Here is a 72,089-nt window from a genome sequence, read left to right on the forward strand (position 1 = left end):
GTTACCCCTGGGTGACTGGATATTGGATAAGGCTTTTGCCACCTCCAGAGAGCCTTATGTAGGCAAGGCTGCAAAGACTAACCCACCACCCTAGAAAACATAAGTGGTAAGAAACATAAGGGTAATGCTGACCAATGCCAGACATGTAAACTGCAATATGCATGCTCCTGAGGCCCTCCCCAGTATGGAGAACATCGATGTCTGTGCAGTGACAGAAACCTGCTGTAAGCCTACTGACAGCACACCAGCACTACCAGGTTATACCTAATATCATGCGTTATGGCCCCAAAACCTGGACCAAAACATAAAAGGAGGGGGAGTATCCATATTCAGCACAGACACCCATACGTCCAGGTAACTGACAATGCACGAAGCATCGGAGACCACTCATGTGCACCTAACTGTAGACAAAACTGCTGTACAGTCTGTAGCATGCTACAGACCACACTCTCACACACAGGAACCCCACCCAGACGTCCTGAAGACACTGGACAGTATGAATGTCCCACCAAATACCAAACAAGGTACTCACAAATTACCACATAGGTGGTAAACCATTATGTATGGAAGGAGTAATCAGGGACCTAGGGACACAAGTGGACGGTAACCTGTTATGTGACACTCACATTGCCAATGTGGCTAGGAAGACTGTCTATATTGGACACTGTATCATGAAAGGATTCACATCTATGTCAACAAAGGTCATTGTGCCCCTGTACTGTTCTCTTATCAGACCCATAATCTAGTGCAATGCCTCATTTGGGGTGTACCTTACCTGACACCTGCAGCAGTTACAAAGACCTCAAAGGTACCTCACCAAGAGGATAAAGGGTCTCAAATATATGTCATATGCTGCCTGGCTGTAGACACCCCAGCTGAATGCAGTTACATACTGCCTACACAGAGGCATTGTATGTCTGTTGTACAAGGCCATGTCCAACACAGGAGTAATGGACATGCTCCACCCTAGAAAACTCAAAGCCATTGGAGCTGTGAGAGTGAGAGATGTCAACCTCAACACAAAATGAAATAGGTTGTGCTGGAGGGACAGATACATAACCCAGAGGCTCCCCACACCCTGGAACAGAATCCCACTCCATGTTAGGCAGAGCCCCTCACTGACACTCTTCAACAGGAATATTGCCAAGTGGATGGATGATCGTAGATGTACACTGGGGGGTCTTCACTGTGTCATGTCCAGACAGGGGCAGAGTAAAGTAAATCATAAATGGCCATAATATTCACATAGCAAGGGGCGGAAAAAGACACACACACTTTGGCTAGGCTTACAAAAACGAAAAGAAACGAAAATGCACTGTGTTTTGTAATTGGCGTTTATGTGTGATACGTGTTTTGTAGTGCTGTGAGTCACATTAAAGTGTTTGAAGCACAACTAAGGAGTTGAGCCTCTCGTTCTTCTCGAGTGCCTTCTGGTTGAAAAGACCTAGGGTGGATAGCCTAGTATGAACCTATGAAGATACAAATTGTACAGGACACTAAGGATAATCCCAAGGCTTACTCAACTGATGGTAGGAACCGTGTTGGTAATTCACAGATATGCTCTGAATCACACAAATATTACAAACAACATACCAAACACACACACATATTGCCAACATACAACCTGACAGGTGCAGTGCAACCCCCCCCCCCTCAGAATGCAAAATATCTATCCCAGCAGACTGTTGGCCCCCTGACATTGCAGATGCTGAGGTAACAGCCAGCATCTACAAAGCAAAACACACAGCAGCAATGGTATGAGATGGTGTCCTGGGCTGAGTCCAACATAGACTCCAAGAAGAATGGAATGCCAAATCACACTACTGCTCAATGTCAGCCTTACCACAGGATATGTACCCAAAGAGCAGTGTACAACAACAGTGGTCCTTCTCAACAAAGGTGTTGCCTGAATGGATACTGCAAACTACCACCCCAGAATCTTGACAAGCTTGGTCTGCACAGCTATGGAAAGGATCAGCATGTACCGCAGACATAAAGATATTGGGGACCTACTGACACTGGACCCTACCCAGTGTGGATTTCTGAAGTGCAGATCCTGCCCCTAAACATGTTTGACTCATTTGAAACAGTCATCAAGGTCATTGATGAGGGCAATGTGGTCCACACAGCATAGCTGGACCTTGCAAATGCTTCCATAAAATACCCTACGTGTTCATTATAGATATGCTCACCAGCTTAAATATAAACCCCTATGTCAGTAGAGGGGTTGAAATCCAGACCAAGGACAGAACTGACATGGTCAGACATGCTGCAGCCATGTCAAACTACAAACCAGATATAAGTGGCATCCCACAAGGCTTGGTCCTGGGACCTCCCTCGTTTGGTATATATGCCCCATAGGTACAGGCCAACATGGAAGGACTGTGTCTGAACATGTTTGCAGAGGACTACAAACTGCCCACCATATCTGACCCTCCAGCTGACACAAGCATCCCACAAAAGGGCCACATAGAAACAGACAACTGGTGCCATAGCCATGTCAGCAAGCTAATTGCAGAAAAGTGTATAGTCAACCCCGTGGATATACAGTAAGTGCCCACCAATTACCACATAGGTGTTAACCCATTACGTACCTAACATGTAATGAGAGACCTGGAGACACAAGGTGATAGATATCCTGCATTGGACAAACATGTGGCTGTAGTGTTCACAGAAACATACCATATACCCACCTAATCATGAAGGTTGTCAGATCTAGATAAGGGGAGGTCATTGTGGCTCTGCAGTCATCCTTCATCAGCGTTACAATTGACTACAATAGCTCCTGTGGGATGTACCTCAGCAGACACCTCCATCAACTGTAAAGTCCCCAACAGTACCTCAACAGGAGTATCAAAGAGCTTGTACAGATGCCATGTGTTGCCTGATTAAACAAACTGCAGCTCCACACACTGCCATACTGCCCACCCAGAGGCAAGCTGTGCCTGATGTATAAAGTCTTGTCCAAGCTGGACTCAATGAACATGCTGCACCTTGTACAATCTGAATGGCAGTGAGCTATGCACATGAGAGACCTGAACCCCAGCACTGACATAGATAGGACAAGCTGTACTGCATGATCCATAACACAAAAGCCACCCCCACTCATGAGTAAACTCCCAGTACAGGTTATCCATAGAGTCACTCATCGATTCTCCTCAAGAGGAATCGTGATGAGTGGATGGAAGATGGTAGGTTTACCCTGGGTATCACTGTTATGTCACAGGTAGATGGAGGCACAGTATACTAACCATGACATATGTTATGGCAAACTCCACTTACAATGTGTGTTGAAGGACAAACACACTCTCCGACTAGCATTAGAAATGGCCTAGGGCACATCGCTACTGTTTGCCAATGTACACCTATGTTGTGGAATACACTACCAATGTTGGACAAGCCTGGTATAAGTAGTTCATATCTGAACATAATGCAACATGGTCAGTTGTGCACAACTGGCCACTAACCAGGCTGTTGTGCTCACTATGGAAATGTAAAGCAGTGATAGGACTAAAGCCCAGGATACTGTCCACCACAGTGAAAGTACTGAACCAGTACACTATACGGAACTACAGTGTTAGGTCAGTATGAAAGGATGTTGACAACTGTATGCAAAGTATCCCATGCAAACCCTGCAGGCACAGTATAATCCCTGTTGTGTTCACACACAAAGCAGTTGGACAGTAACTACACAACATGACACACAACACACAACCATAAACGGGAGATATTGTTGAAGTTCACACTCATCCACAAATGTGGTGGGCTGCAGAGTTCAACATATGGAAAGCACATACTGGGCATGCTTACACACTTTGATAAATGAGACATATGTCAGACAACATGCCATGGGAAGGCTGAACTGGGCATGCTCACACACTTAGGCCAAATCTCAGTTTAGCAGTTGGCCACACATATCTTGTATGTGTACGTGTTATTCCAGGAACCAACCACATTACAGCAATCTGCCCAGTGCACACAGTTAAATGACTACAGTGACATACGTGATATAGTGGATCCCTCCCATATGCAAACAACTTCCACAGATACACACGTTGTTCATACAAACAGTGAATGCTATGGCAATAAAGACCTGCAAACAGTCTATCAGCAACAAATAATGTGCATCTGACAATTAAACATATGGGTGTAGAGGTCAACACTAGGCTGCTTGCCCTAGGGAATGACAGCTTAGCCAGAGTGTGCTTGGCGTCTGCCTCCCCAGTTCAGTAGGCTACTGTGCCACTGTAAAGTAGGTCACATAAGGCACCATGTGAGGTTAGTGTGCTGTGCCTCTGTCAAGCAGGGACACAGTGGAGATCCCAGGGTTTGAATGTGCTAAGCCACATCCATGTTGTTGGTGTGTGCTGGAAGAGGGTTGCTGAGGACCTCTAACAGTAAGTGGGCATCAATAACAGACTGAGGGGAGCCTTATCTGCATTGTCTGGACAATTTCACTGTCAACACTGTGTCGTGATGATTATGTGGGATTGAAGTGTCATGCCGGTACTGTTCAGAGATGTCCTCCCTCTGTGGGCTACTGCTCTGCAATGTATTAGCTCACTCTGTCTGTTGGACAGGTCATATATGGCTGGTGTACACCTGACAGGTGTCCTGTTGTGGAGCAGTTATGGGTATATTTGGGATAGCATGATCAATTCAAACCTTTCACATGCTCATAGAATGTAATTGTCAAGGATTATGCAGAGTGGCCAGTATACTCCCCCAGCATGGGTCCTTTGAAGTCTTCCACCCCAGTCTTCACAAGTGTAAAGTCTGCTTGTGATAAATACAGTTTGTTTGCAGTGACAACCTTGCCTGGGGGTGAGGATGGGATATGGATGTCCAGGGAAAGGTGGGTATGGTCAGATATCAACAATGGTGGTCTACCTCTGGTGTGGAACAGTGAGTACCCATGTTGCAGATAGTCAGGTGCAATATGTATTCCCCCTTGTGGCTGTGGTGAGTGGTTCTGCCATAGCACATGGACTCACAAATTGTAGTGGCTGTAGGGTAATGTTGTAGAGGCCTGAGTAGTTCCCACACACAATATGCCTGTACCTGACGTTAACAACTGGAATGGTGTATGTGAACACCTGCATATCCTGGCACTGTTCCCAGGGAAGCAAAGTGTGTGTCCTGGATGTGGGAGGGGTGGTCTGGACTGGTTGTGTTGTGTGTTACAGGTCCTGTGGTCACGAAGCATGGTATAGAACATAACCTGCCAGTGCGATGTGCATATCTGACCCTGAAGTAGGTGGCTGCAAATGCATATATATGCTATCCCCCACCTGACAGGTAGTACTAGATGTACATACCTCTGTAGAAATAATGATGTCAGCACCCTATAAATACTGCAGGTGCAGAACAGATGCCCAGTAATTCAGATAGCGCGCTCTGCTAATGTGTTTCCCTCAAGTGTCACAATATAGTTAGGTAGGGGTTTGAACCTTGCAAATTCTCAGTGTGTGTGGATGACCGGGGTTGTTGTGTGTGCATGTGTGTGTGAGGGAAATGTCCCTTTTGGCAACTGGGAAAACACACTACAGGATGCACATTCCCCTTTCTAAACACTGATGATGTCAGCACCCTATAAGTACAGCAGGAGAAGGGAAACCTCCCAGTAATGCGAATAGCTCGCTCTACTAATGCGACTGTGTTCTGCTAATGTGTCTGTCTCGAGTGTCATAACATAGTTAGGTAGGGGTTTGAATCCTGCAAATGCCCAGTGTGTGTGGAGGGGGTTTAGTGTGTGTGCAAGTCTGTATGAAAGAAATGTACCTTTTGGCAACTAGGAGAACACACTACAGGATGCACATTCCCCTTTCTAAACACTGATGATGTCAGCACCCTATAAGTACAACAGGAGAAGAGAAACCTCACAGTAATGCAAATAGCACGCTCCGCTAATGCGTTTATCTTGAGTGTCATAATATAGTTAGGTAGGGGTTTGAATCCTGCAAATGCCCAGTGTGTGTGAAGGGGGGTTAGTGTGTGTGCAAGTCTGTATGAAAGAAATGTCCCTTTTGGCAACTAGGAGAACACACTACAGGATGCACATTACCCTTTCCAAACACTGATGATGTCAGCACCCTATAAGTACAGCCGGAGAAGAGAAGCCTCCCAGTAATTCGAATAGTGCACTCCGCTAATGCATCTCTCTCAAGTGTCATGACAGAGTTAGCAGGGGTATGAATCCTGCAAATGGCAAGTGTGTGTGTGTGTGTGTGTGTGGTGGGGGGGGGGGCTAGTAGGGTGTGTGTAATTGCAAGTGTGAGAGAACAGTTCCTTTTGGCAACTACTACAATACACCAGATTCTGCATATTCCCCCAGTAAACACAGGTGATGTCACCACACTGTCAGTACAGCCAAACAGGGCTAATCGCCCAGTAATGCAAATAGTGTGCTCCGCTACTGGGTCTATTACTACTGTCAGAGCACAGATAGGTATGTTTTGGAAACCCACAACTGCCACGTGTGTTTGTGTCACACAAAATGCCCATGTGTGGGTTGTTGTTCATAACAATGCATGACATTGCTTAAACCAGCAATGGCAATGCACACATGATGTATGTGTGTGACACATACACATATATACCTGTGATCTTCAATAGTTCCCATGTCTGACACGTGCCTCAAGTGAATAAATGGTATTTGCACTGCATAACATTATGACTGTGTCTTACTGTGCAGGGGCTGCATGCAGTATGTGTATATACAGTGTGAGTTGTATATGGTATCATCCTAACAGCGGGGGATACACATCTGGTCTGGGCCATATAGTCTACATGTAGTCAATGAACAAGTGCTGCATGTTCCCACCTGTTGTGGGAGTGGTAACATGTTGTTCCACTGCAATTCAGTGACCACATGCTGGGAACCTTTCAGCCAGTGTGTTGTAGCTACAGTAATGCTCACACACAATGTTCGGCTGGATGCAGTCCAGACATATAAAGACATATCTAGAGACCGTCATATTTCCAGTGTTGTTAGGGAGGACAGGTGGGTTTCCTGTGTATGGGAGGGTTGTGTTTGCCAGGCTATGAACCAGAAGGCAGTCCAACACACTGTTAGCTGCTGTGCCAACAACCTGGAGGTGTGTGTATCTGTGGTGCCTTGAGATACCTCCCCCCTGTTCATGTGTGGTACATGTGTAGGGGACGACAGGCATGGTATGAGGTATAACCTGGCAGTGATGGGTTGCACCTGTGAGCCATGATTCAGGAATCTGTTACTGCACAGATATTGCAGTTTACCATGCTGAGGACAGTGTCCAGTGCATGCATCTTGTGGTGTACACTGCTGGTGTTGTGCAGCATTACTGTTAGTATCCTATCCCGTGTGATACCAGTGGAGGTGGCTATGTAATCTGTGCCCTGCAGCAAAAGGCACTATGTGTGTATCAAGAGGCTCCGCCAATATACAATGGCCCATGGGTGACACGTGCAAGCTGCCCCTCACAAATCATTGTGGCTTCCCTAGCATGTAAGCACACGCTGACAGCCATTGGATACCCTATGAATGACATTGGAGATTGAGCAGAATGTAGACATAGAACACCCTTCCTACATATTGTGGTAGCATACCTGGTGAGGGTATGATGGCAACCAAGCTCAGGCTCATACCAGCCCCTGCAACATGCTGAGAGAGCCCTTCTATGTTCCCTATCATGTAGTCCAGGGAGGTATGTCTCAGGTCATCCATAGTGGCATGGACAACGACTGAGTCATATGTGTCCATGCCTCTGACTGACCTGTATGCATGTGTTATGTGGTGGACCATAGTGCCCCATGGGCATATCACTGTGACCTTCACCATGTACAGCCTGTTGAGTGGGACCCCACTGCACTGGCCAAGAGAGGTACCTGACACATCTGTAGCAGGTGTGTTGTGTAGCCCTACAGGCTGTGAGTATTTGGCACACGGGACGTGTGTGCCATGAGTGGCATGTGCTCTGTTCCGACTTAACGTATGCCTGTGTGTCAGCTGCGGAGGTGTGTGATGCTCAGGCAGGATGCTATTCTGAGGCTCTAAGTCTGCCCCAGTGTGTTCATGTGTTTGGATTGCTGTCAGTGCAGGTCTATGTCAGACTGGTATTGTAGTCACTGTAGTATGTCATGCCACCTGACAGGGTATGCCAGTACTGGGTTCAGAGTTCTCAGTCCCCAGATTGGCTATGTGGTTGCATCTCACACATGTGTTGTACGTTCCTGGCCAGGGGAGATGGTTGACTGCATACATGTGGCAGCTGTGACATTGCCACATGACTCACATATACCACAACTGGACCATAGAGGTGATTCACAGGTTACCTTTGCCCATGCTACCATAGTAGTGTGATTGCCATGGTGATTACCAACACATAGGGACAATGGGGAACAACATACTGAAGGTGAGTATGTGTGGGTGTACTGCTTCTGATTTCATAGCGCTGGCATTTATGACTGCACACATGGGCAAATGCCAGGTAAGTCATATGCAATGTGTCACAGGCAATGTACATGTGAGCAGGACAGACAGTGATGTTCTGTCAAGTGAGACATTGACATACGTATAGTACGCTATGCAGATGTCACTAGGAATCCACAGAAGCTCTGTAAATCTGCATTGCAGGTGGAATCAGTGTTCCAGGGAACCTCAAGCAAAACATGCATGCAAACAAAGCTACAGTAAGCAGGGCTGGAAGTAGTCCATTGTACAACAAAGAAGGGGTACCACTTCCAGTAGATAACAGTGCAAATATGCAGGAACTATAAACATGTACCCAGGAATGCACAGCTCAGATGTCCAAAAAAAAAAAAAATTTTCATCTGCTTTTACTGTACTTGTGTTTCTACCTACTTCATTTTACTTTTGCATCATCTTAAAAATATTCAGTTGTATTTATTACTGCTTGGTGTAACTCATTCTAAGCCTTTTGGTTTAAACACTTGGGCTTCGGACCAGTTGTTTTGCACTGAGAGGGTTTGTGGTCTGCACTGTTGTGGCAGAACAGGTAGCTTACATCCTTCTAGGTTGGGAACTGCTGATTGAGGGCTCAGTGTCTGTTATTCTAAAAGTGTATTAATTCTGGTTTAAGAACTTGGGCTTTCAGGCCAGTTATTTTACATTAAGAGGGTTCGTGGTCTGCACTCTTGTGGGAGGAGAGGCTGGACTCTGCCCTTCTGAGCTGGGAATTTCTGGTTAAAGGCTTATAGTGCATGCATATCTGAACTGCTTCTTACTGAAGTTGGTGCTCCTTGTTTGCTGTGGCATAGACTGGATTCGGGCCTGCTGGATCTAGCTTTGTTTGTGTAACTTGAGCACTAATCCAGACATTCTCTAAAGTATTCAATTGTATTTATTACTGCTTGGTTGTAACTTGATTAAAGTGTAGCTATCATTCTAAGTCTTTTGGATTAAGCAATTGGGCTTCAGACCAGTTGTTTTACATTAGGAAGGTTTGTGGCAAGCACTGTGGTGGCAGGACAGGTAGCTTTCATCCTTCTAAGTTGGGAACTGCTGATTGAGAGCCCAGTGTCCAAGTGTATTAGTTCTGGTTTAAGCACTTGGGCTTCAGGCCAGTTATTTTACATTAAGAAGGTTCGCGGTCTGCACTCTTGTGGGAGAAGAGGCTGGACTCTGCCCTTCTGAGCTGGGAATTTCTGGTTAAAGGTTTATAGTGCCTGAATAGTTGAACTGTATCTTACTGAAATTGGTACACCTTGTTTGCTGTAGCATAGACTAGATCCAGGCCTGCTGAATCTAGCTTTGTTTATATGCTTGTTGTTTGTTTGCTTGTTATTTCCCTGGAATGCTAATTCCACCTAATACGCGGCTTCTCAGCGCTTCTGTGGATCACTAGTGATATCTGCATTGCTTACTGTACTTATTTCCTTGTTTCACTTGAAAGAAAGTTACTGTTTGTCGTTTTTGCATTTAGTTACTTGTAACACATTGCACTCAAGTTACCTGGCACTTGCTCACTAAAGCAATTATATAAGTCATCACTAAAAATTAAAAGCACTACACCCTCACTCCCCACTGGCCCTTGTTTTCAATTAAGGAATTCCCAATATTATTCTAGCATGTCCAAAGGTCAGTTGTCAATCTCCTCTCCGGTCCAGCTGGTGAATCTGGGAATCTTGAGGCAATGTTATAATTGCCTCATGTACACAGACAACCCTCTCCTCCTCCCACATAACACAAATACTTGCAAGAGATGCAGCTATTTAGCCAAACTGGAGGCTGAGCTCTCTCAACTCAGGACTGGCAAGACCAGACAGGAGGAGAAGGCAACTACACACACCACAAAACCAGCCTCACATAATGCTACCACACTACTGAATCAAACACATAAACACACAAAGACATACTGAGGCTCTGAGTAAAATTTACCTAAACAGCAGAGGCCTCCAAAGCAGACACCCAAACAACTGCTACCTCAAGACACCCCACAAGCAACACATAAACCACAAAATCAGTGTGCAAAGCAGTCACAGCCCTTAAGGCCAAATACAACACCAAACATACTTGTCATAGGTGACTCCATAGTCAGACACACTGACGTCCCACTCACCAGGCTGAACAAGGAGAGGGTCACAGTAAGCTGCCTATCGCTCGCTAGAATCTGCCACATAACACAAGCACTCGGGTCACTCCACGGCAAGTACAAATATGACACAGTCATTGTCCATGCTGGTGTGAACGACCTGAGACGTACCTCCCTGGACTACATGAAAAGAGACATAGAGGAGCTCTCTGATTATGTAGCCCAGGCAGGTATGACCCTGACCCTGAGCAGTATCCTTCCTTCACAAAGAATGATGCCACAATATAGAGACAAGATGATCAGCTTTAACAATTGGCTTAATGTCTGGTGTCATTCAAAGGGGATCCAGTGTCTGTCTGCTTGGGATGACATGCTTGACAAGCCACGCTGCTTTGCAAGGGATGGCTTGCACCTGTCACCCCTGGGATTCCGGATATTGGCTAAGGCTCTTGCCACCCCCATAGTGCCTTTTTAGGCAAGGCTCAAATTCTAAACCTACCACCCTAGAAAACAAAAATGGGAAGAAACTAAGGGTAATGCTGCTCAATGCCAGAAGTCTAAATCTCAAAATGCACGCACTCGAGGCCCTTCTCAGTATGGAGAACATCAATGTCTGTGCTGTAACTGAAACCTGGTTCAAGGCTCCTGAGAGCACCCCGGCTCTATTAGGTTTTACCTCATATCATGCATTCTGGCCCCAAAACCCAGACCACACCACAAAAGGAGGGGGTGTATCCATATTCATAAAGGATACCCACACCTCCAGGTTGGTGGGAACGCACAAAGCTTCGGAAACCATGCAGGTGCAACTAACCATAGGCAAAACTGCTCTACAAATTGTAGCATGCTACAGGCCACCCTCTCAAACTCAGGATCCCCACACAGCCTTCTTGAAGACACTGGAGGGTATAAATGTATCTCCAAACACCATCATATTGGGTGACTTCAACTACCCGAATATAGACTGGGAACATTACTCAAGCCCTAACTTTCTAGCCCAATGGTTCCTGGAGCTCATAAATTCAAATGCCATGGAACAGCTAGTCACTGTTCCCACAAGAGGAGAAAATATACTAGATCTCATTATCACAAACATGGGGACAAAATGCTCCACACCGGAAGTATATCTCTCATTGGTGAGATCTGATCATAAACTAATCTCACTGGAAATCCACATCCCGCCCCCACCCCAAACAAAAAAGACCACAGTGAAGAACTTCTCTAAAGCAAACTTCACACTACTCAAGACTGGTGTGGTATCCTTCAAGGCCCCTGAGCCAGTGGAAACCACAAGCCAAGCTGCGGAAGCCCTTACAAATGCCTTCTATGAACACCTCCAGGTCTGCATGGATCAGGCAATCCCAAATAAAACCAAGACTCTTTCCACAAAGGGCAAACGTCCAGTCTGGTGGACCCCAGCCATTAACAAACTTTACAATAAGAGGAGAAAGCTATTACATGATAGAACAAAATCCATAAAAGGGAAGTCACCCTGATCATTATTAGTAAAAAATACGAGCACTCATAAAATCAACTAAGGCCAATTTTGAGAGAAAAATTGCCATGGATTCAAAGGACAATCATAAGGCCTTTTTCAGCTATGTTAGGAACCTGGGTGGAAACTCCCAGATATGCTCAGAATTAGTCCAAAATGATACAAAAATCACTGAACCCACAGACATTGCCAACATACTGGCAGACAGGTTCAGTGCAAACTTCACCCAAAGGAGAGATAACTATCCCAGCGGAGTGTAGCCTCCCAGACATCTCAAATGCGCAGGTGAAAGCTGCTCTCTCTAAAGCTAAAAACACAGCATCAATGGGACCGGATGGTGTCCTCGGCTGTGTGCTACATGAGCTAAATGAGGAATTAAACCCGCACATAAGGCAGCTTTTTAATCTCAGCCTTACCACAGGATACGTGCCCAAGGAGTGGCGTACGGCAACTGTGGTCCCACTCCAAGGCGGTGCCTCTGGACCCTGGTAATTACCGCTCCATAAGCTTAACAAGTCTAGTCTGCAAAGCTATGGAGAGGATCATAATGGAGCTCATAAACAAAGATATAGGGGACTTGCAGACATTGGACCCGACCCAGTTTGGCTTCATCAAGGGCAGATCATGCCTTTTGAACTTGGTCGACTTCTTCGAAACAGTCACCAAGGCCATTGATGAGGGAAAGGCAGTTCATACAGCCTACCTTGACCTTGCAAAGGCTTTCGACACAATACCCCACTTGGGTATTGTAGAAAAACTTACCAGCTTAAATGTAAACCCATATGTCACAAGATGGGTTGCAAACTGGCTTAAGGACTGAACCCACAGGGTTAGAGTTGCTGGCGCTATGTCAGACTCCAAGCTGGTCACAAGTGGTGTCCCACAGGGCTCGGTCCTTGGCCCCGTATTGTTCGGCATCTACTTCTCAGAAGTACAGGCCAACATGGGAGGACTTTGGCTGACAAAGTTTGCAGACGACTGCAAACTGGGCGCCATAGTGGAAAGTGCATCGGACACGGATATCCTTCAGAAGGGACTCACGGAAACAGATAGCTGGTGCCAGAGCCATGGCCTGAAGTTAAACGCCAAAAAATGTATAGTCATACCCTTTGGGAAAAACAAGGTAACCCCAAGCTACCATATAGGTGGCAATCCACTAAGCACAGAAGAGGTTATCAGGGACCTGGGGACCCAGGTTGACAGTGGCCTTTCTTTTGACACTCACATTGCTAAAGTGATTAGAAAGACCTTCTACATTGCCCACCTGATCATGAAGGGATTCAAATCCAGATCTAGTGAGGTCATTGTTCCCCTGTACTTTTCACTTATCAGACCAATGATCGAGTACAATGCCCCATTCAGGATGTATCTCACCTGACATCTGCAGCAATTGGAGAGACCCCAAAAGTTCCTCACCAAAAGGATAAAGGGACTCCAAAATCTGTCATATGCTGCCAGATTGAAGAAACTCCAGCTCTATTCAGTCGCATACCGTCTGCTCAGAGGTGACATGTGCCTGACATACAAGGCCATGTCCAACCCGGAATTAATGGACATGCTCCACCTCAAACAATCCAAATCCACCAAAACCACTAGAGCAAGCGACTTAAACCTTAGCACGGATATAAATAGGACATGCTGGAGGGATAGATTAATCACTCAGAGACTCCCTATGCTGTGGAATGAAATCCCGGTCCATGTGAGGCAGAGCACCTCGCTGGCTCTGTTCAAGAGAAATCTTGACCTGTGGATGGGAGATCGTAGGTTTACCCCGGGAATCATCTCTGTGTCACTGCTGGACAGAGGCACAACAAACTAATGGGTACAGTATTTTTTCATATAAGGGGTGGCGTAAGCCACAAAACTTTGGGCTAGGATTATAAATGCCTTAGGGCAGATAGCCTAGTATAAACCTATGAACCTATGAACCATGGTAAAACTGATATTATTTAATATTTAATTTAATTTAAATTAAATTGGTACTGCACACATATCAACATGTGCAAACATCCACATTGCATAGTCGTTGTGGGCAACATGCCACCATTAATGTACACGTCCATCATTGCGTATCACTACTTGCATTACCTTCTCCCCTGTGCTACCTATGTATGTGGCTATCTGTTGACATCCTTACCACCGGTATGCAATAATGTGCAGCTGTTACACTATGGTACTTACTATGGGTGTAGATAACAATTCAGGACAGTCGTACAGTTACTGCATCAGGCATGCTGGGATATACACACAATCATATCAGCACACTGTACTGTTACCAACATGATACTAGTAATACACTTCTATGTAGTCACCCTGTGCATCAGCAACATGTTAACCTGTTCCTGCACTGATGTTGGAGATTGCAGGAGGTGGCACAGTTTCATCATGTGCACAGGGTGTGAACTAGGTATGCCTGAGTCTGCCACTGATACCACCATTTGACATGTATGTGTATGTGTGTTGGTGAGGGACAGCAGTACAGGGTGGGGCACTGTTGGTGCAGTGTGTGCATGTATGTGGTAGCCCTAGGTGTTAACATTTCGCATGTGTGTATGCATGCACACAGTTCCACCTCATGGCTGCCATATACTGGAGTTTGTGGATAGCCACAGACTGCACCTGACAGGTCATACAGATCAGTGTCTGTAGCCACAGACACGGTACCTGTGCCTGGCAGGGGTGCTACGGACCGTGTCCGGTACTAAGCCAGACTGGGTACTGCTATCAGAAGTGGGTGTTCGTTGACTGGACACAGGTCCCTGTTGGGACTGTCCAGAGCCACGTGCAGTGGTCTCATGGGGCGGTCTGATGGCAGCACAGACCCAGAATTGCTGGGGCTGCTGCTGGCACTATGGGGGCATCTGTGGGCCTGTTGTCGTCCGCGCCGACTGCCAGCTGCTGCTGTTGCTGGCATACGGCCACGTCGACACCGCAACCACCAACCATTGCCCTGACTCATGGACATGTAGTTGTGGAACTGCTGTAATATGTTCCCACAACATCTGTCTATGACATCGGTGAAATTACGGATAGCATCCGCGATGTCACGCATACTGTCAGTCATGGATGTGCGACATGCTCTCAGCTCCCTCAGACCCTGTCTGGTGTACCTTTCCATACGTGACTGTGCCTGCATGACAGCCCAAAACATAGCTGAGGTTGACAGACCTCTTTGGGCACGTCTGCCAGAGGCAGTAGGCCCATGGATGCTCCCACGAGAACCCATGGGCAACTGTCTGTGTGGTACCATCTCAGGACCCTGCTCATGGCTGCTGTGTGGGGAAGCATGTGCCACAGATACCACATTACCCTGGCCAATGCCCACTCTATCCTGTCCATCACCTAGGGACATTGGTGACATAGGATGTACTGGCAGGATAACTGTGCGCAATGATGGGGTTGACAGCTGTGTACTGTCAATTGGCTGACCAATGACGGACCCTGACACACCTTCCTGTGCCATTACACAGATATCATCATTATCAGTACCTGTGTCACCAGATTCAGGTTCCCTGCTGCAGGACACCAGAGCAGCACCAGAACCTGTGGGAGGAAGACAGGAAACACAGTTTACAATGTCTACACAATGTTACCATTGATGCACACATGCACACATGCACACGTGGACACATGCACACAGGCACACGTGGACACAGGCACACATGGACACAGGCACACATGCACATATGCACACATGCACATGTGGACACATGCACACATGAACACGTGGACACAGGCACACATGCACACATGCACATGTGGATGCACGCACACATGCACACCCCGCAGTGTACACACAGAGCACTACTGAGTTACACTATTATTACTAGCACTATCTGGACTATTATAGGTATTGTTAGAACACACTCACCAGCATGGATGGGCTGCCTTGCTGTAACACCGGAGGGACCTGCAGAAATGAGGGGATTAATGTCAGTGGGCACAACTGTGCCATTGATACTGCGTATGATACAGTTCAGTAGTACAACAGTTGCCTTTCACATGTCAGCTGCTGATACTGGCAATATCACACCTGCACAATTACATACTATGTTGACAGCTACATACCAAGGACACACCTTACACATGCATAAACTAACAGTGTACAGAACAGTCAAGTGTACATATGGCATATTACCTGCACACTCCATGTCGAGTTGCTGTGTGGCTCCAGCCTCCATCATAATGCAGGTGTGTTGCTGTTGATGTCCCTGGGCTGGAGCCACAACACTTAGGAGTAGCCCCTCCAGTCTGGTGAGGGGGGAATGTGTGGCCACCCCACCTCCTGTGGTGACCTGTTGCCTGTGGATATCCGACACACGCTGACGGACATTTCTGATTAAATCACTGCAGTGATGTCGTACCTGCTCATATGTCCTATTATGCGTGCCAATGTCATTTACCCTACGGACAAGGTCTTGCCACAGTGCAGCCCTCTCCTGCTGATTCTGGCTGGTGCGGGAAAACAGTATGTCATAATCCCGCACCAGGCTCTGGTGTATCTCTTCATCTTCTGCAGCAGAGTAGGCAGGATTTCGCTGACGCGCCATGTCCTTGAAACAGAACACAAACAGGATATCAGCAAACTATGTCAGCAAAATATGGCACACATACTATACATGATACTCAACTGTAGTGATATACTACTACTCCCATATGTAGCACGTGTGTGTCTCTTGGTGGATACACATGTACATGGCCAGATATCAGTGCTCAGCCAACACCTGTGCAACAATACCTGCCACATTCCATACAACATAGTACCAAGCCCCATAAGTCAGCACACTGAGACAGGTCCAATGCACCACCTCACTCTGGGGGTTCATAACAAGGTACTGTATGTGGAACGTCATCCACTAGTGTGATCTGGACACAAAATAACCGGCCTGGATATACATATCCCACCACCACCACCACCAGCACAGTAGACTACTTTGATATATATGTGAATAGACAGATTTTCACTTGTTAGGACTGAGATGGTATCCATGCAGCCCACTGGGCCAGTGGAAGCCACAACCCACAATGCTGACCCCTTTGCAAATGCTTCCCATGAACATCCCAAAGAATGCATGGAACATGCACACACAATTCTAACCCAGACCCTATGCACAAAGGTTAAGCATCCTGTCTGGTGGACCCCAGCCAAAGACAAATAGTATAACGATAGAAGGAGGCTACTTCAGGATAGAGCAGAATCACATAAAGGGAAGGCATCTGTGGTCGGCACTAGTAATAAGCTAAGTTCTCTCATAACAACATCCAAGGCCAACTCTGAGAGAGAAATGGCCAAGGACACTATAGATAACCACAAGGTCTTTTTCAGTTTTGTTACACACATGGACCAAAAGCCTCAGATATGCTCAGAGTTAGTACACAACTACATAAAATTCACTGAACCCACAGATATTGGCAACATTCTGGCAGACAGGTTCAGTGCAAATATCCCCCCTCCCTCTCCCCCCAAAAGAAGAAATACTTATCACAGCTGAATGCAACCTCCCTGTCATCTCACATGTCCAGGTGAGGGCCGCCCTCAGCAAAGCAGAACACACAGCATCAATGTGACCTGATGGTATCCCTGGATGTGTGCTATGTGAACTCCAAGAGGAGCTACAACCGCATATAAAACTGATATTTAACCTTAGCCTTACTACGGGATATGTACCTGAACACTGGCGTACAGCAACAGTGGTCCCACTCCACAAAGGAGACACCTCTACTGACCCTGGGAACTACCGCCCCATAAGCTTAACCAGCCTGGTCTGCAAAGCTATGGAAAGATTCATTATGGAACTCATATACAGCGATATTGGGGACCTACAGACACTTGATCCCACCCAGTTTGCCTTTGTGAAGGGCTGATCCTGCTTTTTGAACCTGGTTGACTTTTTCAAAACAGTCACTACAGCCATTGATGAGGGCAAAGCAGTCCATACAGCCTACCTGGACTTGCCTAAGGCCTTCAACACAATACTCCACTCAGGCATCATAGACAAGCTCATCAGCTTAAATGTTAATACATATGTCACATGATGGGTTGCAAACTGGTTGAACAACAGAATCCATAAAGTCAAAATTGCGGGAGCCATGTCAGACTCAAAGCCAGTCACAAGTGGTATCCCACAGGGCTCTGTCCTAGGACCCCTCTTGTTTGGCATTTACTTCTCAGATGTGAAAGCAATCATGGGCGGGTTGTGGATGACAAAGTTCCCAGATGACTGCAAACTAAGCACCATAGTTGATACACCAGCTGACACACACATCCTACAGACAGGCCTCACTGAAACGGACAACTGGTGCCAGAATCATGGCCTAACACTGAATGGCATGAAATGTATAGTCATCCCCTTTGGGTAAAACAACGTACACACAACTTATCACATAGACATACATATAGATACAGACCAATAACACATATGGAGGGTTCACAGTATGTAGACTATTAAATTGTTACTTTACATTACCTGTGTTTGTCACAGCTGGTTGCTTTACCATTAGTATAAGTTCCTGCTGCTGCTAGCCCAGCTTGATACTGACACTGATGACAGCTTCAACTTAGTTTTTCTTAAGTGTAGTTTTTGTTTGTGTTTTTATTTTCTTTTTTTCTTTCTTTCTCTCTCTCTCTCTCTCTCTCTCTCTGTGCCTCCAGATGGTGCAATGAAAGTATTGCATGCATGGACTGGGAGTACAGGATGCTTTTGTAGGTATCTGCATATGTCCATGTGATGGCCTGTGCACCAATTGTTAGCCAGCATTTGCTAATTGCAAGCAGCCAGTTGTGTACTGATTGCAGTTCTCACTGAGATTTCAGGACAGTGCTATAAAAGGGTATGTGAGATAGGCGTTGCCCTTTCAGATTGTAAGGGCGGGTGCCATGCTGGTATGCTGTGGACACTGTTCTGTGAGTGTAAAGGTTAGTATTTCTGTCATAATTCAGGCTGTGTTGTAGATTAACATTTCTCCATTCATCTCTCCTGCTTCCTGTACTAAGTGTGTATGTACACTGACACCTACAACTATACATATATATATATATATATATATATATATATATATATATATATATATATATAATAACTGACATTATTACCTACTAGCATGGCTGTTTCTGTTCACACACTACTATTATAGAAATCCACTAGATTTGACAGTAAATATACATGACATGCTTTGTGTACTACACATCCTATTTTCCCTTTACATTCATTCCTACTATTACATGATATATTTATTGTAGCACAATGTTCTTATATAACAGTGATGGCTTAGCGGTAAGTCATGCAGACTACTGTTTCCAAGGTCCTGGGTTTGGGACTGACAGTGGGATTTTATTTTGCTTTTGAACTGACTACAGGACCTGTCATTCAGAGTGACTAAGGCACTTTTAAGCAGTTGTAACCGGGTTAGCACTGGTTTGCGCAGAGTTCCCGCATGCGCACTGGCGTTCAGCTCCGCGCACACCCGCTTACAACCGCTTAAAAGTGCTTACTCTTGCGCACACCTGCGCTATTTTCTTTGAAATAAATGAAAATGGGGAGACAGGGAAGTGGTGAAAAAGGGGTCACAAAGAGGGTAAGACAGTAGGGAAACAAGCTTGGGTTTTGCAGGAGGAATGTAGGTAAGGCCCATAGCTGCCCATTTCTTCATCAGCAACAGCCGTGCATATGTTTGCAATTTGGTGTGACATTTGAAACCTTCCACCCCTGAGAGAGGTGTCAGGACAACAATAATACTTGTTGTACAGCCAATTGTAATTGACAGTTTCCATGTCCAGCAGACATGTGTGCAAAATGGGCAGCTATGTATGGGGCATAATTTTTTTGTGGGTACAGAGTGCCCATTTATTTATTTATTTTTTCAGGTGAGAGTGGTATGTCAGGTAAAGGAAGTCGGTATAGCTGGGGAGGTAGGTTGGGTAGGTCAACAGACAAGACAAACAAGACGCATACAGGGGCGGTGTATGACACGTGTGGGGGGGGTTACACAATTGATGGGGACGGATGTTTGGATATCCAGAGCCCATGAGCCCACAGATGGCAACAGTGGAACTGATATCCCCACCCATGGGCAGTTGCCACTGTACCTTCACTGCCCAGGACAGGGCTTTGCTGGGGGCTGTGTAGGCCGGGCAACAGGCATGCCCATTAGTTGTGCCACTTGTGCCTCAAGCTGGCGTAGGGGCCCAAGAACAGATTCCTGGATCTCCCTACGCACCACAGTCCGGACGCTATGGAGGGTGAGTGGTGGTTCTCCTCCGGCCACACTTGCAGAGGGAGGACGAGCCCCATCCCCTGCAGTGCTTCCACCCACAAGTGGCACAGGGCCACCGGAGGAGGGTCCGGACTGGGCACTACTGCCAGGTGCACTCACCAGTTGAGGTGGGAGAGGTGGGTCCGCTGGAACCCGCCTTCTCTGTCCTATGTTTTGCATTATGTCATGACAGTTTGGGTTAGTAACATACAATACCATTTACAATTAGTTGTAACAGCATGCATTAGTATTCCCATTAACCAAACACCCAGATATTCACACCATTGAACAGCGAGCATAACACATGCATAATTTGAACAGCAATACACAGTCCAACAACATGCAGGGTTGATTGATGGCAACAGGCCATCAGGTTTGGATGTATGAACAGGGCAGATGCATCAACGTACATGCAAATATGTATGACCCAACAGGACAAATGTCCAGGGGTGTTAATTGTGATTGCACATACCAATTTCACGTGGAATGGATTATATGTGGTTATAGGGTAGGGTGAAGAAAATATAATTAACACCTTCAAATACCAATACATATGCTGTACATTTCTAATAGCTGCAGATATATACACACTACAGTTCTACCTACAGTTTCCTATGTGATAACTACTTCAAGTTGGTGATAGGAATGTTACTGCTACATCAATATAGATTTTCATTTTTATTCATACACGTTCATATCTGTCTTTGTTCAGCTACATCATCCTGCTACATTTGCTTTATATAGCTATAGACAACTGTGGATGTTTGGTATTTTAGACAATCATACTATCTGCATATTGCAGACTGAGAGCAACATATCCAGATTTTGGGATACACATTCCATCTGCAGGAACATTTTGAACACATTTCGCAGTTTGGTTCTGCTTGTCACATTCATTTCATTCTGTACTAACTGCAGTATACTTTATTCAGGAGTTATTACTACTTTATTGTTGGATTCATAACTCTTTCTCACACTCTCTCACTTGTTTTAATTTTACAATTCAGGATGGTACTTACTTCTAAGCTTTATTGACATGTTTTACCTGTAGTTATTACAATCCTTTCCAACATTCTCACTTCTGTCATGTTTCAATATTTCAACAGGGATATATTTCACACGTGATTTGCTCATCTTCTGCAGCTGTACTTTTCAGCCTGCTGCAGGTTGTGTACAATTATATTACAGGTGGGGCATCTTTATTTCAGACTTTATTTCAGACATTTTCATTTTTCTGTTTGGATTACAGACTGCAACACACTTTTGTAATCAAGCAATACTTGCAAACACTCTTACACTGTTACTTGCACATTTTATTACTTAGTGACTACACTGCACTCTTTTGCTAACTGTCATACTTTTATATTTATTTACAGTTACAGGGAGAGGATTACTGACCTGCCTGGTGGCGCAACCGCACCAGCCTATCGCCATAGGCTCTGCGGTTCACAGAACGGGCACCTGCAGCTGTAATATAAATAAAGTAATATTGGAATACACATCTCCATAATATCAGCTAGGTTATTTTCTTACATACATAATGAGATGTGACTCACTCAGTAGTGGGGCGTTGGGCATTTGCCAGGCCTCCTGGATCCAAAGGTTCAGTTGGTCCTGCTTACATCTCTTCAGGTCTGCATGGTGGTGACGGACCTGCTCACCAGTCCTTGGAATCCCTGTGGCACTGGTGAGATCATGAGCCAACCGGTCCCACGCCTCAGCCCTATATGCTCCCCACAGGACCTGGCCCTGCATGAGTTGGGCCTCATGATTGTGGACAAGGAGCTAGACCATTTATCTGGACTCCTCAATGCCCCACCTCTGTGCTCGGAAGCAACTACCCTCACCTACTCCTGACATTCTGGCTACAAGTTAGTTCTACAATCGGTTATGCTGTGTATTCCCGCCTATGGGGCTTATATATGCCATTTTTCCCGCACTTATCTGTGATTGGCCATTTTGGAATTGTATCAGCTTCACAAAACCTGCTTTGTCATGCTCCTCTTTCTATTCATTCCTATATATTTGCTATTACTGCATTTCTAAGTACAGCTGTTATGGCTTAGTGGTTCAGTACCTTGACTATGGTGCATGGTATCCTGGGTTCGAACCTGGCCACTGCTTTTTATATTTTATGACTGTCTAGACAGGCTAGGGGATGTGTCTGTGTAAAGGCAGTTTTGTTACAGCTTGCTCGACGTTGCCCGTCAGCTTGTTGGCGCGGTGCGCAGCTCCACGCAAACGGGTTATGCTGGTTTACACCTCATTTGGCTGTCAGCACAAATATTATGCTCAACTTAGCCATGGGCACACAGTTTCAGCGTGTTAAACCACTGCTCACCTACGGGCACTCATTTTGCACCTGTTAAACCACTGCTCACCTTCAGGCACTCATTTTGCACCTGTTAAACCACTGCTCACCTTCGGGCACTGATTTTACACCTGTTAAACCACTGCTCACCTACTCATGCACTCATCTTGTTAAACTGTAGCTCAGCTATAGGCACATCTGGCATTTTTTATTATTTTGTTATCCCACATTTCTTCAAAATAAATAGCCTATTTCATTACATTTTACATAAAATATAATTTTATATGTGTACATATATGTCAGGGATCTGTTTCATGCTTATTTCACTAAATATAAAACTTTATGTTGTGGGGGCTCGAACCATGACTGCCTGCTCTTCAGCTGATGTCTCTACCGCTGCGCTATTGCTTTTTGGCTTACTTTGCATAGTTAGTTCTTATATGCTTTTCCACTTACTGCTAACTGTGGCTGAGCTACGGGCATGCCCGCACAAACGAGCGCACTCACAGGCAAACATCTTTACAATTTAAAAAAATATAACATGTTAATTTATATATTTTATGTTCATAGTCTGTGGGGGCATGAGTTGTGTTGTGTTTATTCACATTTCCATGTACTCTGTCGTGGGGGTTTACTTTCGGGACTTTTACTCTTCTGGGGGTGTGCCCGTTTGCAGGGCTCGGCCTACGGACATGCCCCCTACTGTCTTCCACGGACCATGTAAGCCTTAGGTGTGATTCAACATGCCCTCATGCATATGCATGACATGCTGACGTCACACTGTTTAACTGCAGCCTCTGTGTAAGCCTTGTAACTCTTACACGGAGGCTTTGTGAATCCTGCCCTATGTTTGCATCTTGTGACGTTGGCAGCTATGTGTGTAGTCCCACAATTGCAGATCTAAACATGTAATCAATTTCCAGGAGGTCCATCCCTCCTTTGGAACAGGGAATATATAACCTTGGTATGCATGGATTTTTATAGATCATTTGATGAGCTTGAAGCATCCTTCTTGTTTTCCTGTCTAATCTATCCAACTCATTTTGAGCCAGTCAATCATTCCAAAACTGTAAGTTAGGAAAGGAAAAGCAAATTGGTTTATAGCTTGAATTTTGTTCCTAGATGTCAACGCTATTTTCAGGATTAATTTACTTTTTCTTAAGTATTCCTTATTAAGTTTTATTTGCATTTGTTCATGTTTTATTGTTGATCCTTCATCATTTCCCAAATATTTATACACTCCCTCTTGCTCAAGTTTGTTTATATCACATTCTCGTCCCAAACTGATGTTTTCTTGGTGCTGCTGTTTTCCTGCTTTAAAGGTTGCTTTTGCACATTTATCAATATCAAATGACATTCTTACATCATCTGAAAAAGTTTTGACAACTTGCAGTTGTGCTTTCAGTTCCTCATCTGATAATCTATACAGTTATAAATCATCGACAAAGAGAAGATGAGAAATCTTTACACTTTGTTGTTTTCTAGGATCCAAATTATAACTATGGCCTAAGCTGTTAGTAAACAGGTTAATGGGTTAAGGGCAAGACAGAATAGCACCGGTGACAAAGAGTCACACTGGAATTTCCGCCTTTGAATTTTTATCCCAGAGATAATAATTTGTCCTTTATCATGGCTTAATTACAAAGCAGTCTGCCACTTTTTCATGGTCACTGTAATGTAGTCGATCAGTGTAGGGTGTATGTTATACATTTTTAAGTACTCTTTTATCAATGAATGTGGAATCAAAATCTGTTTTGTAGTCAATCCATGCCAAACATAGATTATTCCCCTTTTTACAGTTCTCCACTATGACTTTATTTAACAACACATTATCCTTTGTTCCATATGACTTTCTTTTATTGCCCTTTTGTTCTATTGCCATAATTGTGTTTTCTTGTAAATGATGATAAATCCTGTCTGTATCAATTCCAGTATATAGCTTATACATCATCGGAAGGCAAGTTGGTCTATAATTTTTAGAGTAGGTTGCAGGTTCACTTTTAAGTAGGAGCATTGTTTTTCCTGTTGTTAGCCAGGTTGGTGTCTTTTCGGTGTGCGCATATAAATACTTCTTACTCATGGTTAAATCTTCAGAAGTTAGGTACTGCATCTTGGCCTGGGGTTTTCCAATTAGACTCTTTTCTTACCTTTGTTTCAATCTCTTTGGCTGCTATTTCATCCCATATCATATTCTTTCACTTTAAACTTCTTATTCTTTATTTTAATTCTTCTATCCATTTAGCATCTTTGTTATGTTCCATAGGATCTTCATAAATACCGCTCCAAAATATATTTATTTCTTTTTCCTTTGGTGGTCTTTCAATTCCTTTTACTTCTCCCTTTTTTAATTTCTCCAAATCTTTTGGGTTTCTAATACCACGGTGGGAATGGACCCCATTCCCAAGTCAAAGTACGATTAAAGTTCATGAAATAAGCATTGTTTCAATCTTTGATGTCAGCCTCTCCTGTAATTACCAGCTAATGTCCATAGAATTTAATTACTTAACATGAACTGCTTCGTCCCTGTCCTCAGAAACAGGCAGACCCAACTGACAGATGGATTCTTGTATTATTAGCCATACTTACAAATATATTTGTAGGGCTGTCTGAACAAAACATTTCTGCGCATGTCAAATTTTAAAACTCCTCCCCCTTGTAAGAATAATCTTAAAAACACTAACTTTACATGAACTAATAACTAAAAATTTGCTCAGAATAAAATGAGGTAGTTACAGATGAATTTCATCTTATATCTCCCACTCAAATTTACCCTATTTACCAATACTGATTCACATGGTATTTAAGGAAGGGGGAAAATCTATTAGTGGTATTCATAGCCTTCTAGTTGACATGTAAGTAGTGGTTATAAGCTAGAAATGCCACTATGTTTATATGTAGATAAGCTAAGTGCAGAGCATTTATGATGAATAAGAAAAAGCAAAGGAGTTTTGAAGAAAACGCCTACGTATGGCAAACCATAATGTATCTAAAGTCAAGGATTAAGTAGATATGAAGGACTACATGAAAACTGTAAGCTTTATATTACTTCATAGTATTTTGTACATATTTGGATATTAGGGACAGACACAACCATGAGCAGTAATGTTTAAAACATCTGAGGTAAGCTGTGAAGTGTGCAGCTTTTATTAGTGGTATTTTAAAGAAGTAAAGGGGGTTAATGTATTTTATATGGGGGTATCCTGATGTAGACACCCTGATAGTTTTATTAAAGAATACAAAGAGGAAGATAGGAAAGACTGAAAAAGGAAGACAAAAAAAAAAGAAGGGAACACTGAAAGAAAACATGAAGAGGGTTGTCTAGAAGAGCTAGGAGAAGAGAGTTAGTATGTTTTTGACAGGACATATACCTCTTATTTTTTTAAATGTTTTATATAAGAGGGTTGTGTGAGTGATAAATAGTTAAGATGGTGTAGGCAAAAAGATAAGGGAAGAATGGCTGAAGCACTTGTAGGAATCTCAGCCCACAAAGTGTCAAACATTTCCCTGCCAGATGGTGGGGTAGTGGAGGACCCCATTGTTGAGGGGGTAGGGGCCTGTAGTGTTAAGGTGGTCAACACCAGCTGGGAAAGCATGTCTTCAACACCAAAGCCTCAACTAGCTGCATCATCTGAAAAGCTGCCTCTTCCAGCAAAGCCTTGACCAAGTACCAAAGCTCCCATTCTGCGAGGCTTGTCAGACTGCTATGTGCCTGGCTGCCTACAAGACTGGTGCCACTGCCCTGACCCTGTGGGTATGTCCATGAAGGGGCAGAGGGTGAGTGACTCTAACCTGGGAGGTACATGCCTGCATTGCTCCAAGGAATTTTGAAGCAGCAGAAAATTTAACATATTTGGTAGAGAAATAAAATGATAAAGAACAAAGGAATGCACAATTAAAATAACAAAAACAGAGAGAAAAAAAGTGAGGGGGGCAAAAGAGAAAATACACTCCACAAAATCACATAACATGTTACACAGTATTAAATTACTTATTTTAAAACATTTATTTTTTTATAAATATTTATTGAAGCAAAAATGAATGTATGGGAATTATGTATGCATTCTTTTAACTGAAAATGTAAGGCATGTGCGTCTGCAAATTTTGGGATGAAATGTTATGCAGAGTGCTTATTATTACTTGGCATGGGAGTGTTTGATATCATACAATGGTGGGATTTACATATTGCAGTCCACCAAACAAACATAATAATCATATTTTTGCCTGATATGTATTTGTTTGCAATATGGCAGCAAGAACACCTATCATAAATACTTAACTTATAAAAACAATTAAAGACAGAAATACTGCACTTATATCACACTTGTTTGCAGTAATTTATTGAATGCAATTGATTCCTTCAGTTACTATCAGTGATTTGCTTATATACTGTAATAACGTTAGTTAAAGATAAAAATTCTGCACTTATATACTGACATTAGTCTAACAAAAAAGTTTTGCACTTTTTACATCTGCTTTTACTGTATTTGTGTTTCTTCCTACTTTATTTTGCTTTTGCGTCATCTTAAATGTACTAATTTGTATTTATTACTGCTTGGTGTAACTATCATTCTAAGCCTTTTGGTTTAAACACTTGGGCTTCAGACCAGTTGTTTTACATTAAGAAGTTTTGTGGTCTGCACTGTTGTGGCAGGACAGGTAGCTTACATCCTTCTAAGTTGGGAACTGCTGATCAGTGTCTGTTATTCTAAAAGTGTATTAGTTCTGGTTTAAGCACTTGGCCTTCAGGCCAGTTATTTTACATTAAGAAGGTTTGTGGTCTGCACTCTTGTGGGAGGAGAGGCTGAACTCTGCTCTTCTGAGCTGGAAATTTCTGGTTAAAGGCTTATAGTGCCCGCATATTTGAACTGTTTCTTACTAAAACTGGTGCGCCTTGTTTGCTGTAGCATAGACTAGATCCAGGCCTGCTGAATCTAGCTTTGTTTGTATAACTTGAGCACTAATCCAGGTCTTCTTTTTTGGAGTAGGTTCCCCTGCACCCCAGTGGCAGGAGTGTGCAGTTAGAACTTGTCTGATTGAAGACTACAGGAACAGGGCTCAGTTTTGAGATTTTTTTTACTGGTTAATTCGGTAATTTGTTTAAAAATCTTTTCTGATTGCTTGTAGTCATCTAAAGCTGTTTTAAGTGCATTTTTTATTGTTTTGCCTTATCTTTTAAAAAAAAAATGTTTTCCTTGTTTCCCACCTTTCTAAGCTAGTATAGTCCAGTTTTCAGGCTAGTGCTGAATTCAGGGCTGTGTTACAATTTTCTGAGTTGCCCATACCTTACTTGGCTAGAGGGAGGTTTCTCTGTTCACATGTGAGAGAGGGAGCTTTGAGCAGCCATCTGTCCCTGGAGGAGTGGTTCTAGCCCAGAGGTTAGTAGTTTATAGGCCATTTTGGGCTAATTTCTATCTCTTTCATTTCCCTGCTGTAAAAAAACACGTTTGCACGGTTTTGCATGTCTGGGCAGCGCTGGTTAGCTAGGGCTACATTTATCCTGGCTCCACCAAGTCTCCTCTTCAGTTTTTCCCTTGAAAGTAGTCTAACTCTCAACCTAAGCACTTAAAAAGCATCCTACAGTCCAGCACTTGCTCAGACCTAATAGCAAGCACTAATATACCCCGACACTTGACTGCCCAGCAGGACAAGGCTCAATATTCACCCTAAAACCAACCAAGTGACTAAGCAGCTCACCCTACTATTCAGGCATGACCAAAGGGCAATTTCAGATATACTCTCCAGTCCAGCTGGTGAACCTGGGTATCCTGAGGAAATGTTACAACTGCCTCATGTACACAGAAAACCATCTCCTCCTACCACAAAACATTAACATATGCGAGAGATGCAATTATATAGCTAAATTGGAGGCTAAGCTCTCTCCACCCAAGACTGGAACAAGCAGTCATGAGAAGGTTAACACTTGCACCACACATTCAGCCTCACATAGACATACTAAACCAGCACTGGCAAAAATACACATAAATACATAAAATCATACTCGGAGGCTCTAAATAAAAACCTGCAAAAGCATCACAGACCTCCAAAGCAGACACCCAAAAAACCTGCACCTCCCATCACAAACCAGACAACACATAAAACACAAAATCAGTGTGCAGCACAATCACAGCCCTTAAGGTGAAATAACATACCCAACACACTAGTAATAGGCAACTCTATAGTCAGGCACACTGACATCCCACTCACTAGGCTGAACAAGGAGAAGGTTACCGTTAGCTGCCTGTTGGGAGCCAGAATCCGCTACATAACACAAGCACTCAGGTCACTCCAGAGCAAGTACAAATATGACTCTATCATTGTTCATGTTAGTGTAAATGACCTGAGATGTACCTCCCTGGACTGCATGAAAAGAGACATGGAAGAGCTCTCTGATCATGTAGCCCAGGCAGGTATGACCCTGAACCTGAGTAGCATCCTGCCCTCATCAAGAATGATACCGCAGTATAAAATGAAAAAAATAATCAATTTCAACATTTGGCTAAGCTTCTGGTGTCATTCAAAGGGGATCCAGTGTCTGTCAGCCTGGGATGACATGCTCAACAAGCCTCGTTGCTTCACAAGAGACAGCTTGCACCTGTCACCCCTAGGCTTTAAAATACTGGCCAAGGCTCTTGCTGCCCCCATAGTGCCTTTTTTAGGCAAGGCTCAAAAGTCCAACCCACCTCTGTAAACAGCACAAATAAAAAAAACGAGGGTTATGCTACTCAATGCCAGGTGTTTAAATCTCAAAATGCATGTGCTCAAAGCACTTCTCAGTATGGAGAACGTTGACATCTGTGCAGTAACTGAAACCTGGTTTAAGGCTCCACAGAGTACCCCAGCACTACCGGGCTACAACTCATACCACACATTTCGGCCACAGAACATGGACCAAAACACAAAGGGAGGGGGTGTATCCATATTCATCAAGTATACCTACACCTCCAGGTTAGTGGAGCAGCATGATACCTCCGAAATTATCCATGTGCAACTAACATCAGGCAAATCTGCAATGCAAATTGTGGCCTGCTACAGATCACCCTCCATGACCCAGGACCACCACTCTGCCTTTCTAGAGACACTGGAAAACATGAAGGTCCTATGGAACACCCTGATATTGGGCAATTTCAATTACCCTACCATTAACTGGGAAAACTACTCAAGTACAGACTCCTAGGTCCATTGCTTCCTGGAATTTATCAACTCAAATGCCCTGGATCAGCTGGTAAACTCTCCTACCAGAGGTGAAAACATATTGGACCTGGTCATCACTAACATGGGTGACAGGTGTTCCACACCAGAGGCCAACCCGTCACTGGTTAGATCAGACCATAAACTAATCACTCTGGATGTTCACACCACACCACCACCTCCAACCAAGGAAACCACAGTGAAAAAAATTTCTATAGCAAATGTCACCTTACTTAAGACAGAGGTGGCAAGTTTCACAGCCCCCACACTAAAGGATAACAGTGTCCATGATACAGGAACCTTTACAAATGCACTCTATGAACACCTACAAGGATGCATGGATTGTGCCATCCCTAGCAAAACCAAGACTCACTCCCCTAAGAGAAGGAAACCAGTCTGGTGGACCCCTACCATAAACAGGTTATACAATAGAAGGAGGAAACTAGTTCAGAAAAAAAGCAAATCCCAAGAAGGAAAGACATCCCTGATCAGTATCAGTAAGAAACTAAGGTCCCTCATAAAATCCTCCAAGGCTAACTTCGAAAGAAAAATAGCCAAGGATTTGAAAGATAATCACCAAGCCTTCTTTAGCTATGTCAAGAATCTAAGTGGCAACTCGCAGATATGCTCTGAGCTAGTGCAAAATAGCACAAAATATACTGAACCCGCTGATATTGCCAACATCCTGGCAGATAGATTCAGTGCAAACTTCACCCCCCTCTCACTCCCAAAAGGGCCCACAACAATATCGGAAAAGTGTAGTGTCCCGGAAATCACAGACGCACAGGTGAAAACAGCCCTTTCAAAAGCCAAAAGCACAGCATCAATGGGGCCAGATGGTGTCCCAGGCTGCATTTTGCACGAACTACAGAACAAACCAACCCCCCACCTAAACACACTGTTCAACCTCAGCCTCTCCACAGGCTACGTGCCCATAGCATGGTGCACAGCAACGGTTATTCTTCTCCACAAAGGAGAGTCCACAACTGACCCTGGTAACTATCATCCCATAAGCCTGACTAGCCTGGTCTGCAAGGCTATGGAGTGCATCATCATGGAACTCATTAACAAAGATATTGGGAACCTCCCAACACTTGACCTGACCCAGTTCAGCTTTGTTAAGGGCAGATCATGCCAACTAAACCTGGTTGACTTCTTCGAGACAGTCACCAAGGCCATAGATGAGGGGAAGGTAGTTCACATAGCCTACCTTGACCTCACCAAGGCTTTTGACACCATTCCCCACTCGGGAATTATACAAAAACTCACCAGCCTGAACTTAAACACCTACGTCATGAGATGGGTTGCCAACTGGCTTACAGACAGAACTCACACGGTAAGAATAGCAGGCTTCAGGTCCAACTCTAAATTAGTCACAAGTGGTGTCACACAAGGCTCGGTCCTGGGACCCCTACTGTTCGGCATATACTTCTCAGAAGTACAGGCAAACACAGGAGGACTATGGCTAACCAAGTTCACCAATGACTGCAAACTGGGAGCCATAACTGACTCTCTGGCTGACACGGACATTCTTCAAAAGGGCCTTACTGAGATGGACACCTGGTGTCAAAGTCATGGTCTCAAGCTAAATGCCAAAAAATGCATAGTCATTCTGTTTGGGAAAAACAAAACACCCATGGATTACCATCTAGGTGACAGCCGCCTAATACAGAAGAGGTAATAAGAGATCTGGGGACCCAGGTAGATAGTAATCTCTCCTTTGACAATCATATTGCCAGAGTAGTTAGGAAATCCTTCTATGTAGCCCATCTAATTACTAAAGGGTTCGCATCTAGAAATAAAGAGGTTATAGTGCCCCTCTACTTGTCACTCATCAGACCCATCATAGAGTACAATGCCCCATTTGGGATGTACCTCACAAGACACTTCCAACAGCTGGAAAGACCACAAAAGTACCTCACTAAGAGGATTACTGGCCTCAAACATATGTCCTATGCAGCCCGACTGGAAAAACTCCAGCTGTACTCAGTCACATATTGCTTACTCAGAGGTGATCTCTGCCTGACTTACAAAGCCATGTCCAAATCAGAATTGATGGACATGCTCCACCTAAAGAAATCCAAGTCACTGCGAGCCACTCGCTCTAGTGATCTAACCCTCACCACAACAATCAATAGAATATGCTGGAGGGATAGATTCTTGTCATAGAGACTCCCCATGCTTTGGAACAAAATTCCTAACTACATTAGGCAGAGCCCCTCACTAACACTCTTCAAGAGAAACCTTGACGAGTGGATGGGTAACAGAAAATACACCCCTGGGATCACTTCATTGGCTCTTCTTGACAGAGGCTCAGTTAATTAATCAATGGGGCGGCGAAAGCTGACACATTCTGGCTAGGCTTATAAATGCCCTCGGGCAGATAGCCTAGTACCTACCTATGAACCTATGTTGCTTGTAGTAACATACTGAATGCACTCTATTGCTTCAGGTTATTCTGTACAAACTACTATTAATTGTAACCCTCTCTCTTTCTCTCTCTCTCTCTCTCTATATATACATATATATATATATATATATATATATATATATATATATATATAAATATGTATTATTGAACTCAGTTAAACCCAGAATTATTATATACTATTGTATTCAGGCTTACTGGGAGACTCATGTCAGCCTCTTCAAGTGCTGCTCCTGCTGTCTCCTGTTATAGGAGATGTCCGCCTCAACTGTAAAGAGAAGAAATAGGACAGTTGTTGTTTACCTGAATTTTGTACTTTCTGCCATGTACATATAAGTATAGCATTACTATTTTTGAGCAACTGCATATGTTTACCCATGTATTTATTCAAATATATAATACTATCTGAATTCTTATACTTTGTTAATCTTCCCTTTACAGTCACATAAACAAACGTATATAGTTTCAGTGGATTTTTCTAAATATTTGCACTTTGCATGTAACAATCTCTAAATTTTGTTCAATCTGAATGTGCAAACACACAACAGAATGGAGCAAGTTAGAGAAGTTTTCATTATCTAAATTTTTCAAAACTGCGTGTTTAACAGTTTTCTTCCTTAACGGAATTCCCTCCTATTCTTAAGATATGGAATTCTCACCTATACTTAAGACACGGAATTCCCACCTATATTTAAGAGTGGTTTCATTCGTAAAACCAAAAGTAAATCAAGCTTTAGTGATGCTGATATGAATATTGAAACACTGCACACCTTGTTACTGTTTAGATATAAGTGTGGATAGTAGTAACATAAAAATATAATTAGAAACAATTGGAGAATAATATCTGGCCATGAAGATTTGGCGAAGATCTTAGGAACAGAACCAAAACTTGTTCTACAGAAAAAAGGTAATATTAAACAACTTTTAGAACATGTAGATACTAAATTACATCCTTTGTATACAGATAAGGTGCATGATATGTATAAGGGTTATAATTGTAATATGTGCAGATTTATTCATGAGAGTACATACATTTCATTGGCACATTTAAATAAGGCCATCAAAGTTCCTAGTAGATTTAATTGTAACACTTCAGGTGTGATATATATTGTTTTGTGCACTGTTTGTCCTGCATTTAATGCAGGTATGATGACCAGGAGCTTAAGTATTCGAATAAGAGAGTATTTATATGCTATGAAAACTGCAGATGTTAATAATGCATTGTATAAACATTGTTTGAAGTGTGTGGGTTTTAAGAAATTTGCATTCAGTATTTTAGACATTGTATATAATGATTTAAGAGGGGGTAATTTTAAGAATCAGGTAGAAATGAAAGAGGTTGAATGGCAGATTTGTTTATCTGTACATTTTCCACCAGGCTTAAATGAAAGTATAAATATTAAATGTTTTTTAATTAAACAGGAGACTAGCTATTTAAGGGTTATGGCTGTTGTATTTTAAGTCTTAATTGCTGGTGTTTTTATACTGGTTGTGTAATCATTTAAAAAGACTGTCCCCTGGATTCATGAAGCTTGGTGCAAGGCTGGTGTAAGGCTTGCACCGGCCGTGCGGCGTATATATGGAGTAGTAGCGCCATATGCATATTAATGAAGGTGTGCAGCCACCACAGCCACGTGCATAGGAAATGTGAGCGAGTGCATGGGGTGTAACGAAGTTGCGGAGGGAGGCATGTCAATGTCGGCTGTCGATGAGCAACCTAAACTGCTGAATATTATAGTCCGCCTGCAGTAATACTCGCACCTATCAGTGTCCGTGGTGACTGAAACGTATACAAAGCATGCAAGATAGTCCCTGCGAACAGAAAATGAAGAAGCAAACACAATGCACGATAGGGAATAACAGGTCCCTACCCTTGAACAAATGACAGAAAAACCGTGTGCCCGTAGTCCAACGTAGTGTTGATAGCTATACCATGTGGAAGTGAAACATATCATATGTTCGGGCACTGCCAGGAGGTACGTCCAGCCCAATGGAGAAGGTCACCAGCTGACCCATAATGTGAGGGAGGGTACATAGCTGTGCAGATGTGTCCATAACAAAATACACGAGGAGAAATGTAGATATATGTAGTGACTGTATGTCCGAATCATATCCCACAAGGGATGTAATAGTCACATGCAAAAGGTATGTCTATCCCACATAACAAATGTGATAGGGAATAGAATACACATGTAAACGAATCAGGAGCATAGAAACAGCTACAACAATAAGGACACATGTAGGCCGAAAGGAACAGTATGACCCGTACCATCGACTAAGAATACCACCTGTCCCACTTTGTGAGCGACAGTACCGCTGTGGCCAGATGTGTCCTGCCACAAGCTTGTAAACATGGCAAATGTGCAGAGATTATAGGACATAATTATCCCTCAGATGTCATGTAATAGTGGCATTAAACAGTTGTTCCCCACACATATATTACATAAATGTCATAAGAAAAAGAATAAGCCACTGGAATGCTACAAGACTAAAGCTTAGCTATAAGCAAGAGTTGTAAGTTCTATCTGCCGAACTGACCGTGGATATGTGTCGGCATGTAAAATGTGTTGTGTCCACTGCAAATGTTACATTGTGGCCAATTAAAAAGGTGGAAACAGTACCGTAGACTGTGGGGAGGGATTGTCCACAACAGTCGGATATGTGGAAGGAATAGCATGGACATAGGAAAAGGTGCCATCCCCCAATGAGTACAACAGGTCTGCAAAACCCGGGAGTCATCGGTAGAAGCCAAACTAGTATGTGACACAGCCGAACGGGTAGTACCCGGGTATACCAACTAAGTAATGAAAGCGAAGTATGGGCATGTACCTATGTGTGTGAGGTATAGCACGTGGGAAGCAAACATGGCAGGGTAGTCCACACAACCATAAAGGTACCCAACACCTGTAGGGCAGTCAATGTGCTACTCTGGCCATGTCATGGCCCAACAACAAAAGTAGTGAGCTATCGGATGTGAGTAATTTGCATGTGAGGGGTGGATGGGTAATGGTAAAACCAGCAAAGGCGATACTGTGTCGTATGCAGAAAAGGTGAACCAGAGGTATAGGAGGGGGCAGCGGGTGAAGCGGACATAAACACATGGAGAAACAGCTGCAAGACAAGCAGACCGGCCATAGTGTAAAACACAATCCCACAAACATATGTATCATGTAAATGTGCGATCAAAATGTATAGATATGTCACCGTCACATACCCACAGGTTGGTCCTGATGGAACTGGCCATAACAAATGCAACACACCTAGCTGCATAATGGGCTACCCAGCATACCATCCACATCACACAACCCACCCCCGTAACAGAACGTCCACCAAATCCACCCGTACGTGGCCCACTGGTTCATTGCAGACACAGCTACACATACCGACCCCTACGCATATGTAGTAGGTATTGTCACCCTAGGCAGTGTCAGGATAGCAAACCATGTATTCCCTGCATGTTAAACCCCCTGCACATTTTCATAAAGCCAAAATACATTTCAATATCGTTTCTGTGTGGAATGGTCCAATTTCTGGAATATCCCTTACGGGATATGTAACCTTTGTAAATAGTAGAATGGGTTTGACGACAAAATGTCCAATCCTGTACATATCTGGACACAAGTCAGAATGTGAAGTGCAGGTCCAAGACACTGTCCAGACCTGAGTGGTCATGCATAACCTAGTACCCAGGATAAAACACCTTCCTGTGACGCACATGTCCCCACACAAATATGCGGGAGAATATATTGCACACTCGCATAGTGGCAAACGGCAGAAGGGCGAGGAAGACATCCGACATTAACAGGATAACCCTGATGGAGTGTGAGGGATACCTAGTGTGTGCCGGCGTGACCAACCATACCTGACAACCTGTGTGAGCTAGATATCTGGACAGAGCCGTGAATACAAGTGAGACAAAGGTACAACAGCAGGTACAATATGCAAAGATAGCTGTTAGACGTTATTCATGTATGTGCAGTCTGAGTACCCGGGAAGTCCACTGGGTGAAGAAGTGCCCAGTAACAGCGGAGGCCCGGGTAGAAAAGCTCCACAAGCAATACAAGGAAATAAAAGCTACATAATGTTAAAGGTAAAATACAAGAGTAAAAGGCATACAGTCAGGAAATACACATGCATAAAATGTGCATAATAAGACAGTGCAAATCCAGAGTTTTGTAGTGGTAATACAGAAATTTACAACAATGACATACTTGGAGTCAAGTGAGTGTCAGCTAAGTCTGGTTAAGCTGGAGGGTAGAGAGGAGCAGGAGTATGGAGAGCTCAGAGGAGTGAGATCCCTAGAATGTATAACAGGTGCAAGCAGGAATATATCCATGTGGATGGATAAACATAGATATATCATAGAATGACAGTTTGCACAATGGCACTAATGTCCAGAGTATTAAGTCTGAAACTCAACTGTCTGCCAGCACGTCCCGACATCTGTCCCTAATGCTGAGCTACTGCTGTGCCAGAACACAACAGCGTATTACAGAGGTTCGTACCATATCACTCAACTGTCCAGATATTCGCAGAATGACCAGAGTGTTGGCTCATATTGTTGTGTGCCTCCGACAATCTGCGTCTGTCCAGTAAATAGGTGTGGATTGACATCACGAAATAATGAGGATTAAGTATAACACTCCACATCCCACAGAAGAGTCATGATAATGCAAAACCTAGTATTCTATTGTTATAAGCTTGTAAGGAAACTAGTTAAAATGTGTCCCTCTTACTCTCCCCATCATGTAGGGTTTGCGCAGATTTGTTGCTCAAAGAGATCGAGAGGTATGGTCCGTACATATGTACATTAACAACCCATGACATTTGTGTAATGTACAACTGCATACCTGCAGTCACAACATGTCCAAGAAAATAATCCCCTTATGAATGAATACAGGTAATAGTCAAATGTGAATGGGAACCCCCCCTGACCGTGGAGTATGGACCGTAACAACCCCACCCATAATATGTACAGCCAACAGAATAAGCTCCTGATAGGTGCCCAAACACATGTGTCTATAAATACAGGTAAAATGTTCATAATAGGGAGAAGCTCCCTGTCCACATGCTTCATCTGACATTTGAACTCGGCCAGGGAAGTTCCATTCACCAGGTGGACAAGCCTATACCCAGATCACTACATGAACACCCTGACAGTCAGAAATGTGTATGTGATACGACTATATGCCCTGGTGTTCTGCATATCCTCGGAGTGATTAACAATGCAGCTGGGGTCCACAGCAGTAGGCAATAGGGAATGTGTAATATGTAGTACCACGTTTCCCACAGCAGGGGAATGGATGCCTGTGTTGTAAGTGAAGCGGTGAGGTGTATGTTGATGTAGCTAAGTACTATGGGTATGCATATCCATGAGGCAGAACAGTAACAGAATACTGTTTCCGGCATCTGTCCAATGTGAATGCAGTCCCGGTTGACCTACGACCACTGCAGATATCCCTGTAAAGTGTAATGAATGCATTCGTGCTGTACACACAGTTAAATACGTAAAGGTGAACCGTGTGTTTCACACCAGTCCGTAAACCGGACTACAGATAAGTAAGTGTTACGGTCAGAAGTATGAAAGGCCGTGCAAGCACACATATCTATTAAACAGAAGTAACCCACAACATGTAAATGCAAGTGCGCCTGTGCATGTGTGATCCGCTCACAGCATAGTAAATGAATGCTGTTTCCCCCACGTTATATATACATGGCTCAAACCTGTTAACCCCGTAAAGTATGAAACCGGACAAAGCCATGCAAACTACTGGTACAAATAGGGACAATCCCCAGATATGTGCCAGAACAAACATAGAAAGTGGATAGAATAACGGGTGTGTCAGTAGCATGGATTCTCTGAAGGGTATGCAGTCGTAACCTGAACTGCTTGCCAGTATTTCCCAACGTAAGTCCTTAATGAAATGCCACTAAATTGCCAGATAGACACAAGGTTATGAAAAACACACCGAAGATAAAGAGGCAACCAGCTGTACATTCTTTGACAATCTGCACAGTGGAAAGGTATGGTATGGATATAGATATATGTGTATAGACATAATCCACAGATGTAAACCAAAGCAAATTATGAAATGAGGACTGTATATGTATATATGTATACACAACAAACATATGTCCCGTAGATATGACATATGTATATAAATAGGCCACAGCATAGCTAATATGGGTAGACAAACAGACATGCACAAAAGGTGAATAAACCACTGCTTTCCAAACCATTGGCCAGAAAGTGACAGTCCGGCAAGTTCTACACTTTAAACATGAATATAGGTGTCCATTGCAGGACCCCAAAAATTGATCCATACATAGTGTCAGCCATCACTGACGCAAAATAAGTGACCTCAGCAAATACGATATAGCTGTACATGTAACAGTAGCAGGTGCAAGGGTAATAACACATGTGTCGATAGAATGTATGAAGTACAAACTGATATCCGGAGAGTGGGGAGTGCTTATAAGTGTCTCCACACTTTAGTACCACTCACATTAAACATGTGAAATGGGTACTGTGGAGGGGTGTCAGATATGGGAATCATGGGTATGCAGAAATGGGCCTAGGTGTTGTTTGGCAGAGATTTATTAGGTCCGCCCCGTGGGAGTGATGTGGATATAGCACACGCCTATATTCTCAATAATGGGGCAAACCATCCACTGGATATTGTGTAAACCATTGTGGGAATATGCAGGACCCTATATCAGTGTCATGTAGGCGATTATCATGGATGGACATGCGTACGACCAAGATGGTAACCATACCTGGCAAACTGTCAGTATAAGACAGCTGCACTAAGGCATAGTACATGAAATACAAATAGGGACTATATTAGATATACCCCAGACAAAGTCAGAATGTTAATAGAATACTGGCGTAGCCAGGAATACAAATGTTATGAGTGTTACTAATCATGACATAGAAATGTCAGTCACTATTATCTAACCACACAGTTCGTAATGCCTTGCCAGTAATTTACCAGAAAGGCACATTATTATGACAAATGTAACAAGAGCAAAGGTCAAACATCAGGGCATTTACCCATAATGTGTACAGGTGAGAGGTATGAAGGTAATTTGTCCAAAATACATGTACAGAACTAGTGATACTAGGTGGACAGGTGAGAAGAAAGACGTCAGGACAAATGACAAAACATGTACAAGTCATAAGCATGTACTCCGACAAATGTGAATGACAACGTATGCCCTGTGAAAGTCAATGTGGAAGGTTAATAGACTCAAAAGAAATGTGTCCCTCAGGGTGTCATGCAGTGTCACTGTTACAATGTCCAGTCCCCCATACTCATACGTGAGCTCTGCCACTGACGGAAAGCACAAATACCAGCGTACACATAAGGTACATGATAGAATAATTAGTGTGGATAAGCAGCTGTTGGCCTTTGTGAGGAATACAACCCTCTGGGTGGGTGTGTCCTGCAATATAAATGTAATGGCATCTGGCCTGTGATGCCACCATACAGTGTGTGCATTGGTGTCAGAAAATTGATATCTTGTATCAGACACATACTCCGCAACTGTACAGATTTACGCAGAATGTGCAGAGTTTTACCTCATATGTTTGGTGTGTTCCTCTTAAAATCAGTACCATTCTGGCAAATTCTTGAGAACTGAAGTCATTAAATAATGACAAACATGTGAGTTTAAGACACCAAATCCATCAGAAAAGTCATACTAATGCAAAACCTATTATTGTGTCAACTATCTACGTTTGCAAGAGCAATATTAAAATTCTGCCCCTATGTGTCCCACTATCAGTTAAGGCTTTGTCCAGATGTTTGCTCTAGGAGGTGGAGTGGTATGATCAGAAACAGATACATGTGTGAGGAAACAGCATTATCGACTGCAAGATAACTCAGAAGGTATGAAAAGCGCTGCAGTAGGACGTTCAGTACTGTCCGCAGGTTATGTGCTGACATGTCAAATGACACAGCAGTCTACATGAAGTACCTATAAGGCTGTCACCTTTACAAATGATGATAGTGGGACATACCCACAGCCAGGCACACAGCACAAATAGACATACACACAGCAAAACTAGGCCATGATACATGAAGCCTCCGGCGTGTATGAGTAGAGTGAGAGTACAGCAAGGATAGATGTCTGCCAAGCTATACAGCAAATGCCTGTAAGGGCGTGTAACACCACCCGTAACACGAATGTTTCACGGACAATGTTGGGATTTGCAACATACCCCATTGGTATGTGAAAGCTATGCAGATATGCGATACATGAAACAGTCAGCTGTCCATGCAAGAGCAGAGTTATGTGCAGAAATTATATATATATATATATATATATATATATATATATATATATATAGATGCAGACATACACACACACACACACACACACGTGGCAGGGTTGTGAGCAGAACATGAATGTAACCACTGTACCACACAACAGCATTACGCAGTGACAGAACGTGCAACCATGATTAGTAGATCACGGAAATCACACAGGCATACATCTAGCCTGTAGACAGCGGCATCAAAGGCAAAGACGCCGCACAGATGTTATGGTGAGTGAATACTGTAAAAGCAATGTACTGTTGTCATGCAGCTAGAAACACACACACACACTTGGCAGAACTGGGAGTTGAACATACACCTAACTACCCTATCACACTACAGCATGACGCATTTACAGGACGCGCTACCGAGATTACTAAACACAGCAGTCCAACAGGCATTCTTCTAGGTGCGTGTCGACATCTGCAAAGGCAAAGACGTCAGCAGGATATATCTGTGGTGTGAAGCATCTAAAAGCATAACCTGAGTCCCCAGGCAGAAGGGAGCATGCGCACACACACACACACACACACACACACACACACACACACACACACACACACACACACACTTGGCAGGGCTGGGAATCAAACTTACACCTAACTACCCTATTACACTACAGCATGACGCATTTACAGAATGTGCTACTGAGATTACTAAACACAGCAGTCCCACAGGCATTCTTATAGGTGCATGTCAACATCTGCAAAGGCAAAGACGTCAGTAGGATATATCTGTGGTGTGAAGCGTCTAAAAGCATAACCTGAGTCCCCAGGCGGACAGGAGCATGCGCACACACACACACACACACACACACACACACACACACACACACACACACACACACACTTGGCAGGGCTGGGAATCAAACTTACACCTAACTTCCCTATCACACTACAGCATGACGCATTTACAGAACGCACTACCGAGATTACTAAACACAGCAGTCCCACAGTCATTCTTCCAGGTGCGTGTCGACATCCGCAAAGGCAAAGACGTCAGCAGGATATATCTGTGGTGTGAAGCATCTAAAAGCATAACCTGAGTCCCCAGGCGGACGGGAGCATGTGCACACACACACACACACACACACACACACACACACACACACACTTGGCAGGGCTGGGAATTGAACTTACACCTAACTACCCTATCACACTACAGCATGACGCATTTACAGAATGTGCTACTGAGATTACTAAACACAGCAGTCCCACAGGCATTCTTATAGGTGCATGTCAACATCTGCAAAGGCAAAGACGTCAGTAGGATATATCTGTGGTGTGAAGCATCTAAAAGCATAACCTGAGTCCCCAGGCGGACAGGAGCATGCGCACACACACACACACACACACACACACACACACACACACACACACACACACACTTGGCAGGGCTGGGAATCAAACTTACACCTAACTTCCCTATCACACTACAGCATGACGCATTTACAGAACGCACTACCGAGATTACTAAACACAGCAGTCCCACAGTCATTCTTCCAGGTGCGTGTCGACATCCGCAAAGGCAAAGACGTCAGCAGGATATATCTGTGGTGTGAAGCATCTAAAAGCATAACCTGAGTCCCCAGGTGGATGGGAGCATGCGCACACACACACACACACACACACACACACACACACACACACACACACACACACACACACTTGGCAGGGCTGGGAATCGAACTTACACCTAACTACCCTATCACACTACAGCATGACGCATTTACAGAATGCGCTACCGAGATTACTAAATACAGCAGTCCCACAGGCATTCTTCTAGGCATGTGACATCATCCACAAATGCCAGGATGCCAGCAGGGATTGTATAGAGAGTGTACGATCAGACATAGTACTGTCCCACGGTAGACGTACACAAACACACTACAGTGGTGTACTCGGGGCAACTATACATGTATGGAGCACTACAACAACAATACATAGACATAGTACGCACCACAGACAGTACACCCTTCAAGATAGTCATCCAGTGTGTACTCGGTAGGCATCCATCCTGATGTTGAAGATGGAAATCTGTTGCCTGGATGACCACCAAGGAAATACAGGATGTCAACGGCCATGCCCATGCACAGAGGGACATCACCGACACAAGGTGTCACTGGCCATGGCCGCACACCTGGTAATATACGTCAGTTCAGACTGTACTGTGTGTCGATCTACACAACTGTGTACTGGGCATGCTCACACACTTAGCTGTTGCAAAGGGCCGTCTTGCATGCAGATGGAGTGTAAACACGGAAGGTCTCAGTTTGGACTGTACCGTGTGTCCATCTACATCTACACAACTGCGTACATGGACCGTACTGTGTGTCGATCTACACAACAGCATACTGGGCATGCTCACACACTTAGCTGTTGCAAAGGGCTGTTGTGCATGCAGATGGAGTGTACACACAGAAGGGCACAGTACAGAAGGGCACAGTAAGGTATAACTGTACTCACGCACAGGGCGGTCACACACATGCAGTGACCTGTACACACACAGCTGCCATCACAGCTGTCACAGGTGCAGGTCACACACGTACACACTGCAGTGTACACTGTAGCTGTCAAGTCATCACCATGTCGTCGTTGCAGCAATACACATCCTTACAGTACCACAACACCATGTGACACATGACCACTGGACTGTACAGAGGTGTACACCAGCTGTGCAGAGTACACATGTACTGACAGGGATCCAACAGATGTTATGCATTGCAACGATACCAGTATACATGAACAGGTCAGCTCAAGACATACCACGGCCCTTACACAGCTGTGACACATGACTGTTGCTGTACACCAATGAACACACATCTGGATATGTCATACATGTGATTGTGTGGATGTGTGCATGGACTGCACACACAACACATACATACATAGCCTTTGATGTACCTCGTGCATAACAGTGGCCTAAGCAATGCTACGCACGCAAATGGAAGGTGGGTCCATGTCTGTTGAATGCTCACACTACAGGTGGTAGCAATGTTGACCGGGACACATACCCTTGTACTGGTCGCCTGTGACACCCGTGATATCATACCACAGTCCATGTGTTATGTATGTCAACACACATGTCCAACAATAGCAATGCATACAAACATGGCAACAGGAGACACATGTGACATCTGTACTGTGCATGCAGCAACCATGCATGTGCAGTGGCCAATGTCCGTAACATAGTTCCACCTAACTACGACATGCAGTCACAATGCAGCCCCATCATTGACACCTGTATACGGTGACATACAAACAGCATGTATGGAGGGATGTGTGTACATAAAATGGTGAACCACCTGTGTAGATGTATGTGTGCAGGGGGTGGATCACAGTTGTGTCACACACCATCCTATCATGCCATGAGCAAACAGTACGCTATGTCACTGTTACGTGACGGTGCTGACATAACGCATACACAGCAGTCAGGAGTTACCAACTATATGTCACATGGCACCTGTAACACCTACAACCTCCCATGTGCATATAGCAGCACAATTGCCAGACATAGCATTGGTACACATAATGCAATCAATACCACTGCATGTCTATCAAATGTGTCATCATATGGCAGGTGTATCATTCCCAGCACTGCCATGTGTGCCCGAATGTGTGACCAGTGATGCCACATATCGTGGGGATTATGTCCCAGTTGTTACACATCCCTGTACACCGTTGTAAAGATCTGTACATACATCAGTGTGGGAAGCATGACGTCAGCCGGTGTGGTGCATCACACACGTTGGCTGTCCGTATACACATATGTGGTCACCACAGTGTGTGTGTGTGTGTATGTATGTATGTATGTCTGGTGCTTGGTGTGAGGGTGTATGCTAATATACAGTGAGAAATGATCACTAACCCCACGTGGTGACTAACCCATAATGGTGATGCAGTGCACTACCCTGTTGAAACCATAGGTCTCAGCCATACTGGCTACCTGTGCATGCTCCTTCTCTGTGACATGTCGTGTGGGTGCATAGTACTGTGAGGGTGATGACCACATAGGCAAGGGTCCCCACCTCAACTCTATGGGGTGTGCATTATAGTGGTTTACACCCTGTGATTGTGGCCATGTTCCCGTACTGTTACAGGGTCCTACTGCTAGACAGTGTGGCCTCCAGCTACCAAGTGACACCTCACATCATCACTGGCCAGACTGCTGTGTACAACCCCTGCACCATGTCACCATACCTGTAATGTGTCCTGCTATGTATGACACGTTTCTGTCCAGTGTAGCCTGTGGCACTGACCACATGTGTCAGGTGCAGTATATGTGCGGACATCTGTGTCATGTTGGTGTTTCCAACAATCAGGTTGAGGGTACATGTAGCATGCTGATATTGCCAGACGTGCCTGTGAGTAATCCACAGTTACATATGGGGGACTGCAAACACTGCTACCTGTAGGCACATGCAAGTACACCATAGGAGGGAACCAGGGTATCACAACCAACATGGTGCTACAGATGTAACTGAGACACATACCGTGAACACATCACAATGCATGCTGCACCTGAACTACATGGTATGACCGGTGCATGTCGACAGTACACAACCTATGTCACATACACATCTCTCAGTATTCACACACAACCACTGCAACATACACATCCCTCACTATGCATATACAGGTAATATTACATACACCTCTCACTGTTCTGTTCACCCTGTGCATCAGAATATTTGAGCATATCCCTGCACCGATGGTGTGGATGACAGGGATGCGGCACAGGCTTCATTATATGCACAGGGTGATATGTTTGCCAGGGGCATAGGCTGCACCAATGGATGACATCATGTGTGTGTGTAAGGGCCGGTGATTTGATTGGACATGTCTGTTCAGAATGCATATGGATGTTGTGGAGCCCTACAGTTGTGTTTGCTGTGTGCGTGTATGTGTGTACACAGTTCTGCCATTTGTGAGGCCTACATGGGGTATAATTGACAGCCCCAGATTGTACAGACCAGGTTGTACAGCTCACTGTGTCCGTCCACGGCCACGTGACCTGTGCCTGCCTGGGGTTGCACGGGCACTACCAGGTGGAGGTACAGAGTGGCTACTGTCCGACAACACATGTCCGCTGGAACCGTGTCCCCACTGAGAACATCCAGGGCCACGTCCACGTGACCTGCTGTGTCCTGGTGTGGACAGTGCAGCACCAGCTACACTGCTACTGCTACTGCTACTGGGACTATGGGAGTGGGCATGTGAGGTGGCACGCTCACGTCGACCTACACTAGGTGGTGCTGCTGGCCTACGTCCACGTGGCCTACGCCTCACTCCTACCAGATGTTACAGCACAGACAGCTCACGCTCGCGGATTGCCATGCCATGATCAAGGATTCTGACCATGCCACCCAATCGCCTATCCAGAACATCAGCAATCTGCTGTTGAGCATTTGCCAATGCCTGGATGTTGTCATTTAGGGTATGGATAGCAGCCCTCTGCAGCCTCTGCCCTTCTCTGTTCTGCTGTTCAGCACATGCCTGTGCCGCCATTACAGTCTGGAACATGCGTCTGGTGATACCAGCTGCTGCGCTCTGTCCTGCAGGTGCATGTCTGCCAGAGGTCCTCCCACGAGCAGCAGCACCGGCCACATGCCTGTGTGGCACATCTGCAGTCATTACACTGACACCATGGTGTGTAGACACACCTTCTGTAGCCACCACATGTTCCTGTTCCACGCTAACAGACGCTGACTGTCCTTCCTCTATGGCCACTGGTGATGCGGTATGTGTTGGCAGCAGAACTGTGTGCGGGGAAGAGGGGGACATAGCTGGGATGGTAACCATTGGCACAGATTCATCCCCTGACAACCCTGCCTGTACCTCATGCATATGTTCATCACCGCTAGTATCTGTGGGGACACTAACATCAGATAGACCGCAGGAGGGCAACGCACCTACATCACCTGTGACTGCAAAGAAATACTGTAAAGTACAATAGACACAGACACACACAGACACAGACACACACAGACACACACAGACACACACAGACACCCACACGCACACACACACCCACACACACACACGCACACACACACACACACACACACACACACACACACACACACACACACACACACACACACACACACACACACACACACACACTCACACACAGACATACCATGCATGTGATTTGACAGATGGCATGCAGCATGCCTGTGATACAGCAGAGGGCATGCAGCTCAGACATTAATAGTGTTAGTAAGCATACCTCCCTGGGGTGCACACTACAGCAAGCAGGTGTCATATCAGCAGCCATGCAGTTCACACAATCATGGTAGTATGCATGCATCCCTGTGATACACCATGTGGCCCAGAACAGGATTTATTTATTTTATTTTTATTTAACATTTGTTGACCGGGAAAGTCCGACTAGGTTCCATAGAGCCTTTTTTCAGCGGAGGCCCGGGGAGAAATGCTCCAGATGCATGTCTTTGGCTGACGTGACCTTGACATGTAATCTGCTGACATGTGCATTAACATGCATACATGTCTGACACAATGGTGTCCTGACACAGGTACAGCATCATAATGGGCTTCACATTGCAGTGCTGTCTGTATGCCCTACAGATAGAATGCATGTTTAGCAAATGTGCATGAGCATGGGAGGGTAGTGTGAGCCATCTACATTGCTATACAGTGTGAAGTACAGACACTGTGCCATTGCATGGCATCATGAGGCATCTATATTGCTGTAGAATGCATAATATGTACACATGGCATAGCCATAACTGCATGCTATGACACAGTCATGATGTTCAACAGATCGTATATGGTAGACTTCAGTGACACCTCCAGTAGCTGTGCACAGGCTTTTAGGATGTCCAGTGTACCACATCAACTGTATAATCGGTCAACTAAGGCTATAATTGGACCATGTGTGGACAATGTGCAACAGGGTGTATACACATCCCATGTACTGTGTGGCTACATGTCTCTGGCCATCCCCCATGGCCATGTGTGCACATGTGTTGGCCAAATGTGTGTGATGGCCATCTATCTCACATGTCTGTGTTGTCCCATATGACATACACCCATAGATGTCAGATATGTCACAATCCACAGGGCTATGTAGACAACAGGTTGTATGTTTGGTATGTGGGGTATAGGTCATGCGATAGTGTGACATTATTGCAGACAGAACACTACGTGTCTGGGACATGTCAGGTGGCACATCACAATGTGTGCACCCAATGCAGGGGCATATGACACAATGGTGACACCTGTGGGCTGCCCATATCACAGCTCACTGTGTGGTACTATGTGCGTACCACACATGTTGTTCCAATGCATACTACATATGCCTCCATTGTAGAACACCTCCACCGTTGTATGCACAGCTGACCACACATGTCGCAATGACAAGTACTGTGGTTTCAAGTCAGTGTATCATTTCGTTTGTATATATTGCACATGGGTGGCCTGTGTGAATGATGGGTGATGCAACCTCTATATCGTGACTGGAATAAACATCAAGTGTGCAAGTGTTAACTGGCCACATGGCAAATAGATCTACACTGTAACATGCCTGATACTGATCACAGTCTCACCTGCAACGGACTCATGTCTGTGCGGCATGCCAGAGGTACCTGTATAGGGGTGACACAGCAGTATGAACATTATCCATGACTGTATGACAGCCACAGGTTGCCCTGTGCATGTTAACACATTCACCTGTGTAATAGCATATAGTATGCACATGTGTGCATACACAGAGTAGCATACTGTAGTATGCAGCATGTGTGTCCACATACCTTGCATATGTTGTTACTTTACATAATGTACAGTGACACATGCAACTAAATGGGATATAATAGCCATATGTGCAGTACTGACTTACCAGGCAACTCCAGGCTCATTGGTTGGGAGACACCCACCTCCACGATGGCAGCTAGTGTTTGTGGATGCTGTTCCCTGGGTGTCCCCAGACTGGCCAGTAGCTGCTCGGTGTCTGTGAGTGGGGGCTGGGTTGATGGCCCACCACCTGTTCCACCTTGTTCCCTGGTGATTGCAGTGGCATGCTGTTTTGCATGTCGTATCAAGTCCGTGCAGTGTCTGCGCACCTGCTGGTAGGTGCGGTTATGGCCACCCACATCGTTCACCCTCCTGCGTAGATCCTGCCACAGGTCATCCCACTGCTGGGCATGCTGTGGCACATGGCTGAACAACAAGTCATAGTTCTCATGGAGCTGTGGGATGAGGACATCATCCTTCTGGCGGCTGTATGCTGGAAGGCATGTATGGGGCATTATCTGTAAGACATAATGATGGTGACAGGTCACAGTTTCAGAGATGTACAGAGATACTGCTGTACATACATTGTTATGACATCTACTACATCTGAACAGTTATCTTTGCAAAGCATCATGACACTGACACGACTGACGTGTTTGTGTCACACACATGTCACACCCATTATGCATTGGATATCATCACCATATATGTGTGTCACCTCATTACAGTGTTCATACTCCATGTGAATGCTGTCTTGCTGTGGGCATGTCTATTTGCCTGCACTTGTGTTCTTACCTATCTGTACATGCCTGGATGTGTCCACGGTAATGCTGTTGACCTTGATGCTGTGTATATGTCACATATCAACACAGACACAGCCGTAATGGACTTGAGCAGTGACAATGCATACATACGCATGGACACCTGTACATGCATGTGTTTTGCCATATACATCTACACAGCACTGTACAACTGTTCAACATCCTGCCACGGATCGCCTGTGTTGCACATGTGATAGACATGGGACAATGGCTAGTCAGACGTCATTCGCAGGGATGGTTATCACCTATAGCATGTGCGGGCATGGTTTCCAAGCTGTAACAGACAGCCATTATGCCACCGCAAGGTGCATCAGTGCCACATTACTGATCCAGTCAGTTGATAGTACATCTACCATGTGGCCATCACACCATGTATGACTGGGATGACATCTGCAGCTTTGATGGACAGGGTTGCATGGTATGGTGGGAGTATGTCACATATATGGCACAGAGATCTGTCCAGCCTGTGGCGATCCTAGTATTAGGACGGTGGCTGTCCATGATATATGTCTTACAGATCAGGATATGGACATGTAGCATGTCCATCATCATGGTGTAGCAAATGTCTTTCTGCAAGGTAGACAGCATGCTGCATAGTGGAGGTGAGGATTGTGAAGGCTGGTATCACCCATCCACGCATGGCCATTACCCCTTAAAGGTGGTATGTGATCCAATATTGGTCAACACAGTGCTGTATATGCCTGTCCAGTGATCTCCGTGTTCATGGATGGCACCCTGACATGACATGGGTACCTCATATGACTACCTAAGGGGCCTGGAGATGTCACCAAGTTGGGGGGTTCACTGCACAGCACCATCCCTTACGCAGTGTCCATAATGTTGACCACAGCCTAGGTAGTAGTTAATGGGTACAGAGATGTTCACCTAGCGGTGACAATGCTGGTATCATCCATCAGACTGTGCACATATGTCACACACCTCACCCACATAGCCCATTCTGTATGTTGTTCACAACACTGACACAGCTATACTCATAGGTCATGGCCATTCACAGCCTTACATACACAGATGCCTAATATTTGTCTGTGTGGTATGGGCTACAATGAGGGTGGAGTACAACACATTAACCCTGTTCTACTGTAGCTGGCACTGGTGTGATGTGCACATGTCACTCTTGCACCTTTTGTAGTTGTGAGTCTGTCAACAGGCCACTGGTGGAACACTCCTGTGACATACAAAGGTATTTGTAATCAAACATCCGTGCTGTCTTGTACATCTGTACTGCTAACATCTACAGTAATGATGGTTCATGGACATGCACACCATACTCAGCAAGGTTATAGTGCGGTGCCACCCATAATGACTGTCATCACCACTTGTGGGTTGATATTATCCAACACCCTATCTGTATTGCATGGTCATGCTAGGCACTTGTTCAGAACTTGTGAGCATGTCATGAGCTACTGATTAATATAGCACCCATTCCACACCATTTCCCACAGGTACACTGGCTGTCCTACATTCCCAGCTTGCTGATGGTACAACAGCTGTTGTACACACGTAACGCACATATCCTGTGGGACATGGTTGTATATACAGGCATGTCCAACTGTCACGTACCAGTGCTACTGCCTGTCTATATGATGGATATGTCGTACATGTGGCAATAGAGCAATTGTCTCATGTACACATTCAATGCTCACCTCCCAACATACGACACTACAGCCTGTGGGGGATGCACTTCTGCAGTCATGCTGGGGGCATAGCTCTCAAGTGTACCTCATTACGAGGAACGTACCTCATTTGGGGTCTTACAAAGTGCATGTTCCTCAAGGTTCCACATTGAAAGGGTCTGTCACACATTCATTGTTGGAAATTGTTTAACTGCTAGCCATGGCTAAATAGATGGGAATCATATTAATTCATTAGAATATCTTTTTTATACGTAAAAACAGCCTATTTTAGCCATCATATGCCCTTCCTAGTTGAAGCTGTTAGTAAGCCAGTTGTAAGTGTTCCACATTTCGCCCATTTGTTACACATTATGAGGGCTAATGTTCCTCATTTTGGGGACAGGAGGTTGTAAGCTATGGCTGGGGGTAATGCTGTCACCAACCCTGACTGCACCTGACAGTCATGTGGGGATGTGTAACATTTGCAACACACCCCACCCATCACATAGTCTCACATGATCTCCACCACAGGCCACACCTATTAGGACAACTTGTGCAGTACGTCTCCATACTCTGTGTAGGCACCAGAGGTAGCCCCCATCATGGAAAACAACATCACCAACTTATAGCCCACGGACTCATGTGTGCCCATCACATACAGCCAATAGGGAGTTATAACATTCACAACATACCAGTCATAGGTGACTCTGTAGGGAGTCACACTGCAGTTCCACACAGCAGGCTACACAAGGCGATAGTCGCTTACATCTTGCTGTCAGGTAACTGGTTCTGCAACATAACCTATGCACCCATGCCACACCTCACCAGGTACGATGTGACTGTCATTCTCCATGTTAGTGTGACTGCCCTGAGATGCCACTTCACAGACTACGTGTGCAGGAACATGCAATAGCTCACCAGTCTTATAGCCCTGAGGGTGTGGGCCAAGCCCTGGGGAGCATTATGCATTCATCCGGACATGATACCACTGTACAACGACTGACTGTGTCACTTCAACAGTTGCCTATGCTCCTATTGTCATTCCACAGGCATCTGGTATCTGTCCGCTTTGACTGACCTGGTCAAACACAATGCTGTGGCACAGATGACTTGCACCTGTCAGCCCTGGGAGTACAGCTCACATGTAAGGCTCTTGCTGCTTCTATACTGCCTGTATTGCACAGTTTCCAATAACAGTCACCGGCAGAATGGGAACTGGCAAGCACGACATGGGGTCATGTGACACACTGCTTGCATTTTCCTCTGCGACGCACGCAGGCAAGGCACACCTTATAATGAACCACTCCAATATCTCTGCAGTGACTGGGACCTGCCTCTAGGCTCTGCAGAGCACACCTGCAATGACAGGTTATAGACAGACCATACCTTTCAGGCACATACCTGGACCGGCACACCTACAGCTGAGGGGTTCCCATATCCCACTATGTTGTGCACACATCCTGGCTAGTTACTTAGCACAATGCATCAGAGGTGCTCCACGTGCAACTAACTGTGTCCAGGACCGCTATACACATTGTAACAAGCTACAGAGTCAACATCATACCCCACGGTTAACATACCTCATTTGTTGGTATATTGGACAGTGGGGCTCAGACAGCTACTACTGATGTGTGACTGACAATACCCCACACTTAACTGGGATAGCCACTCATGTACCGACACATCCATGAGTCATAACCTCCACTCTGCTGGATCAACCCATACACACCACCTCCAAGACCAAAATTAACCTTGACATGAACACTACCACCATGTGACTGGTGTTACACACCTGGGGTTATCCCCTCATTGGTGGATTCGAACATATGCTAATCAACCTTGTTAGCCACATCCCGGCACCACACCCATCACAGCATACACAGTACATGAGTACTACAACACCTACTACAGATGTCTTCTGACAGCGGTTGTTAACGTCATGACACCCGTGCAGATGGACGATGCACATACAAATGCTGAAACATACCCCAGTGCACTTCATTAGCATGTACACAACTGCATGGATTATGCTATTCCACACAGAGCCATGATGGTACACACCAGATAACAGACGCCACTCTGGTGGTCATGTTCCATGGACATATGATGTACAACAACAGGTGTAGGCTGTTGCACAGTGGTGTACATTCCCATGGGTGGGGTAGCTCACTGGTCAGCCTTGGTAGGGCCACAGGATCCCTCATCACATACTCCAAGACTAGCTACATAAACATTACTGCGACACATTCCGGGGTGTACCACCAGGCATTATGGTGGTATGTCAGTAGTCGATGGCAACACCCACATCTGCTGTCACATACAACAGTCACTCAGGAACATTACAGACCCAGGTGATGTTGGCAACATGCTGGAGGATGGATTCAATGCTAACATTACACCCTCTCACTCACTACAGGGCCACAATCCATACAGGAACATTGTGGTGTCCCTGTGGTCACACCTACACAGTACTAACCTTTACTCTATATGTCCTGGGACACTGGCCCCATGTCACCTTCCAATGTCCCAGGCTGTGATGTCCACAAACCTCTGAATGACGTATCTCCCCATTAGGCCACCATATTCAGTAATAGCCTTGTTTCAGACATTGTAGCCCCTGAATGGCACACAGCAGCATTTATCATACTACACACAGGTGGCACCACAATGCACGAGTGGGACTATAGTCCTACACACCTGACTGGACTGTTCTGCATGGCTATCAGGCACATCATCAAGGACGTCATTCACAGAGACATTGTTGGGCTCCCGTCCTTTGATGCCACCCGGGTTGGGCTTCTTAGGGCCAGAGCATGGCCCCTACACCTGGTGGACTCCTTTCATACAGTTACCAGGGCAGTTGCTGATGGTACGGGAGTCCACACATCCTACATTGTCATCTCATTGCCTTTCAGCACCATTCTCCATTCTGGAATTGACAACATACACATCCACCTGCACATCGTACCTTATGTCTCAGGATGTTATGCAATGTGGCTCATGGACAGGACACACACAGTGAGGCCAGTATACCATAGTATCTACTACATGTCAGTTACATTTGGCATACCACAGTCCTCAGTCATAGGGCCCCTCATGTTCAGTATATGCTTCCCTGCGGTACAGGCTAGCACAGGGGACTTTCCCTGCCTAGCTTTACAAACCCCTGCATACAAAGCACCATGATTGCTCCACCAGTGGATACTGACTCCATCCATACAGGTGTCGCTGTGACAGATACCTGATATGACTATCATGGCGTCAAGCTGCATGACACAAGGTGCATGAACATCACCTTTGCATTACACCATTCACCCACTGACTATCACATGGGTGGTAGTCCCCTACATACATATCACATTGTACATGTTTGCAGTACAAACATATGTCGCACCCACTCCTGTGGTTACCGTATTGCCACTGTGGCGTGGATATCCTTCTACGTGGCCACACTTATCTGTACTGGGTGTGTAGCTGGTACATAGGCACCCATTGTACCTCTGAACTCAACACTTCTACACGCATTCAAGGGTACACCACCCCATTTAGGGTGTACCTTACACAACAGCTACAGCTTTGCATACCACAACATTAACACGCCATGACATTTACTGAGCTCCAACAGTTTAAGTATGCGGCTGCACTACGGACACCACATCTGTACACATTTGCATACTACATACTCAGGGGTGACCTCTGCTGATCAGACAGGGCCCATGTCCACAACATTATTAATGGATATACTCCTCATACGCGACATAAGCAAAAGCCACTGTGAGCAACATGCTCATGGATATGTGCACACACGCCACAATGAGTGGGATGTGCTTGAGGGTTACATTCCCAAACCGGACACTCACCATGCTTTGGAACATGAGTCCTATGTACATCACGCAGGGACACTAAGTAGCACTGTTCATGTGATACCTCCCTTGGTGGTTGGGAGACACATGTAGGCCTGGGATCTCTGCAGTGGCTGTACTGTGTAGAGGTGCAGGTGACACATGGCTCTGCTGTTCACAGGACACTACCCTAGAGAGGTGCCACTGGTGTGAACACTGTAGTTGTGCTTACACATGGACTTGCCAGACTGCATAGTACCCCACTATGCACCTGTGAAGCTATTACATGTCCTTTGTGCATGGTTACTTGGTAGCCCTTCCATTTAGATTAGCTATCATGCTATTACAATGTCCCATGCCTACAAGCCATATGTATCCTGTTACTGTACATGCCAATAGACGATACCTTTGGTATGCATGATATGCCTGTTATGCTGTGTAGAATATCTGTCATATCTACCTACAATACTATACATTACACATATTTCACATAGTATCCCATAATGCAAAGCATACTTGCACAGCGGACCACCTTAGATATGTCATTGACGTTATATGCCCATACACATGCGTGCTGTGACAGTATATCAACATATACTATCCCCTGCTATGGCACGTACTTGTTGGACATACCCTACCACTGACGGCAGGTTGTATGAAATTGTTCTGTTTAACGCCCTCATGTAGCATCCCTTGTGGTGTCTGTGATGTGTACCTTGTGGCCCACTGCTGGACGCACAGTTTCTACAAGCGTTAGTATGCTCAGCAAGACATCACTACATAAATACCTTTTCCCACTTTATGCATTGCGGATACGTTTAATTAATGCAAACCAGGCTATACATACAGTAAAACTAATTAATACAGATCATGCTATACATAACCTTACATATCGGGTGTTCTACATAACTTGTTATTGTTACGGAGTTTTGTCTCTATCTCTCTCACAGTGTTTCAACTGGTATTCGGTATGAGCATACGGTTTGAATGTCTGGCAAGTCATCCTTATATATGTCGATACTTGTAACGTGGTTTCATCCCGCCAATTGGTGTTCCTGAGTGACTAATTACTTGCATATCAGCTGTGCAGCTACTCCATTCGCCAATTACATGGCAACAGCGGGGTATAATTGAATTCTCCACTTGGGTGTTGCCTATTTGCCCTACCTTCGGGGAGACGGTCTGTATTGTGTTTTGTTATGTGTAATTGCAACTGCTATGCATGGAGACAAGTATACTTTGGATTCATGTCCCCCATGGATTGTGTGTGACAGCTAGAGTATGTGGTTCAACATGTGGGTGTACCTGTCATCCCAACATCTGATAACGGACTATTGCAAACAAAACCTGTACCATGGCTGTTTGTTCCATTATACAACGCCTGCAATTTTGCATGACGCCTTTAATTGTGTCTCTCACACGGTATGTTGAGGGTTCTGCAGATGTAATTGACTGACTGGATGTTTGTGCTGCTATTACAGTCTGTATTGCTTTAGTTTCTAGTGTGGGGGATCTCGGTGGGTGTATGTAGCATATACAGGTTTGTGGGGCTTGCATTTCTACATATTCCATATATGTGTGTGTGGGCTCCGTCCCTAATTAGAGAGCTAACAGTTAATAGACTTATGTTATGGGATTGTACATTGGGCCATTGTTAATTGGTTTCTATATCGTCTGCAGGTGAGCTTGCTACTTATATACCTCCGGAATTGCAGCGATATATCAAGGGATATGTGTAAGTGACAGCTATCCCTTGTATTTCTGTCCCAGATATTTGCAGTCATTGCAGTTGTGTTGGTAAAAGAACCTGTTTGCCATGGGTTGCCACATTTTCATATGGTCATTGTTGGACACTTGCGGGACACACAGCGGTGTTTACAGGCCAACACGTAGCCACGGTCAGTACACAGGTTAGCACATACTTTTATCCTCAATACATACCTATTGTTGTGGGACTTTGGCTACTTATCATATTGCATGTAACATTTACGTTTCTTACATACAGGCATAACTATTAAATATGACTATTACATTATATATGGGACATATTAATGTCCTAAAATCTTGGACATTTGCCCTTTGTACTGTTTTATGTCAGGAAACACCTGCCCAGGGTGGGGCTGTCCCTCCTACTGTGGGACAGGTGGTAACTGTATGCCTACGGCTAGCTATACCCACACTTACCGTACTGATCTACCTCTGACTTGGCACTAACAGACACATGTTGCAGACACACACACACATTACAGTCACACGGAGATGCACACGGCACCCTCAACGCACACATACACAGACTACGGCACTCACAAACACAGCTGAACACAGTACCTACATGGACCGCAACACCGGCAGCAGTGACTAAATGTCCCTTCATATCATCATACTATTACTTGTGGCTGTACTGTTCCGGTACTGTGTTCTATCAGTCTTTCAGCCTCGTGGTTACGCATGTCGGTATGTTACACATTCCATAGTTGGCGGTATCCTATTTATTTGTACCTCCAAGGTGTTATGAATGTCGTTGACCTATCTATTATATTTGCAGATATCGCTGAATCCATCTATATCAACATATATCACTCTATTGCCCTTTCTATCTATATTATATATATGCATATGTGTACATATATATATATATATATATATATATATATATATATATATATATATATATATACATATATATCTATATATCTATATATATATATATATATATATATATATATATATATATATATATATATATATATATATATATATATATATATATATATACATCTGGTGGGGAACGTGACAGGCACACAGCACCACCATATACTGTAAGGCTCATGTACTGTTCAGGTGTTAACATTCCGTGTTCCACTAGCTGTTGTGTGTACAATGTTTGAGGGCTGCCTATGTAGGAGTCACACATTGGGCCACCTATACATTGCAATTTACAGGTGGTCATGTTTGTGTGCCATCCATTTTACTGTGTGTGCAGGTGGAGGGTGTCAGTCTGTAGGGGCCTACACTGTCGGAGTATGTGCTATACGTTCCCTCTTTCCCAAGGCATAGGCATATTGGGCACGCCTCTGTCTGTCTACTGGGGCTGGCACAGTGTGTTCATGGTCTGAATCCTTCTGTGCCTGTAATGGCCTTGGCAATTGCGGTGGGCTATGAGAGCCTTCACCATTTTGTCCCTGCTGCAGCTGCTTCCGCAGGATCATATTATGTAGCATGGCACATACTATGACGATGTGGGCACATGTGCCTGGAGAGTACTGCAGGGCTCCACCAGATGTATCCAAGCACCGGAAACGTGATTTCAGCATCCCGAACACACACTCCATGATGATTCTGGTTTGTGCGTGTGCCTCATTATGGCGTTCTTGCATGGGTGTGTGTGCATTTCTGATGGGAGTCATCATCCACGGCTCCAGTGCATAGCCAGCATCCCCCACAAGATGGCCATGTGGGATGTCCCCCCTGACAAATACCTGGTACAGCTGTGAGGCATGCCAGATATGGGAGTCATGGTAGCTTCCAGGGCTGCCAGCACACACATCCATGATAATGCCCTGGGCATTGCACACAACCTGGCAGTTGATGGAGTGAAATCCCTTGTGGTTTATGTAGCACCTACCATGCTTACCGGGTGGTGACTTGATTTGTATGTGCGTGCAGTCTATCGCACCCAGTACCTCCGGGTAGTGTGCCACACAGTAGAAGTGGTGCATATTGCTGGCCAACTCCTCCTGAGTTCGGGGAAGTATATCTGCTCATTGGCATGTGGTAACATGGCATCCAGGAACTGGTGTAGTACCCTGGATGCTGATGCCTGTGAGATCCCCATTATATCTCCAGTTGGCCTTTGAAAGGTACCTGTGGCCAGTATTCGCAGGCTTACACATACCTTTGTGTCCACTGGGATGGGTTCCCCTCTGTTGTTTCTGGTTCTCAGGCGTGGCTGGCACAGCTCCACTATTTGCTGTAGGATGTCCCTGTCCACCCTGTAATGCTCTACTATCTCCAGGTCATGTAGCCCCTGGTAGGTTACCCTTGGTCTGAACACTCTCCTTCTCCTCCGGGGCCTGCGGTGGTTGTCGGCATCATCCTCCACAACACCGTCAGTCTCTAACACATGCTGATGAATCACAGCTATGGCAGCTCCCAACATGTACATTTTAAAAGTTCCCTGTGTGTTTACACCTATGGTGCAGTGCTTTGGAATACACAGGTGTGTGTAGGATGCTTTCACACTTTATACTATTGTGCTGTGAACACCGATGATGTCATAGGGTGTGTATGTACGACTGTAGCTACAGGATATCTTATGTGTTTTACTGCCGGAACTACTATTGTGGTGCCTTTGGTGTTGACTTACATTTGGCTGCTGTGGATTACCTCTTGACCTTCCCTTTACATTTCTGCACGTTGCACCTACCATTTTCTGGCATGCATCCAGCAGCCTACTTTCATTTGTACTTTCCTGGACCTGGCGTATCTTGCGTTATGTGTGCTACTGCCGGTCTGCTGTCGGTTTGCTTTGCTCTGCTGTGTCAGGTCTCCTATCTTTGCAATCCAATACCTCCCCTCCTTTCTTTGCATTCCAATGCCTCCCCTATCCTGTTTTGCAGGTTTCTGCAAGCAGACTTGTCAGCTGCTGTCGACTGGCCATCGTGAGTTGATTGGTGTTGATTGCTCATTAGTACTCCAATTACCCTACTTCAGCATTTCCTTCTTTTCTTCCCCTGACCTTCCTGTTTGTGCTATTGTTCACTGTGCGTGCGTCCGATTACTGGGTTTCGGGCACGTTTTCATCCCCATACACATGCGCTTTTGGGCACCATGTGTGCTCTCAGCTAAATGATTCTATACCTTCCTCCCCACCCCTGTCCTGCAGCTTTGCTTAGCAACGGACAGGCCAGATTTGCATTGCTCCAATGTGCTTGCTGCTACGGTGGCACACCCCTCTGCTGATGTCATGTATCTCCTCTGAGCCACTCCTCGGTGTTATACTGCTGCGCCATATGGTACAACCTTCATTCGGCGGGACATTTGCGATTCAGTATTATCTGCCTCATTTGCATGGCATTGACTACTAATTCATAGTTACCGCGCCGGACACTATCGCAGGCCCTTAGCAACCCTTGCACCTTGGTTGTGGTGTTCCATGCCTATCATTGTGCATTATGCTGTAAAGCTGATTTCTATTATGTTGCGATTTTATGACATTTTTATATTATTTCTTTATGTTACAGTTTCCGCACACATGCCCTGTGGTTGTGCTGTGCGTTACTGTGGACATGTCATTAAATGTTGTTTTTTACGTGTTGTGCATCTTTTCTTATGCCATTGGCTGTGTATTTCGCCATTGGCATACGTTAACTTTGTGATACATGGGTCTGGCCCGCTTCCATAGCTCCGATGTTCTGTCTGGGAAAATGTAAACCGTGTTTTTTGGTTTACATTTCCGTGGGCTTACGCTATGCCTGCACCACTTCATGAATCATTATATGCCTTCACTTCATGGTGCGACACTGTGCATGGGGTGATTAGCATACCTAAGCCGGGGGCTGCGCAGTTATGGCGTACGCTGGTAGTGCATGTGGAATTGGATCGTACCTGAATCGCTCGATGGCCATATTTGGCATTATACTGCCTACGCTATGCCTGCGCCTGGCGCAAGCTTCATGAATCCCGGGGAGTGTTTTTTTTTTTTTGTTAAAATGGTCTCTGAAGAAGTCTACGAACAAACAGCATGAGTAAAGTTATTATGCTAAATACTGGTTGTCTTTCCTACATTCTTCTGGAATAGTGCCTGGTTCCAGTGTTCTTCTTTATCCAGGAAACAGATATACTGAGCCAAACATGTTAAGAGTACATCCAGTACATCCAGGGACTGCTGGAGTTTGTTCAAGGCAGAAGCCTGTGAGATCCCTATGTCCACAGTCAGTTTCTGGAAGTTCACCAGGGCAGGTATAGTAAGGGCTATACACAGGGATAGGGAATACAAGCATTCCTCCAGTACCCTTATGTGGGTCATACATACCCACTAAGACCCTTATAATGTCCCTGTCCACTCTAAGCATATGAAGGATTTCCTGTTTATCAAAGTTATAAAGAGTTATCTTCTGCCTATATCTCCAGTTCTTAGCTGGTGAGTCCTGCTGGGCGAGAGCAGTTTTGGCTCAGCCAAGACAAGCGACTCACACCTGGAAATAGCAAGGCTAACAGCAAGTGAAAACATTCTCATGGATTGCAACATAGACGGTTTGGTGGGACTCCTCTTTATATAATGTTTCTGCAGACAGTGTAGGACAGTATGAATCTCAAAAATGTGACAGAATGATTGATTAGCTTGAGATGGGTTACAATACCTCCCAACTGTCCAGATTTTTGACTCATGCTTTTTTGTCTCTTCAGCATACAATTTGTAGTTTTCTGGCAAATCACTGAGGATTGAAGTCACTAAATAATGACATATATAATAGTTTCATAGTTTATATCCTTCAGAAAATGCACACAAACACAAATCCTATTATTCTAGCAACTTTCTAAGTTTATAAGAGCAATATTTATTTATTTATTTATTTATTTATTGACATTTGTTAACTGGGTTAGTCCAACTGGACCAGGGTCCCATTTTCAGTGGAAACCCGAGGAAAAAAGCTCCAGAAATATTACATATTTTTACAACAAAAAATCAAAAATAAAAATAAGAGTAAAAATTAAACCACCATGAAACATAATAAGAAAATCAACAGTTAGAGAATATCTGTACATAGAGTTGGTTAAATAACAACTGACATGTCTAGAGAATATCACACATGAAGTACATACAAATAGATAAACCACTCAATCAATTTTTTCTTTTTTTTAAATAAAGATATACATAAATATATATGCTATGGAAGTGAGGGGAGAGGGAGGTATAAAGTTATATGAGACAAGTACAAGGAAGTAAAGAGTAGACTAGAGAAGAGTTAAAGTTGAGCAGAGAAGATGCTAGATCAAACAGGGGTTAGACAAGGGCAGAACCATGTACTCTGAAGAAAAATTTTAAATTCTTTTTTGAACAGGTGTTTTTGATGAATGTTTCTTATGTTTTTAGAGAGTGAGTTCCATGTATGTGCAACAGAGTGTTTGTAGAGGGACTTTCCTATATTTTTATTGGGTTTATATATGTCAAGGAGGTGTTTGCTAGAAGTATGAAGGTGATGATGGGGGTTGTAGTAGGAGATTAGGTTGGAGATGGAAGGCCAGGAAGAGGAGTCATTCAGGACAGATTGTGTAATGTGAAGTTGGGGTTGAAGTAGTTGCTTAGAGAATTCTGGCCATTGGAGTGATTTAAGGGTGAGACAGTGGTGGTATTTACAGGGGAAATTAAAGGCAAACCTGGCTATTTTGTGATATGTTTGCTCTAGTTTAGTGATAAGTGAAGTTTGAACATTACTAAGGACAGGGGCAGTATAGAGAAAACAGGGTAGATGAAGGGACTGAGCAAGGGAAGGTTTAGAAGAAGGTGACAGAAATTTCTGGTTGTGACAGAGAAGTCCAAGTTACTGGTGGGTCTTTTTTTTATAGATTGTTGGTTATGAGTATCGAATTTTAATCATCATTCAAGGAGTTTAGTTTTTTTTTTGGATTTAGTATTAATTGGTTATCTGAGAGACAGGTTTCAACAGAGGTGAAGGTTTGAAAAGAGAACTTTGGAAGAAAACACCAAGCTGCAGAGTATAATCCTTTAATAAATCCACAGTAAGCATGATGAACAGCCAAACAAATAAACATAAATGCCCACAAGTTAAAAATGCATTTTTGTCACAATTAAGACTTCCTCAGATGAATGCATACCCTTCAAGTATGTGTGATTTATATCCTTATGCATGAAAGGGGATAATACATGGCCTGCAGTTGACAACAGGAGTCATTCTTCTTTTCCATCTAAGTCCTCAGTTGCGACTGGATCTGAGAGGAAGGAGGTCTGTGTGCTAGGAATGGATCTTTACTCTACTCCCAGCCATTGTCCTAGTCATACATATAGCCCTGCACCCCTGAGAGATAGTGTGTCCACCAAAGATCATCAGGATGAGTAGAAGCAATGGGGAAGGTCTCACTGATCTTATCTATTCCTAGCACATGAACCTCCTTCCTTTTGGATCCAGTCACAGCTGAGAACTTAGATGGAAAAGATAACCGACTCCTGTTATCACCCGTAAGGTACGTATTAACCCCTTTCATACATAAGTATATAAATCACACATACTTGAAGGGTATGCATTCATCTGAGGAAGTTTTCACTGTGACAAAAATGCATTTTTAACTTGTGGGAATTTATGTTTATTTGTTTGGATGTTTATCATACTTACTGTGAATTTATTAAAGGATTATACTCTGTAGCTTGATGTTTTCTTCCAAGGCGCTCCTTTCTACAGTTTTTGAGTCATTTGGTCTTGAGCACATTTTATTTCCTGTTTATTTGACTTAGAGGAGAAGGTTTGTTGAGTGAGAGCTAAGAGTTCAGGAATGTTGTGGGCAGAGGTGATAAGGGTGGAGTCATCGGCATATTGTAGAATTGCAGAGAGGTTAGTAGCAGAGTGAAGTTTGTTAGTGAATATGTTGAACAGAAGGGGGCCTAGAACTGATCCTTGGGGAACTCCAGTATTTACAGGGAGGAATGGAGAGAGGGCAGTTTGCCAGCAGATAGAGTGCTGCCTGCCAGAGAGGTAGCTAGAGAACCAATTGATGGAGGAGGAAGAGAGATGTAGATCAGAAAGTTTAGTAAGGAGTTTAGAGTGAGAGACAGTATCAAAGGCCTTTAAAAGATCAAGGAATAGACAAGAGACAAGCAAGTTGTTGTCATGGGCTTCAGCTATTGTTTGTGTAGAGGAGAGTAATGCAGTGGCTGTGCTATGGTGGGGTCTAAATTAATGTTGGGAAGGAGTAAGGAAATTGTTGTCAAGAAGGTGTTTGATTAACTGAGCATGGATGCACTTTTCTAAAATTTTAGAAAAGGGTGACAGGATAGCAATGGGTCTAAAGTTAGAGGGATCAGTAACGTTGCCACCTTTGTGAAGAGGGATTGTGTAAAAGGATTTCCTGATATCTGGGACAAGGGCTTCAGTGATGGAACAATTAATAAGTATAGTGACAGGGTAGGTGATGGATTGTGCAGCTATTTTTAAGGAAGTGGAAAGGTAGTTGGTCGGCAGAGGGTGAGCAAGGCTTAAGTATATTTAGAAGAGATTTAATAGTGGTGATTGTGACTGGTTGGAAAGAAAATGTATTGGAAGAGTTTTGTTAAACGGTGATAGAGGGGTTGGGTGAGATGCACTATTTTGTGTGAGCTTTTGGATAGTTTCTATGAAGTAGTTGTTGAGGAGAGTGGCATTTTCTGTGGCAGTGTTGTGCCGAAAGGGGTTGGGAGTAGTGGGTTTTACCTGGCTGGAACAGGTTGCTGATGGAGGTCCAGAATTTTGTTGGATTTTTGTGAGGGCTGCATTGGTTAGAGGAAAAATAAGCTCACTTATCTTTGATTATTAGTTTTTTGGTCTGGCTTCTGAGCTCTTTGCATGTCTGAAGTAAGGGAGGGGATTTATTTTTAACCCAGGATTTCCAGGTGTTATCTCTTTTGTGCATGATCAATCGGTTTTGATTTGTAAGCTGGGGACATAGTTGGATTTAATTCAGATTTTTTTCTAGAAGGGACAAAAGAATCAAGAGTGTCAAGAAAATCTTATTGAAGGACTTTACAGCCTCATTCAGATGGAGGTGTTATAGGAAGGACCAACTGATGCCAGATAGTTTAGAGTTAAAAGTGTCTGGGTCAAAGTGGGTGAGGTTCTGGCATATTCTGTAAATATGGTCTTTGGGAAAATGTCTGGTGAATCTATGAACAAATGCTGGGGGTGATAACTTAAAGAGTTTGGAAGTATGCCAGGGTTATAGTAATAGTTGGGAGCTGAAGTAAGAATCCAGTCAAAGTTAGGTCCAGAAGGGGGGTTTCTTTTAGTTCTAATGGGGTTAGAAATGTGTTGGTAAAATCCATGGAGGTTGAGACTATGGGTACGGGATGAGGGGGACAGTTTAGACCAGTCTATGTTAACATCCAAGTATGATGGTTCCACAGGGGACATGTTGAGTGAGCCAGGAGAGAAAGTTCTCTAGGATTGGAATATTACTGCTGAGGGGAATGTGTATAGAGACTATGGCAAATTTTTGTGTGAGTTTAGGTGACAGTTAATGATAAGGATTTCTGCAGGTGAAAAAGATGGAACAGAGATGGAGAGAGGGGACAAGTTTAGTAGCTCAGAGGAGATGATAGCCACTCCCCCTCCTTGCTTATTGGTTCTAGCTGAGTGAAAGGTATTATAGCCTGGTGGTAAGATTTCCGAGTTGAGAATGTCTACTTTAAGCCAGGTTTCTGATAGAGTTAGGATGTGGGGAGATGTATTAGAAATCCAAATGTGTAGTTCTGTTATTTTATTTACAGTGCTTTGTATTGTACTTTTTTATTTACAATACAATTTACAATGCTTTGAAGATTTTAAATCTGTCTGTATTTGTGGGCCTTTGTCCCTCCAGTATTTTAGGCTTTGTCCAGATTTCTTAAACTAGGAGACTAAGGTATTTATATCTCATTATAACTTCATTTCTTTATGCTCATTTGCAGCCATCATATGACAGGGAAAGTGGCATCTATGAATCAGATAGTGCAGATAGCTTTAATGCTTCTGTGTAATGACCATGAGTACCACCCAATATTTTGTAAACCCGTCTTTGTTGAGTAAGTAAAATAGTACAAGAATATAAGAATATACTATTTTTTGTAATCTTTTCACAAATCTTGTAAACTTATTGAAGCTATTGTTTCACAACAAATTATATTAGAATCTTATTCTTTACTCATATAAATGTACAGCTTGACTATTTCTTTTTCTGAATATACAAAACATCATTTTACTGCCTCACTATTATAATTCTGAGACCTGTAATTGTGAGTCGGAAACATGACGGAAATGCAAGAAAAGTGTTTTAAATGGCAAAGTGAATATTGCAATTTGGTGTTCTCTTTTTTAAATCAGCCCCTGACACCCCTCAAAGTGGGATCTGTACCCCCACATCTTGCTATTTATACTTACTAACTGAAATTCCTGCAACTAGGAGGACTACACTTCACTACTTACCTAACTCTTCACTCTGAACAAGGTGAAGCTATTCCATTTCAAATCATCAGAGTCTCATATTGCAACGAGCAAGTTCTCATAACTAAATTGATAAGTGCACTTATGCATTTTCTGCACTGCTCTGCATGGATATTGCATAGTATGGATGACTATAAATCACCATATTATGCGAGAACCCTTGTAGAGCAGTGCACTGGGATGTCCAGTGGCTGGTTTAGCACAGGCAATGCTCACAGATCACAACATTTACATACAGTTAAAAAAAATGATCAGTAGGGCAGAGCTGCATAATGGAGCAGTGATATATCTGAGATGTAGAAATCCACTGCATAGTACACAAAGCTGTTTTAATACTGTACAAGGTGTTTGTGAATTCTAGGAAATATTTTTCTATTACAGGTTAACACATAACTCTGATATTCAAAGGTGTTGCCTCAATAACAAGTAAGTAACTCAATTATGCAAAATTGGAAAAAAGTAATAAATAATTGCTAGTTGAGGATATCTTAAGGGTATCCCTAATATGGTTCCATTGTTTTATATTGGGCAAGATATTAACAAGTGTAGCTTCATGCTTGGTTAGGAAAGTAGATGTGAGAAATGAACAAAATAGCTGAATTATTGAATTGATGGCATTTAATTCAATCTTTCTAATGTGTAAGTGGATTTAAAGCTTGCATTAATATTAAAGTGCTCCTGAGTGCGCTGTAGGGATTTATCTATAACTATTCATGGCAGACTTTTAAGTAATGCCTCTGCAGTATATTATTGATTGAAAACCTCTTAATCTTGCATACACAGTAAGCACAGCCGTTTTACCTGCTACAAGTTTTAGATTAAGTAATTTAAGTACTTTTTACATTCTACTTATTCAGAAATATATATTGCAGCTCTTCTAAACTTTTATTGATAGCTGTCAATAGTTCCCTGAGTGACTTATGAGACAGGCGTATAACAATCATAAAATGTTGTGCAGAAGATCCTGCCACACTGTATATGTATGACTTGGCGCCAGTTTTTAAATTTTTGTTTCACATATCATTTTTACAAAGTCTTTTCCTAGGTATATTTATTTAACATTAATTGATGAAATAAACAAACTGGGCAAACATGACTGAAATACATGCAGATTTTGATATGCAGATCTAAAGTAAGATGCAATTAATATTGTTTTAAATCTGAGTATTTAATACTAGGAATATATTTAGATAAATGGACACAGTGTTGTATATTTAAGGCAATAGACTGAGTCTTTGATCCGCTAAACTTCATGGGATAGCTGTGGGTTTGATTCCTTCACATAACACTCAACCTCTTACCACAAGAAATCTAGACAAAGCCAAAAATAATGGGGGGGACAAAGGCCCTTAAATAGAGGCATTCAGTGCTGATCATAGACTCAGTCTGTTATGGTCAATTATGGAACAAGGGTACTACATGGCCAGGCTTGTAAAGGCCCTAGGGTCATTAGCCTAGTAACCTCCTGTGAACCTATGAACCTATGAAATATTGCTCCTATAAACTTAGAAAGCTGATAGAGTAACAAAATTTGAATTAGCATGCATTTTTTGAAAGGCATGAAGTCGGAAACTCAAATGTCTATTATTATTTAGTGACTTCAAGTCCTCAGTACTTTGCCATAAAACTAAGGAACAGATGAAGAATATGATGCAAACAATCTGGACATTCTACAAAAATCTGGACAGTTCAGAGGTATGTTCCCTCACTCTCTGCCTACTGTTAAATCCTGGGTAAGTCACTTAATTAGAAATTACTCCCCGGGCATCACTTGAGAAAAAGCCCTTGTGTTTACTGAGTGTATCTGCCTAAGAAATAAATTAACACAGTACACTACCCTATAATATCTAATGCCTACTTTGTTTTACAGAATACAAATACAAATAGTGGTCTTTGATTTATGCAAATTCTAATGGGGCAACTGTGATAGTAACAGTTTCATATATATATATATATATATATATATATATATATATATATATATATATATATATATATATATCTATATATATATTGACACTAAAATCTGACAAAGCAATGTGAACAATTAAGAAGGAAAATAGGCAGTACAATAATGACAGGAGTCATTGACAAGAGCTGTGCACCTACCCAGTGCTGTTTTTCAAGGGGTTCACTGTGCAATAAGCAGCATGGCTAATCAGATTTGTTAAACACTGCATAGCCCTGGGAGATTCAGCATAGGACTGCATATTAAATAGAAACATAGTGCTAATGGGAGAAAGTGTGTAAGGCTGCTTCATGGATAAGTGTTGCAGTAGTGCATGTGAGTAATGTGCAAGTGTGTCTGAGTCAATGCACACTCACACATGCAATGTAACATCACATAGCTGCCTGTTGTGCTTGTCCGGCACAAGAAGGTTAGCATATTGACTGTCAGATAAACCTCTGTAAGCCTGCACATTAAAATGCTAACTTGATTTTCATAGAGATGGGGAAGGGGATGGTTTATATAGGAAAGTACAAAAGGGAAGAGCAGCAAAAAGAGGGAAACATACAGTGGTAACCATAAAGTAGGAAAGGTGGATGGGGAATACAATATTATGGCAAAGAGACCCTTTTTTGCATTTATACAAAAGAAAGTCGAAAGTTAAAATAGCAAAGGAATGTTTTGGATGGAATAGAAGGAAATGGGAGGATAGTATTGGCAGACAGACAATATAAAATAAAGACTAGACAGGGACAGTTGGCATTCCACAGGTGGAAAGGACAGTAGATGGACAGAGACATGCAAAAGGTGGAAAAGTGGTAAAAGGGAAAGTTGGACAATGAACAAACAAAGGGTGAATGACAAGGGATATAAAGCACCAGCATGGGAATGAGGAAGGCTTCTGGTATGTTTGATGCCAGTGTGGCCCACAAGGGTGGCTGAAATATACAGGGACTGTTTTTAGCTGTGTTGTGCCGATGGACATGGTTTGCCAGTTGTATGAATCCATGAGCTAATCCAGGAGGTGCTCTGTGTTGATGAAGCAAGCATCCAGATTATGCCACACCTCAGCCACCACCAGGGTCTTCACTGGATGCTGTGAGGTCAGGGCAGACATTTGTGTTCTTCTCTCAAAAGAGGAGCCTGCACAACCCTGCAAGAGAAGTGGCTAACAGTCAGCATCAATGTAACCTCTAGGAGTGGAGCCATTATTGTTCTGCCTTCTCATATCCTTGTCAGTTTGGCATGTGTAGGCAGTCCTGGTAGCCACTGGCATCCCAGTGTGAGAAACTTTGGAGCCTGAGACCAAGGTAAACATGGTCTGTGCTTCAAGTGGACCTTGAAAAACAGAACAGAATGAGAATAAATATTGTACATATATGGTGGTATCATAATTGCAATTTTACAGTGCACTACACCAGATGCATTCACTCCACTACTGGCAGCGTGACTCTCACCACTGACATTCCTATTCTTCTGCCATGACAAAAGAAAATGGAGTCTTAAGTAGATGTGTTTAACAGATAACATATCAGAGCAAATTAGTTTCAGAAGAAAACTGAGTACATTCTCTGACTGATTCTTTCTAAACTATGCCTCCAATTTTCCAAGCATGTCAGCATGGCACCACCTCAGGTCAGTGCAGTGATGCTGTCACTGCTAAGCAGAACAGGCGATATCAGTGGCATCACTCATCATCCTGGCAAGAGCATGCCAGGCATCTGCCTTCTACAATGGCTCATCACACTGCCTAGAAGGCACTTCTGAAATTCCCTGTACAGGACAGTCAAGAACATCTTGCTTTGTATTGGCAAATTACACAGGAGCACTGCATCCCACAGTGCCTAACATAGCACTGGCCACTTCGTTGGGTTAACTCAAGGAGCAAAATGGTATCCCGTGCACACAGATGCATATTTTAGTTCACATGTGGTAAAACCTAGTGCTGCATCATAGTGTAACTATATCTTCATAGGAGAACACTATGAGGAGAAGGGTGTACACCTGCCATATGGTTGAGCATATTGGTCACATGCCATCTGGTCATATAGATGCATACACCTACTATCAGTATGTGTGGGTAACATAACCACTATAGTACTGATGCAGAAACAGAGACACTAAGTAGCCTTATTACCATAACTGCTGGATTATGTGGCCCTTGTTAGCCTGACAGAAATCACTGGCATCATCTGGCACAACCTTGTTTATGCTGCATAACTGTATAATACAGAAATTTTAAGAGAGAGTCCACTGACTTACATCTTTACAGGTCTAACAAATGAATTAAAATGTTTAGGAAGGGGTCCTGCCTGATAGAGTCCATCAATAAGAACAACAAACCCTGTGTTGGATGTTATTCTCATTGAGGTAGATGGTGTGATGTATGTCTAACTGACAACCCAGGCAGTGGCAGACTAAGTGCACCTTGGGCCTTGGACAATTTTCAAAGCATGGATCCCCACCCTTCCACACTATTTTGGACTACAGATAAATGCACATGTTCTTTTGGGTTCATGGATCTCTTTCATCATTTAAGACATTTTGAATTGCTGTACTTATAATTCACCGATGTCTGTACCCAACAATTACAGTGACTTGACTCTATGTGTACATCTCAAATGTCTGACAATGATAAAAATGGACACAGCAATATATTCCAACCTACTTTATATTAATGCATACTAGTTAGACTAGTGACAGTTTAACTTGCTCATGACAGCAGGGTCAGCCACTGTTATCAACAGACCAGTAATAGTCCCATTTTTGACTGTGTACCTGATGTGGGGCAACTTGCTTTGATGATGTTCCATTCAGTGGTGTGTAATGAACCTCTTAAGCTTTTGACATTAAAAGACTTAGTGACTGACAAGCATGTATTTTTATTATTGCTTTTTTCATGCTGATTTTGGAGTTTGTTCATGACCATTTTTTGTCTGTATATATTTCAATTGTCTGATTGTTGTGTAAATAAACAGACAAATAAACAATAAAACTTATGGTCACTATAATGTATTCTAAGTTTGTTTTGACACACATGGTAGTCCAAGTATTGTAACCTATTTCACAGAAATGCACACTTTTTCTGTAATGCTAGACTTTGAACTGAACAAATCATAAGAGGCCAGGCTATTTTTCTTCACAACCTGTCACCCTCAATTGTTAGAATAACAGTTTTTGCATTAGCATGCACTTTCCAAAGGATATGAGTTCTGAAAACTCAAATACGTATCATTATTTAGTGACTGAAATCCTCAATGATTTTTCCAAAAAAAAAAAAAAACACAGATGTTATGAGGGAATAGACCAAAATATGGCATAAAGTCAGTGATTGCAAAATCAGGTAGTTTTACTTTGTTTCACACAAATAACAGTGAGAAAATAAATATTCAAACTTATTTCATACAAATGTCCATTAGTTCTGTAAAACTAGACTTTAAACTGAACAAATAATATGAGGGTAAGTTGTTTTCATCCACAGTCAACTGCTCTTATTTAGTGACTGCAGTTCTCAATTATTTACCAGAAAATTACAACTTTTATGGTACACACACACATCCAAAATATAAGAAAAAGTGATGTAGAAACAGTAGCCAGCAAATAAATACTACAGCTTATTTCACACTAGTCCTTAAAGACAGACTTCAAAATGAGCAAAGAGGAGGATAAGTTGTTTTCATCCACACCCGGCCCTTCCTTATTTAATGACTGATATCTGGGCAATGCTTTTACAGACAAACAGTATCTACGCCACAATTATCAGGTAGCAGTGCAGGAAGTGAATGCTTTGCATGGCCATAATAGATATTTGCAACAGATTTGATGGAAGGTTACTTATATGAGATCGCATTTAAAGGAAAAAGCACCAGGCATTGCAACCTAAAGGTCTACAACTGTGGTGAACCAGCAAAAAAAGAGTTATCCCACTGAGGCATCATACATTTTAGTGACACTTGATAGCCATGGTGAGTGGCCCCTTATATTTGAGTTTGGCTCAGATGTGAGAGATGGGCTCGTAACAATCACCTGTGTGTCAGTTGGTGATGTACTAGGCCAGTATTGTTCATAGGTTCATAGGTTCATAGGTTGGTACTAGGCTATCAGCCCTAGGGCCTATACAAGCCTAGCCATAACAATTTCCTGGCTATTTCTTCCCACATTATTTACTTTCCTGGACCCCTGTCTAGCAGGGCGACTGACGTGATCCCTGGGGTGAATTTCCTTTCTCCCATCCAATCGTCAAGGTTCCTCTTGAAGAGGTCCAAAGAGGCACTCTGCTTGACATGTATGGGCAATCTATTCCAGAGTCTGGGGAGTCTCTGGGTCAGGAACCTATCCCTCCAACATGTTTTGTTTATTGTGATGACAAGATT

The sequence above is a fragment of the Protopterus annectens genome, chromosome 7.part1 (genome assembly GCF_019279795.1).
Source record: "Protopterus annectens isolate FY-2018-M chromosome 7.part1, PAN1.0, whole genome shotgun sequence".
In the NCBI taxonomy this organism is placed as follows: domain Eukaryota; kingdom Metazoa; phylum Chordata; order Ceratodontiformes; family Protopteridae; genus Protopterus; species Protopterus annectens.